General features: G+C 41.2%; 1 long non-coding RNA gene across 2 annotated transcripts; it reads right to left on the reverse strand.

Annotated features, from left to right (window-relative positions):
* Positions 1-30,334: 30,334 nt before the first annotated feature.
* Positions 30,335-42,471, reverse strand: LOC118257463 (uncharacterized). Of its 2 annotated transcripts, none has more exons than XR_004781605.2 (3): positions 42,121-42,471; positions 41,733-41,825; positions 30,335-30,761 (listed from the first exon to the last, which is right to left on the reverse strand). It is a non-coding gene; the product is annotated as an uncharacterized LOC118257463 (long non-coding RNA). The 2 variants fall into 2 exon arrangements; XR_004781606.2 differs by lacking the exon at positions 30,335-30,761 and adding an exon at positions 35,519-35,668.
* Positions 42,472-72,089: the final 29,618 nt, after the last annotated feature.

The following is a 72,089-nucleotide window of genomic DNA, read 5'->3' on the forward strand; positions in this document are numbered from 1 at the left end:
TTAACTTGTTTCTACGGGGATTACTTCTCAGCTGCTAAGTGGGAGGGAAAACATTGGAAACTGCTTGACCGTGTGTTGATGTGTGTATGTAGAGGCTGGGAAAGGCCCTGGTAGTGGCTTGATTCTGCTCTTTTCCTGCTTAACCTGCACTTTGAGAGGTCTTCTGTGATAACGGTGTCTATTAGAGAAAAGGAAATGTCTGTGTGTAAATGCATATTTTATATAGTGCCTCTCTCTCTAGACTATATTATTATGTAGAATGTGATTTCTTAGTGCCGAACTCCCAACTTGTCCGTAACATCGTGCTGCATTTAGGCAGCTGGCACATAATCTCTCCTTTAAGTGCTCAGTTTCAGCACAGTCATGAAAGATATTCTCAGGAGCTGACCCACAACAAAATGTATCCTGAGAGAACAAAACAGATATGGAACACCTGCTGGGGGATTCATTGATCAAACAGATTGGCTTTACTGGAAGAGATAATTGAAGCACTTGCTGCTCGGGCTTTGCTTGACTTTCGGAGTTGCCTCTCTCTTAAACCCTTACTGTTAATGTTCTCTCTCAAATCAGATTTACATTCTCCAGGATGCATTCATTGAGGGTAAAAAGTAGATGTTGGAAGGCATCATTAACAGTATTTATCCTGTAAGTGAGGTACTTGGTCCTCGAATAGAGATAAGTATAACACATGCTAATACCTTGCTAGTTCTAGCATTTTGATTTTCAAAAATTGTCTGTAGCTGGAACACTGCTGCCACATCTGGAGCTCAGTTGTTGCTTGTAAGCTGCTTAAATATTAAATGTTTATTGATTTCTTATCCTGAGGAACTTGATAGTTTCAGCCAACTGAAATCTCTGTATAAAAGACTCAGTCCTTGAGGAAACTGAAAGTGATGAGGTCTAGAAAAAGAATGTTGTAGAACAGCTTTGGGGGGGGGAGGAATGACAGGAATTACTGCAACTAAGTTGTTGCTTAATGCTGTGCAAAATAGCCTGAAAATCATTGCATCCATTTGTCTGCAGATCTTCTGAGACCAAACTCTGGTCTCACAGGCTGCAGCAGTAGGGGAATTTGGTTTTAGAGGATATTTATAGTACAAGAATTTTATCTATAGATAAGTGAACCATCTTGTGAGAGGTAAGATTCAGAAATAAGGTAGTTCTTAACTCTGAAACTGGAGATAACGGACGTTCCCTTCTGCTGTGGTTCAGGCTGTCTCTCTCTGTGACTGCTGTACCAGTTACAAAGCGTTTCCAGGAAAGGTTATTCACTAGTAAGTGTGCAGCCCTTGGAGCTCTTCTGGTGAGAAACTATGGAAATAAAGCATGTGTTTCTGTGAATACTTAGCATATTCCATCTTGCCCTGGCCCCTTTGGGCCCTTTGATCTGAAATGTGTAACCTGACAGATGTATTTCACACAGCAACTTATTTGTCGCTTGTCTGTAGGTACAGTGGATCGGAACCCAGCCCACATACCATCAGTAAACGAATTTTCCTCTGCATTTTTCTCTTTAATATGTTTTCTCCATAGCAGTATACCTGAGCCCAAAGTTCATTCAAGTGTCAAATAAAGAAGTGCCCAGCGGGGGGCGAGGGCGACTTCAGAGTTTGAGAAGGTTCTGTTTTGAATTAGTTTTCTTTGTTGGTTGTTTCAGGTTACAAAATCCATACTGTATACTTTTATTTTTCCACATGACTTCAGTAGCATCTGGGTTTGATAAAGATTTTCTGGCTATGTCTTCATTTATTGTGAAATTGTCAAATAAGCAAGCTCCTGATTAATAATTTACTTCAGCAATCAGTTTTTGCTGGGTTGTTACCTTGATCCCATTCTTACTAGTGTCCTTACACATGCAGGAAGCGTTCTCCCTATTTTGAAGTTAATGTTACAGCTCTTTAGCCACTTCGGAAATAAAGGTGAGTGCATTAGTATTGATTCCTTTGCTTGAAATAACAGGAATGCAGCCTAATCGCCTCTCCAAATCACCAATGCATTCCAGACTGAGGATGGAATGTAAAAAATATATGGAGAAAACAGGAATGTTTGTATTGCAGAGGGCACCAAATGTTGAAGGCACCTGGCCAGGCCTTGTATCCCTCCTAGTGAATAAGGAATAATTTGAATATTATGGTTGCAAGACATAAAGTGTAGTTTTCTCCTCTAAACTGCATGGTTTCTTGAACTATGTTTCTTTCTTATATTACTGACAAAGATTCATTAACTATTCTACTTTTCAAACTCTCATGGTATTTTTTCCCCTGTTTTGTTAAGCTGCTTGTATATTCATACTCTGACAGCTATCGATCCAAATTTAGGAGGAGAGCTCTTGGAAGGTGTTTCTTCTCTTTCTCACTTCAGCTGAGTAGGTCAGGAAATTAATTCCTATGATTAAGTCCTAAAGGTACTTAAATGCAGATACAGTTGAAAAGAAAGAAAAATCCAAAATTGTTAAGATTTTTTCTAAATAACTTCATTCTTTTCTTACCTATTTCCTACCTAGTAATTCCCTTCCTGAGTCTTAAATAGGCTAACCCTTCCTTTCTTCCTGCAACTGAATACTGAAACACCAAGGCAGGACAATATGCCATGCTGGGCAATTTACTGAAAATCCTAAGGGCCTAAATACCTGTGCTGCTGTCAGACGTGTTGCTGGTTTTCCAAAACAAACAAACAGGGAAGAAAAAAAAAGTTCACCAGAGTAGGATTTTTTGTTAAGAGATGCTAACCAACTTTGCAGGCAACACTGAACTAGCTACAGGAAACACTTCTTAGGTATACTTTTCCTGGTAAGGGTCAGACATATATTCAAAAAGGTCATGCACAGCTTCTGCAGTGCATTTAAGACCTAATCAAATTGCACCAAGGAAATGAGCTTCTTAAAAAGTAGATGAAATCAGTTTTGCAAACGTTTAGCTTAAAATACTGATGTTTATACAAGGAATTGAATTTTGAAGGAGGTTTGTTCTTCATTCAGCTTTTCTAACTACAGTTCTTTCATATTTCATCGCCTCAGTTCTGCAAAACTTAATGTAAAATTGCATCTTTAGTGTAGGGTCAATCTAACATCACCTGCCATCTCCAGCATTTAAGAATCATGTGTCTCTCTGCCCAGTGTGTTAGACTGGGACAAACCAAGTGGATTTCCTGTAAAACCAGGCCTTATGTATTTGAGTTAAAATAATAAGGGAATCATACAGGTAATAGATTAGTGTAATTTATTTATTTACTTAATCTCTTGAAAAACTCTATCAAGTAATCTTTTTGGTTGCAGTTCATGTGCAATGGGTAGAGGAAAAGAAATTAGACTTGAATGTAGAAGAAATCTGTGACTGAGCAACTCCATAGTGCGGCCATTCTTTTTCACTGAGTAACAGCTCAGATAAATTTCAGAGGACAGAAAAAAAGAAACTTGTATTCAGAAAATCCTTGTATACTTTGAAATGTAATGCAGAAATTTTGAAAACATTAAATTAAACTCATGATAATATGATATCTTTATCCTCATCCACAGTTATACACAATCAAGCATGTTACATTTTTCAGTCTGGCATCCCCCAGTTGCTGTAGATGAGCCCTAAATGTTTAGTGCTTTCATTGCAGAGTGCTTTGAAAACATAAGTCAAAATAAATTTGTTCATTCCATCTTGTTGATGGTTTTTGTTGATGATTTTGTGATGGCAACTCTACAGTAATTTACAATAAATGTAATGGTAGGTGAACAAATTTTCATTGAAAAATAGTGAAAAACTACAAAATAAAAATAATGGTCAGGACGTATCTTGCAGACACAGGAAATGCATACCTAAAAAGCAATTTAAGCCATCTCAGAATATGTTAGCAAGAATAGATTGAGGTATCTCACCCTGGAAATGGGAGCACCTGCTGAATGGGAGATAGCAGATGCTCAAGGCTCCTTTGCCTCACAAGCAAAGGCCTGCCCAGAAGTTATGCCAGCAAACCTACCCCAGGGCGTACATTGCGTAGGTAGAAAATAGCTGACCAATGCAGAAGTTAGCCATGGAAGCACTGCGGCTTTTATCTGAGACAGGCACAGTCACTGGAAACTGAGGGGTTAATACAAGAAATCTGAGGTCTTTCCAATCCAAAATTTCACTGTTGCCAGTGTTAGTGTGTATATCATGCATGCAGTTACGCATTCTTATTTCTGGTGTGGTGGTGTTTATTGTTTTTTTTCTTTTTCTTTCTTTTTTTTTTCCCATTGTGATAGCTTGACATGAAAGAAATTAGTTCTGGTCTTGAGATGTACAGCAAAATGTATTTCACCATGTACCAGAGCAGTGAAGCCCTTTGGGGCATCTTTATTGAGCATGAGCTACTGCTACTACTAGGCTGTCTCAGAGGTTAAGAAAATCAATAACATCAGCTTGAAAACCTCAAGTCTTGCAAAGCCCCTTCTCAGCCATTTTTCACTTCAACTTTTATTCCATTAATTTTTCTCTCACTCTGTCATTCATATTTGTTTAATACTCCTGAGCTGCAAATGAGTTTTGAAGGTAAAATGTTCTTGTAAGATGAATGCGGTTACTCATTTAATTGCTGCCATTGCACAGCAATTATCACCAACAGGTGTTGTGGTAGTCTTCAACCAGTGGGAATCTGCAGAGATTCCCTGTATAGCAAGGAAATTGTTTGTGAGGGTGATATCCAACACTGCTGGCCAGTATTACATGCTGTGGTTCTGCTGATTCACTTGAGTAAAAAAAATAAATGTTTCTCACAAAATAGGAGAATAGGAGCCTTCTCCAAGTTCCTTAAAAACTTGTAAGCAGACATACCTATTTGCCTTTCTCCTGTCTGGAAGTAACTATTCTCAAACAGAAAAGTTATTTTCCTGCTTAATATTTTCCCCCATTTTAAAGATTTTTTTTTCCTTTCCTAATAATAACAAATCTGTTCACTTCTGAATATTAACATCTAGAAGCTAAAACATTACTGTGTCATTCCCAAAAGTGCTTGCTACGGCTACATGAAATTAAAGCCATTGAACGTGATTCAGGTAAAACCTTCCTGAGATCAATACATCAGCAAGTTGCTCAGGAAAGGCTTTGATTTTTTTTTGTTTAGTGTTACTGCACGGCGGTGCTCAGGATGCACAGGCAAATCACCCAAGTTGCTGGTACTTACCGTTTGTTGGTATAAACACATGAAATATTCCAGGGGCATGTTAATTTAAAGTTAGGCTTCCAAACTCCATAGAGCGGAGATGTTTCACTGTTCGTAGAGTGACACTGCCTGAACTTGATCACCTTTGACATTTTTAATAGGCCCCAGTGTGTCTCATAAAGAGTACAATGACCTTTTATCTCTGTTCTGTGCAGTTGCCAAAGCTTGTATGCATTAGAAGCTATTGGCAGCCTCTGTGGGCTTAATTACTGGGGGGGAGGGGACCTCACATATTAAACAGAATCATTTTCAATATTAAAAAATGGTTGAAACTCTTGTGTTACAGCATGAAAAGCATTCTAGCGTGTAGTTTTGCTCCTTAATGGAGGATCAAAGAGTATTTACTCCTTTCAGGAGCAAATGCAAATAATGACAGCAAAACTATCCTTTACATAATATTAACTATTGAAAAAATATCACAATTCTTTATTTTTTTAAGCATATCTACTGAATACATACTTTGCTGCAAGCAGTAATCTAGCTTTATGTTGTCTATGGGACTAGCTTGTAGCTGTTGTTCTGTCATCTGAATTCTCGGATGTAAGTGGATCCAGAAGTAGGGTTTTAGAATAGCAATGTACCCAGGAAATTATCATCATACCGGGAAAATGCTGGAGGTTTGAGTACATTTATTCTCAGTCATGAGAAGATGCCATGAAATCTTGGCTCTGGTGAATCCAGAAGTAAATCTCCCCTTGCATTCTCAGTAGCATTAGATTGCATTTAAATGGAAAGAAAGAGTGACAGAGTTCATCAGTAAGAGGCCTCTTGCACTGATGAGATGCCCCGAGTGGGTTGTGGTGCCCCAGACCCTCAGAGTTTGGTGGTCAGCATGTCCTGTCCCCACTGCCCATGGTCAGCCCACACCCTATGTGGCAGGGCAGCTGACACTTTGCCCGTGTTGCGCTGTACTGCAGCTCTGGCTCCTGTCACCCGGCAGCTGTGGAGACGTTTCCATTCTTTTGCCACTTCGTCAGCCTGAATCTGTGCCGTGAGACTGTTCCAGGAAGGCTACAGAAAAACACCGTGGCTAGAAGCAACATTCCTCTTCCTCTACCACAGTATCTTCTCAATTTTTGTTTACACCAAATATGCTGTCAGCTCCAGATAACATATTGGCAATTTTAACATCAGTGTAATCAACACATTTTTGTCCTCTTTTTCTGTGATGTTAGCTTTCATTTTCTTTTTTTTCTTTTTCTTTCTTTTAATCAAAGCAAATTGTTCCAGAAACTTCTGTAATTCCTCTCTTTAGCCAAACAGTAAGATCACTTTCTTTCCTTAGAGCCGTTTTAGCACTTGCCACGTGTGCTAGTCCTACTGATATCTATCAACACATCTCTCCCTCTTTTTCTTCTTTTTTCTGTTTTCTCTTCATAGAAGAGGAAATGTTAGCTCAGTTCAGCTTCTCGTAATTGTTGATCTAGGTTATCTAGGGGTATTTTACACAGTGCTAATGTATTTTGGCTTTTAAGGGAGTTTCTGTATCAATGGATTCCTTTCTCAACTCTCAGTTAAATTAGTTTTTGGTGAAGTCTGCCCACAGTGCTTGAAATGAAGTTCAAGACGCTGTTTTCATTTGCACACGCACATAACTAAGTTTCAATAAGCCAGTGGCTAGCATTTTGGTAGGCAGCAAAGAGTTAGGAGCCGAGTGCTGCTGAGCATTTGTAGCTGATACTAGGGACATAAAAGGAGGCTTTCCTTGCAGTTTGCCACTAATTGCATCCGCAAAAGGCGGGGAGGCTGGGCTAATTGTGAGTGATGGATTATATGTAAAATTAGCACTCCTATAGAAAAAATGCCTCCTTCATGATAAGTAATACCAATAACAGTTTTCTGGCCAGGTTGAATGCATTGATGATTAATATAAAATTAAGATAAATCATTTGGGAGAACTGCACTAAATATGCACTAAAATCAATCAAGCGTACATCACATCCTATTAATCACTGGGCTTCTCTTCCGTCCGCCTGCGTGTAGCCGCATGCACTGCATGTTCAGCCTGGGGCACAGCCACCACCAGAGCCACTGCCCCACTGGCACCTGAAGCATCTTACAACCATGCTGCTCCTCAGCGTCTCCTCTTGTCTCAAAGGCTTTTTCTTCCACTCAGTGCCCATTTACGTCCCAGCTAATTAATCATCATATGTTAAATAGCATGGCACATGCACAAGGACATTCTGTAGTGAAGGTGACAAGATATCCAAGGATATTTAGAGCTGATAAGTATTGCTAAATAACTCCCAGTGCTCTGCCTACCTGCCCTTTGGTCAGGATGCTGCATCCTTCGCAGCATGCTTTCCTTGCTCCGCACCTGTGTAGAGCCTGATGCAACATCAAATGCAGCTGGTGTTTCAGTTCATGGTAGGGACTGTCCATTTCTAGAGCATCATTTAAAATATTTAAGTCTGTCTTTTTGCTCCACTGTGAAAATCTCCTCATTGGGCTATTTACAGTCTTTTATCCCTAGAAGTGGAGAAAGTGGGGAGGTTCTGCAGTCAGCCTATGTACCACCACCGGTGTTACATGTCAAGTTCTTAGCATCTCTCATAAGATGTTATTACCCATGTCTCCTAAATATCCTTATGACCTTGCGAATTGAGCTACGTATAGCCTACCTTCCAGCAGGATGGCACAGCACTTTCAGGAGCTGCTGTTGCTCCTGAAGCTGGAGCGGTGGGCGCACGGGGGCTGATGTCTCCCGCCCCAGCTCTGAGCTCCCAGGGCACTCTGCCTGCCCAGAGCGGCCAGCCTAATGCCAGCAAAGACCGGGGGATTGCTGCTTCTGGACTCGTGGCTCTGTGTCTGTGGAGAGAAGGGAATTAAATTTACAGGATTTCCACAAATGTATTGGCAAGGTGATCTTGTGTTTTTTTTTCTTTTTTTTTCTTTTTTTTTTTTTTTTGCATAGATAGTCTGCAATGCCCAAATCAGAAATGCTTGCCCGTATGCAGCATGATGTTCACATTTGGGGCTTTTACTCCTCTTGGTGCCAAGTCTGACAAGCTGGCTGTTGCTCATTTTGTGTGAGTGACAGGAACCTGGAGATACGGCCCTCTCCGCTGCGTATGTGCTGTCAGCTCGGGTTATTCACATCTTGTGGTAGTGTTGAATTGCCCTTCTGATGTAGGCAGAGATCCTATTTGTCTTTGTAGCTGCAGAACTGGCAGACTTGCTGAAGTTTAACCAGAAGGCCCTTGAAAGTCCCTACAGCTGATTTCATTATGGCTTTTTTCTTTTTCATTATGTTTGACATTTTGAAGGCTGAGCCTCATTATAGGCAGGCAATCTCCAGCACCAAGCTGGGGAAATGAGTTCTGTGAGATGGTGAACACATGAAAAAAGTGAGAGAGAGTGACCACAAAATTAAAATGAGATTTGAGGCACATTTTTCCTGTGATGTAGACTTGTGCAATATGTGTTCAGTGCAATGTGCCTAGAAACCAAAGACCTTAAAAATGGGAGCAAAAGTGATCCCTTTTCACTGGGCATCCAAGGAACAGGAGTATTCAGTTCACTGCAGCATTTCTTCTGCTCAGTGTATAAATACCCTTATTAATGTAGCAATACTAATATTTGCAAGGCTAATTCTACTTTTGTAATGATGGAAATGTGTTTGAGGTGGTTTGTAGTCAAAAGTCTTTAAACCAGAGGCAAAGGTGTCAGTGACACAGTCCCAGAGAAGGAGGAGCACCAGGCACTTGCTGTTAGGCTGATCCTGCTAATATAACCTGAAAGCCATCTGTATGCCATCCCGTATCAACTGTTTCACTCGACTGAGTCACAGCTGAGAGAACATTCTGCTGTATACGATGAGCTCTGCTTGTTTCTTCTCCCTGTACCCTTTCTGAGGCCTGTTTTACTCCCTCTGTTTATATGTAGTTATTTCTAAGATCTTTTTGCAATCCAGCTCTCCTACTTCACCATTCTATATAAATGCTCTTTTTTAGTACCATGAAATTGGTTACTACACCAATAAACTCCTGTGTAACACAGGGCAAGGACAGTCTAAAGCACAACGTGGTTCACACGCGTTAAAAAGCTAGACCTCCTCGCTGTCGCAGAGAAGCAGGCAGATGACACACTGTAAATGTTTGCTAATATATTAACATATCAGTGACAAATTAGATTTCATTTGTTACCTTGGTTTCCGCCTTTCTTTGCCTGTTAATGAAGGTGATACATCTTCCAAGAATGTCAAACTGTGGTTCCAAAATAGAGTAAATTCTTAATAATGTAATCGGATAATTAAACATTAGCACTTGTGACAATTTTGGCATTAAGTGGTCTCATTAAAGTCAGTTTCTTCTTTTCTTCTGTCAAAGAGAAACAGAACTGCTGAGGCAACAAGATCTGAGTCTTCTGCTTTAAAACCACTCCGTTCTCCAGATCCATATTTAAATGACGAGGCAACGCTGAGTGAGTGCCCATCGTGCTCTTTGCAGTGAAATTTAGTGGGCCTTCAGTCCGAGTTTTGGACTGCACACAGTCACATTTACAGGAAGAGAAAGATACAAGGTGTAAGGAGGAACACTAGCTTATAATCAGGTTAAAGGCTGTGCCTTCATTACTAAAGATTTAGAAGTTATTTCACAAGCGCAGAGAGAGAATGAGGATTTGTATTTGAAAACATACAGGCATTTGACTATTTGTTTTTTTACTCCAGTAGTAAAAAAAAAGAATCTTTCTTCCTTAAATTGGGTTATTTTTGGAAAGATTAAAATGTTAAAGAAAGAAAGATAATGAAGGCAGGTTACGAAAAACTAAGCAAAAACTGTTTTTTAAAAAACAGACAAAATCTTCTCACAGTTCAAGGACCACTGCTAGATCATGTCAAAGAGACCTGAGGCAGTGCACAGCACCACCATGCCGTGGCTTGCCAGACTGGCCTCCGCTGTGCCAAGGAGATCTGGCAAATTAAAATGACGTGATTCTCTTGAACCGTACCCGAATGATTAGAAAGTAATTCTTTGAGGGAGTTTAAACTTCTTACAGGAAGCTGACAAAACTGTAACTTCCCTCCAGAACATCTCAACGGAAAATCCTCAACCTATTTGAAGAAGGAAGAGTATTATTTAACTTGTGCAGTTTTCAACAGAATTAAATCTTCCAATATATTGCATTAATAGTTACTTCTTGTGGAAAAAAACTATCCTGAAATGTATCCTGCAAGTGGGATGTAGAAACAGCTTTAAGTGGAGAGTAGGTAATATTTTGGCTTAATCAAGAGGACAATTTTAGATGACGCATAAAGCTATTGATCAGGCTGTAATAAGCAGAGCTTGGAAAAATTTCCTTGTTTTCCCCTCCCCAGTGGTACAAAAGTCTTTAGAACAAATCATCCTTCAGAAACACTACAGAAATCAAAAGATACCATCTACTAAAGTCTCAAAACAGGGCGAAATAACAGAAGCAGCACAGGGATGTGATCACTGAAAGCTTCAGTCTTGTGAAGAAGAAAAAAAAAAGTGTTTGATATTTTCACCTTGGAGCTAGGAAGTTGTTCAAAATACAGATGAAAATCTAACTGGGTAAACTAGATTTTGTTTAAACTGTGTGGAGAAAACAGACTATTTGTGTGATACTGGAACTTTGCAGAAAGATTACTTAGCATTGCTGCGTTTCCTGGTGTTGGCAATCCAGTCTCCCTGCTCTGGAGCCTGAAATCCTCCAACTGGAAGTGTGTGAGATAAGGGGCCCCAGCTGAGGGGCCTCCAGGCTGCAGCCGAGCCTGCTGCTCTCCGACATCGCCCCCAAAAAGCAGCAGATGGGCACACGGGCATTTTGGTTTTGCTTCCCTTTGATTTTCCTCCCGTTGTGTGGAGCCATAGTGATCTTTCTTGCTAGATCTACTTTTATCCATTTCTTTCTGTTGACTCTTGGGAAAGGGGTTCTTGACATCCCTGGTATCAGTTTTAATCTGACAGATTGACAGCTTTTACAGCTGCTGATCAGAGCTTCCCTGGCAGGACAAAAGGAGCCTGCACACACAGAAATCTTAGTTCAAGGGTGTAAAAGAGAAAGAAGAGAAGGAAGGAAAGGACAAGAGAGGGCAGAGAGAGAAAGGAAACATTCTCTTTAAAGCAAGCAGGAAGAAGATAAACTGTTAAAATCAGGCCATACAGCAAAATGTACTTTTGACTATGATGGTGAATAAAAGCCCCTTTTGGAAACTGGGAAATTATTGGAGCTCAATCCAGATTATTTTATTGGAGTATAGAAATAAAAGCCTTGCTAGGAGTGGGTTTTGTACTGTAGCGTCCCAGCTTCAGATTAGCTTCAGTAATCTACTGATTTTCATTACTTTTTTTAATGAACACTGCCTTTAGAGAGAAAAGTATTCCAAATAGCAATTAAACCTTTAACTTACTGTGATGACCAAAAAAAAGTCTGCAAATTATTATTGTTTTTAATAGTTGGCTACCTCTTAGAAATCTTTTTTCCTACAAGTGCCATGGGTTTTGTAAAATATACTGTATCCCTCTCTCTTTTAATTTAAAAGGTAATTTAACAGGTTTCATTTAAACCGTGATATACATGAAGGGATTCGTTTGATGGTTTCTCATAGCTTTATACATAATAAATCCTAAGAATACCTGCAAGACCTTAAGAGCATGTGAGCTATTTTCAGACAGTTTCAAATGGTTTCTCCATGTGAAGATGGAAAAAACAAGAATTACCAACTGTCACAGCATTTCTGCTGCTGGCCTTGGATATTTCTAGAAAGCAAAATACAAAAAGAAAATGAGAAGAATTTTTGAGAGCTGTGTGGTGGCTCTCTGCTCTGCACCTGAAGTGGATGACAGCAAAAACCCAACAGGTCCCGAGAGTTCTCAAAATGTTAACTACATACATAAACATGTATGCATGGTGTACTTTCTAGTAGTATGTATCTGCAAAAGCTGAACAGTTTCTCTACAATGCTGAACTCAGCCAAACTGATGTCTACCTTGCAAACTTACTGCATCCTCAGAAGTATGAAAAATCAAGTGCCCACTAAAACTCTTTGGAAAGACTTCAGGAATTCAACATAATGCTGAAACCCCTTTTTATCTTATTAATTGAACTTAATTCTCTTTAAAGTATTTACTTGGCAAACAGATATATTTTTTTTCTAAATACAGTAATTACTGAATAAGGATAACCTGTGTGTTCCTGCTGTTCCCTAATAGGAATACACATTGAATCATCTGGTTAACCATTTTGTTCAGATGCCAGGATGAGATAGCATATAGTTGAATATCTTGCAGATTAATAAAAAGCTTACACATCCTGCTGACATGTGCAAAATACTTGCAGTGCAAATGTGTGTGAGGAAAATAAAATAAAGCAAAAATAAAGCCATCTGGTGTGTGAACAGCAAAGCTTGTTGAAAAATTGTTTCTGCTCTGAAATGGGCATAAAACAAACAAACAAAACCCCTCCCTGTGATACTAACTTATTTCAGTTGTTTCAATTTAATAAATATGTTCCATTTTTTTTCCTCTCCTCCACTGAAACTTAGTTTACAAGATTTAGGAAGGACAGATGCTTTTAAATGAATAATTCAACCATTTAATTTTCATTGCCATAAAACAGAAGGGTTTTGACCTAAAGAAAACACTTCAGTGCAGGCTCCTTCTCCTGCAAGATTCCTTCAAAAACTGCACAAATCTGGGGAAAGCTTAGATTTAGAGACAGTGGCATTTTCCAATTAAAAAAAAAAAAAGAAAAAAAAGTTTAAAAACACTAAATCTGAAAAATCTCACCTAGCCCTAGCAAAAAGGGTACAAAGGCAACTTCAGTCAGAAGAAAAGCCATAAATAACATAACATAATCCTGAAATAAAATTCAAATGACTGCCCTAAGGCATGAAACAAGATTGAGCTACAATTATAGAATCAGGCTGTCAATATTTTGATCCTCCAACAATGCAAGTTTACTGAAGAAAATTTTTGTGAGTCTCATTTCACACATCGTTGGAGACAAATAACAAACATACCATGGGTAAAAACCACTTGATGTTCTAATGCACTAAAACATAAGCTGAAAGTAGCAATGAGACAATTGTACAAAGTCAAATAAAAAAGAGATCCTATTTATGTGCCCATGCCTGGATATTTTCTCAGATGTTGATAATGGGCAATAGTCTTTAAATTTCTATTACTATTAAGGCTTTAAAATTTAAATATCATGGAATTTTTCAAGAAGGGCCACTCTCAAAACAATCTTTATTCCTCTTTTGTTCTGTTTTGTTTATGTTATTTTACACTTGTATAACATCATTAACATCACTGGACATGTTCTGTAGGACTAAGAAAAGACTCTTTAAATCTGTTCAGATGAAAATGTCTTGAATGTGAGTGATACATTCAGTAAAACATCAGGACCTCAGGTCAAGAAATATGAGTTCTTCAGACATGTCAGATGGGGTACTTATTACAGACTGACCTGCACTGGTTCATCAACTGGCGTTCGCTTTGTCTTCAAGAAACTTGCAAAGTAATGCAGAAGTATATATTTGTGTATGTATGTATGTGTACATTTCTTATGTCTCAGTGTATGTGTATATTTCTTATGTCTCAGTGTATATGTATATTTCTTATGTCTCAAGGGTCATCATGTTGCTGAGGCTGCCAATCAAGAAGTCAATACTAGAATCACAGAATGGTTTGGGTTGGAAGGGACCTTAAGGAACATCTGGTTTCAGCCCCAACTGATGTGGGTATCCACTTGCTGGCTCTTCCATTTCTCTCTGCCTACTACACGTAAGAAATACTTTGAAAAATTCTTTGTCCTTGCTGATCTTAATGGAATTCATTCTTAAAGGAGAAAACTCAGTATCCCACTGCCATTTAGCTCTGTTTCCAATTTTGTGTGTTCAGTGTCAACTCACAAAGTTATTGATTAAATAGCATGAGATTTTTGAAGTCCAATAAAAACTCAATATTCTTTCCCAGCTATTGTTCTACACAGTCCAAATATTCTTGATTTGTTTATGGCAATTCTGTGGTGAGGAAGATCAGAAGCACTACAATAGCTGGCCAAAAGCTACCTGGTTTTAGAAATGTAACATTACTCTGAATTCCCCAGTTGGAGCGTAGCACATTTCTGTAAGTGCACATTGACAATATAACCAAATATTTCTCTTCCTCTTAAAAGTCACCTGTACAATATCTATTCTCAGGTATTCAATTCCACAGTTTCTGAATATTCATCTGGAGAGAATTTCAGTTTTTATACACGATAAAGAATTTGTTCTTCCCTTTCCTGAAGTATTCTCCTTGACCCATGACCCAACACTGTTTAATCTTTATCAAATTGAATTTCTGTTGTATTAGGAAAGGAACGTTTTTACATCTTTTAGTGCTTGTATTGATAAAAGCAGAGTTCTGTGTTATCTTGCAGTCTTTTGAACTCTCACGCTGTCACATTTTTTTACTAGATTATTGTGGTATCCCTGGGAGAGCTTGAGATAGGGCTATATAAGGCAACATGATGAAAAAGCAGCATGGTACTGAGCCATGCTCAGCTGGCTTCCCAGCTGCTGAGCCTATGCCATAGAGACTTGGATCCAATTTAAAAAAGGATTTAGTATCCTACAGAGAGGCACAAAGAACGTTACCTTCCTAAAACGTCAGTTAAGGTGTTTGGGGCCCTTCCCACCCACTCAACAAGCTGTTGACCTGCTGTTGTCCCTTATAAATGGGACTTTACTAGAGTGATGGTGTAACAGAAGAGGGAGTTGTTGAATATTTCAGTGGAGTTACTTGTGTGAGAGACTGTTCACCTGTTCAGCTGTAGAAAGTTAAAGCCCTGCATCCATGACAGTCCACGCTGCCAGAGATCATAGCGAAGTGGTTACTGTAGGTGCTGTGATCAGATGGCAGAATCGGGTATGCACACACACATCAGCAGCTTTTGCTTACTGCACTTACTACTTTAAACCAATGACCAATGCCAGCTTGCAATGAGACCCTTGATTTTAAATTGGAGTGAAGGAAGTGGACAGAAGATGGCAGTAACTTTGTAAATTAACATAACTTCGTAATAGCCTAAAAAAACTAATTCACTGTCTCATTAAAGCAAATATTATACCTATCTTTATTCAGGAAAGTAATTAACTGGTTTAAAGATTAGCATGCCCGTAAACATACTTGCAAATCAGAGTATACAAATCATAAAGATTAGCGATCATCACACTAGATTAGGCGATGGATTGCAAATCAGAAAAATAGATAGTAGGTCCATAGTGTTATGTCAAGAAAAGAAAATAATACTATGATTGACACACCCAGCTAAAACTGAAAGAGCTCGGTTTTAATCTGAGTCACAATGAACTGCTCACGAATGCTCTAAAGACTGATAGTTATTCATAAAAATTACTTAGGAGAAATTTTGTAGAACAAATGTGCTAGAGAAAATCTAAACTGCTGATGGTCAGTTCTGGAGTAGAAACTACCAAAACTTACTAAATTATTCACTAGCCATTGTTCAGCTCAGTGTATTACAAAAGTTATTGATTAGGTAGTTTATAGTATTTGGATGTATTTACAGAAATGTGTTTCTTTTCCCTCCTTTTATTTTGTAGTATATTGTGGTGGTTTGTTTTTGTTTTTCCAAGAATGCACAGGGATTAAATCATGTGTTATTTATAACATGCTTAGTGCTCAGATAGTAAGCTAATGGGGATGGTGTAGTTAGAGAAGTCTCTAACCTTTTCAGTATTGCACTTCACTATTCCAAAATGAGCAGTTTATGTCTGAATAAAATACCGTGGATAATGACAGAAAAGCAAAGCAAAATGCCCAGTCATAATATATATGAAAGACTAAAAGCACATCTGTCAAGCTCCCTTTTATTTGAAAAGCATGTTGTTTTTTTTTCTTCAGCACATCAGAGCTTCCCCAAATGGAATCCAATAGTTTACTACTCTACAGTAGCACAAATTCTTGACTTCTCTGAATTGGGCAATTTTACATGTAATGTATCATAAATACTTGAAAGTCAGTTTAGCATCTGCAGAGGAATGCCATTAGTCATTAATGTATTAATCTCTATAGCAAGTGATCAGAAGATACTGTCCATGTAAATGTATCATATCGACCTGAACTTCAGTGTTCAGGGGGATATTTCCTGCAGCACGGAGCAGACATCTGGACCCCTTTAGCTGCCAGCTGAACCACTGCATGATGTGATAGCTGCACTGCTGCAGTGGCAGCACTGGCGTTGCTTTTGGAGCACTGCACTCAAAACTCAAAGTTTTGCCACAGGGATGGGAGATCTGCTTCCAGCAACATAAAAGACAACATGTAAATGCAAATTTCAAAATGTACAAAAATGCAAGATTCCTGGGCAGCACTCACTGAGATCAAGGAAGAGACAGAAGCGGGGCAAAAAATCTCACCCAACACACTTGCAGATTAGCCTCTTCTAGAAGTGGCGAGAAAAATATGACAAAGAATATTCAACCTTTAGTGACTCTGACTTGAAGTAGATTTGTAAACCTCTTGGAAGGAAAAGGAGAGTTTAAGACTGGAAGGAAATGCTGTGACAGTTACCTGAATAAAAAATCCTAAGCTCTCATCTAGTGTTTTCCACATCAAACAATTTGTGGCTGTTAACCTGCTGGGTTTTCTTTCTGTGATGCTTGTGCTAAGGGGCTTTTGACTCCTCTTCTGTAACAGCCTCCACAGTTAACACATTTAGGCACAATGGAGGCCAGGAGATCATTCTTCCATCTTGATATGAAGACTGTAAATGATGAAATAGCCACCTAAAACGTGTGTGTGTTGCTCCAAGTCAATAATTTCCTCAACTGAAAATTTTACCTTCTTATTTGGATTTGTATGTTCCTATTTCATATATAATGTGTTGGTATGAAGAATTTGTGGCTTCCTTTAATTCTTGCAAATACTCAGTGTGTTTGAGAAATAAACTGATGTTCACTCTGAAGTATGAAAAATACTGGTATTTAAATACAATGGGTTTAAGTATCTCCTCCTCGATTTATGGACTTCCTTGAATTTCCTGCTATGATTAATAAGAAGATGTAGACAATAACTTTTTTTTAAAAAAAGGCAATGAAAGAAATTTCACTTTGTGCTATTTGTCTTTTATATTTGACATACTCTGATAGTTTAGTGCTCTGTAAAGTTTTTTTGAAACTTTTAATGACAGCAGTGTCAATACCACTCAGGAGAAATACTGGCAGTGCTGGTAAACAAATATTTAAGGGAACTTGATAAATGCAGTCACTGCTATATAAAACTCCTTCCTTCCTTCAGCAGTTTCTTCTCTTAACTGTCTGTCCTCTTCTGTTATTTTGCTTGTCTTCCAAACATCAATGTTGAGGCCAAGATGTCCACCGTCTCCCCAGAATGACAGCAGCCTTAACAGAAACTCCTGCAGGGCAGTGCTAATGGCTGTCTTAGACCTTTCCACTTGCTTTTAACCTTTCTCCTAAGTTACAAAAATGGCAACAAGAAAAATCCTGGGTGTAATTACAAATCTGTCTCAATCTTGTTACTGCATTTGAGGCTTCTTTTCTAAGCTGCTGTTGATGAGCCATAGGGGCTTTTCCACGGGGCTGCATTGAGTGGAGTACGTTGGTAAACTGAATTCAGCTCTATGAAATGATACTGATGCTAGTATAAGTTCTCAACTTTTAGAAAATCTCTTGGGCTGATTGAAAAGACTTTGGGTAAGCACCGAGCCTTGTGACCATTATTGCTCTTAGGGCAGTAACTGGCAGCTACACTTCCCAGTGCTTTACCTATTAAAGCTAGTTCCACCATAGGGAAGAGGAGCTAAAGGGGTGATTTTTCTATTTGGTAATCCTAAATAGCTCCTTTTTTCTATCTAGCTGCATCAGTGTTCAAACATTGTTTGTAACTAAGTGAATTAAACAGTGCAGTGGGTTGTTTCGTGTAAAGATTGCAAATGGGCAGGTTAAACTTTGCATATATAATAATAAACCATGGAGTGGTCTTGTTTGCACATAGACATTGGAAGGGAAACATCATGATCCTCATGACCACAAAGCTATGTCAGAATCTGCCGAGATTGAAAACAAATCAAAAAAAGGTTTGTCTGGTATAACTGGCTTGTTTTGCTTTCCTTTATTGTGGTTTGGTTGGTATGCACATTACTCCCATCTTCATGAAAGAGATGGATACATCCTGCCTTCTTTCGAAACAGCCAGAGGCAAGGGAAGGAAAATGTTTTTGTGCCACAGGTCACACTCTCTGAGATAAGGCCTGCTCAAAGGAGTGTGGCACCCATGGGTTCTTCCAGAGCTTTATTTTTTTTAATGGGTGAACTGTCCTTCCCTGAACAGCGCAGTGCCTCTGCTCCCCCTGCCTAAGAACACAAAAATCTCTAATTTTGAGTAAGCTTTCAAAATAAAATTTCTTAGTGATGCCAGAAATGTTGTCCAGGTGCTTAGTTACCTGCCTGTTTCTAGCATCATTTACTATTGCAGGTGAGTAAGGCATCTCAGCCAGAGATATTCCACTGCTATTAGGTCAGTTTTGGAAGTTCAGAATCAGTATAAATTATAGCAAGTTTTTTCACGTTATTATTAATTGCAGTGTAACAAGGGCAGTGCAAATACACTTTCTGTAGCAATATTCACAAGCAACCTTTCTTCACAGGAACACTTTTGCCTCCTCTTCTTCAAGATGTGTATGGATTTTGTTACGCTTAAAACTAATAATGTTTTTGATTCCTTATCATCAGAAGGTTATTACAAGCTTGACATTTCCACTCTGTTTATAGCCAAAGCATAAGAAAAATTATTTCTATGTGATGTCTGTGGTTACTGTGCCACTGCAATACAAATCCAGGAGGTTTAAGAAAGATGCAGCTGAGTTGAACATATTCTTTCTACAGTTAGATCTGGGGTTTGTGTGCCTTTCTGGTTTAAAGTTTTTATTTTTCTGGTTCTAATGTGGGGCCTTACGTTTTCTCCTTTTCTTCTGCATAAAGGGTGGAAGCATAGAGAAGAGTCAGACAAGATAAAAGACGGTTGGGCAAGGTCAGTGAATTTGAAGAAGGAACCAGGGCAATGCCAGGAGTTTGCAGTGCTCATCTGCTGGGGACTGGTGGAAGAGATTTTGAATGTAGGTGAAGTCACCTCACATATGGTAAGTATTTTAGAAAAAATGGAGTAGAGCATAACAGAATCCTTTTTTTATTTGAGTGGAAGTCTTTGATTTTTTTCTTAACCATCAAACTGAAAAACAGCTGCTCAGTTAACTCTAGCCAGAATGTAACTCCCCGCCTTTTTGCAGGGTGTGCTGCTAAACAGGTAGTGTCTGCAGAGCATTTGTTGTTGCTGCGTACTGTCATTATAGAAGAACTCACATGAGTGGGAAGGAATGCAATTGTGTGTTCAGCAGTGGTGGCGTTGGGGCATCTTGGGTTAAAGGCGCAAGGTTCAGCATGGTGACTGCCAAAAACATGCAGTTTTTCTTAGGAATGCTTGAAATAATTAAAAGTCTGATTTTTCAGTGGTGCACTGTGGATACTGTGTATAGACTCAGTGAAATTTGTCAGATTTCAGGTAACATTTATAAAGCTTCAAAGGGCCAGGGCATTCTTTGAAACTACTCATGGGAGGAGTAGTCCTTCCACATAGCCACGAAAAATGAGAATTCCCACAATCTCTTCCTTGCAGGAACCTGCTCTAGTCTGAATACTGACCTGCTTTTGGAACATATGAAAGCTTTTTTTTTTTTTTTAATAAATACAGACATAATATTTGTGTTATTTTACCATCTTCTACATCTCTAAAAGCTTCCTGACTTTATCATAATACTGTTTCTGGATTTGGCCCATATGTGAAATCAAAAGCAGAGAAATTCCTTTAGAGTGTGGATGAAATCTCAGACCATGGGTGTGGAAGTATGACCTTAGCTATGACTGTGATGTTAAATAACCACCGATAAACTATTTGTGCGGCTGTGGATCATCACGCAAGATGTGCAAGTGGCAGACTAAACTGTTCCCAAAAAACTGTGACTGTCTGCCCAGCCAATGTATATTGTCATGACAATTATTTGCAAAATAATTGAAGCTAGTTTCTGTATAACTTCTGTGAGTTTCCTTGTTATCAGCCACATATGCTTGATGCCTAACATTTGAATCTTTAAAAGGTTTTGAAGCTTTTATTTTCTACAGCTATCACAGGCTGACAAGAGTCACTGTGGCAGCAACAGGAAAGTGTTTGGGGTCAGTCTAAGGAGAGGGAGAAAAGCTGGAGGAAGGTGATGATGAAACTAGGGCATTTGTGGCCCTTTCTAGGAGTAGGGGCTCATGTCACTTTTCTGGTTGCTTTGTGAGGGCTATTAAATTGTAATGCCAAAGCCTTTTGCATATTTGAGTACTGCAGATTATTTAGACAGTAGCTTTGTAGTTTGTGTCTGCTCAGGCATCAGCTGCAAGGAAAATGCACAGTTATGCTCACCCAGATGGATAGATAGCTTGTGACTAAAGTGTCTGATCAACAAGGCTTATGTTTGAGATCTAGCATTGTGAATTTGAGCTGCTTTCAAAGTAGCTGCAGGAATTAAGCAGAAATTATTTCTAATAAGAAACTGCAATTGGTTTCTTGCTCCCTTTCAAACTGAAAAAGACACAAAATCAATCAAAACTCAGTGTAAATTATTCACCTGACTTTAGCAAAGAAATAAACCTGGCAATAAAAGGCCCTTCATTGTGAGAGGTAGCAGAGCCCACACAGCAAATGGGGCTGTAGAAAGTGCGGCTGAGCAGCCTCCTCCAGTTTGTGTCTCTGCTCTAGCCATATTCCTGCTGGGCATTTGCAATTTTCCAGGTTGTGCACAAATAAAACACTGCATTCAAATGTGGGGAAAAGACATAGGCAGGCAACACCAACACGTCACACCCAGTTTTAAAGTCCAAGGTACCATTTTGCATTAAGAGAATAATGAATCTTTCAGGTGAACAAATATTCAAGTCCTGGAGCAATACACTGAGACAGAGGTTTAATGAACTCTTTAGGGGTGTTTTTTCAGCTCGTGTAAATTGGCGCAGGAAAAAAAAAAAAAAAAGCCAGCAAAAAAGTTGCCCTGGCTTTATAGAACTACACAGTAATGATCTCTCCCTGTTCTGCTGGGGAGCTTTTATCCTCAAACGCTGTGTTCCATGTGGATTATCTTGATGTTTTTTTTCCCCATTTAACACAGGAGATAAAGATTCTGGCCTCTGTATTTAACTGTAGCATTTTCTATCAGAAAATAAGGCAATACTTTCTAAGGGTAGCTCATGCATTGAACTCAGCTGTCAAAGCTACTCATGCTGCCTTGGGTAATTGGCTACTCACAAATCTTTATCTAAAGTATAAAGTAAATAACTACCAAAAAGCCTAACCTAAACTGAAGCTGTAAATTATCCCACAAATTCCTTTTACTGCTGTTTTGCTTGGATTTACTCAACCTATAAATCAGAACTGAACAAGACTTTCACAGAATGATGGCCACAAGGATCTTTATGAGGTCTACAGCCATAAATTTTGAAGCTGAAGAGGCTGAACCAGGAACCATCTGAGCTCTCCTTTCCGCACAGTTTGTATGCTCGCTTGCTCACTCGCTTCTGCCGGCTTCCTCAGCATTACTCAAAATGCATTCTGCCTCACCGTTTAGAAACTTGTGTAATGTTTTGGTTTTCGTTTTCAAAATGGGTAGGGTGGTAGGAGATTGAGAGGTGCCCAGCTTTCTCTACAATGAGCGGTTGTTAGAGCAACCACCCAAACCACAGGAAGGCAGGATTTGGCTTCCTCTTGAGCTCATGTGGTTTGGACTGGCATTTTCAGCTGCCCAGAGAGCTGCTGGAAAGTAGCGCTGTTAAAGAAATACGAGTTTCATGGTTCAGGAAGAGCAAAGGAAGCAGTGGCTGAAAGAAGAGTTGTGGGGATTTTACAAGAAATAATACTTGGCTCAGGGACGGGAAGTCAGAACGATGGAGGCCTTGCTGTCTCCTGCTGTCTCCTACTGAACATTTTCAGGGATCATTCTATCCCCCAAACTGATAAACTATGGGAAACAGACGTTTAGGTTTTAAATATTATATAAATTTGGCATAGCTGAATTAATGGTTCCAGCTCTGAAAGCTGCTGTTTTACTGTACCACTCAGTAAGCTTGGTGCTCACTTATCATGAATCTGATTAAAATCCACATCTCCGAGTCTGACAAACCAAGTCATAAAATCCTGGGGCAATGGGGATTGCCTCTCAGAGTTAACTGTAGCTCCTAGGTGCTGTTTCAGCCTGCAAGGCAGAAGAAATTTTGAAATAAAGACGCGTTTATCTGTCTTCCTGTCCTTGCTGCTGTTGGTTAAATGTGTTGGTCTGTTTGCCTGTGGAGCTGTGCTGCAGAGGTAACATCGGGGGCTATCCTATTTATTTACTTCTGTGCCCTGTTCTCAAATCCACGATATTCCTGTAAATGTGTGGCATGGCTTTTGTCTGAATAACATCTATTAATTTCTTTATCTGAATACCGTAGAAATGAACAATACAACACTGTCAAGATTTACTGCACAGAGCTCAACTGCTGGGTGGAGGATAGCTGCAGGTAAGAGTAAGTCCTTGTCAGAATATTTCTGAATTTTTGTAACACTGCATTGTGCCTGTTTTCTCTGTTTGGGAAGTAGGTCAAGGAGTTTGTTTTCTGGCATTTTCCCCTCTGTACTTATCTGTTACATCTTTGCAGTCAGACTCTTCTTTAAAGTATGCACCTATTAACAGTTCTGGTCTTTTGTTCTTACATTACACTAACATTTGGAGAACAGCATCCTGGGATTAAGTCCTGAATATGCATTTCAATAATATTGCCTGAAGATGAATTTCAGAAAACTCATATTTTTCTGGACTAGAGTACCTTTTTCTTTACTGCTGCTGTTCTGTAAATGCCACTTTTTTACTTTTGTCTTGCAGTTAAGCAAGACTTTGCCATTTATACTAGTAATAGCAGCTTCTTAGACAAATTCACCCACTTTAGGCAACAAACATTTCATAATATCCACAGAGAAGACAAAATAACTGGACTTTACCATTTAAACTAGGGTTGGATTCTGCCTCCCAGTATTCAAAGTGTATCTTCCTTAAATGGAGAATATATTTTAGATATCAATGAAATTACAATACTGACTCTTTCGTTTGACACTAGTTTCTAGTGTTTCTTGTTGCTAAGGTGGAACCATTTAGACCACGGTTCCTAATCTTGGTCACAGTCTCCAAATTCTACTGTGATGAACATGTTCGTTTTCCATGCCTCTCTCATGCCATGACAGTCTCCATCTCTAGTGTATAGCATTATATTAGCATTAAATGTAAATGATGTGAGTTATTATAGCTAAAGCATGAAAAGAAGTAGCTGGTATTTAACTTTCTACATTAAGGACAGAGCACATTCCTCTGTCCTAAATGTAGAAAAGCCAAAACATTTTATATAGTCTTTCCTGTCTGTTAAGTACTTTTGGCTAATGTTCTGCATTTTTCCTTTTGTTTGGTGCTAAATCCCCTTGCACAGCAAGCCTGTTCAGTCTGTGTCATCTGTTAATTTTGATAGCCATACTCCCTAATACAGATCGCTGAGAAGTTATGTTGCCCCTATATAAAGCCAACGCCCATCAACACCTGAAATGTGTTGCTATCATTTTTTATGCTGTAAATACTTCGGAACGTATTTTGCCTTTTATTTTCCCTGTATGCTACAGATCTGGTATCCCTGCTCTTTTACAAGTCACTTCAGTTGGAGCGTTTGCTCTTGCAGCTCAAATATCAGCAAAGCAATCAGGTGTTGTGGTCTCAGTCTCCAGCCCTGTTACAAATTCCCCTATGAACTTGACCAAATCACTTCATCTTTCAGTGTCCCACTTGCAAGCTGGGAAATGGCATCTCACAAATGGAAGGCTCCTTTTTATCATTGTGCTTTTTATCTTTTCAAAACAGTGTGTGTTACCTTTGCTGAATTATAAGCTAGAGTTTATCTGTTTAAAAGCAGTAATCATAGACCCCAAAATTGGTTGTGACCTTCACAGTCTGCTGTGATACAGTACAATTGGACAGGCCAAAACTGCTCATGTTTTTTTTAGAATTTCCTATAGAATTGGTTCTCATATTCACCTCCTTGGCTTATTTCAATTTTTTTTCTTTGTTTTTCATCAGTGACAGGACTAATGCAAATCACATCAGGGCATTCTGTGGACCAGTATTTGATGCCACAGCCACCATGCTGCAGCTCTGCTGGATGATGCTGTACATCTCCGTCCCTGCCATCCGATTCCAAGTGCTCACTGCGGTGTTCAACAGAAGGGCTTGTTAGAAAAAAAGGTAAGTCATGACCAGCTATCTGTGCCGTGGTCCGATCTGCAAAGTGAGGAGAAAATTGTTTCTTTCCTCCTGTTCTTCTCCTATTCTTCAAATGTTTGAAGTTGAATAAGGGTTTTTTGTTGTTTGTTTTGGTTGTTTTGGTTTTTGGGTGTGTTTTTTTTGGCTTGTGACAGTGCCACTGACTTTAGAGAGGCTTGTGCCTGTACAGGACTGTAGGAAAAGGAGTCTCTTACTCTTTCCTAATGCAGTCTCTGCACAATGGGGTGTTGAAAATCCCATATTGCTTTAGATCTTATCTAAAATTAATGTTCTTTATTCTTTAATTTAGCCCCTTTATGGCAGCAGCTGGTGCTAGTTGTTCACATGCATTACCTTTTTAGCTCTGTCTCTCCTGGATTTAAATTGACTTTCTTTTGGCACATGCACTTTTTCAGCAAGCCTCACTTACCTGTCACCTCACAGTGTGTGCTGGGATAGAACCAGTTTGAGCTCCCTGAATATGGGAGCAGCAGTTTGAAGTGCACATGAAGTGGTACATTGGTATGGGAGCTCTTAAGGGAAACTTGAGCATTTACATCAAAGGCAGTCTCTCTGCCCTCACCTTCCTCAAAAGAATTGAACATTTGTCATGTAGAAGGAATTTTTAAGCATTTTTTAAAGCCTGGTGAGGGTAGGGTGATACTTTTTTTCATCTCTGTAGAAGAATCAGGAACGTTGTTACATCCTTTTCCCCATAAACGCATATTGAGGGTCAGATGCTGATTTGTGACATTTGATCCCCCAGTCTCTGCGGAGTTGTTTAAGGCAAGGCCCATGTGGACAGATCCAGTACAGAGGAGACCCAGGCTCCTCAGACAGCAGGAGAGGCTGGCTCACAAGTAACCATGGCAACGAAGCTGTCACTGTGAGCATCAGGACATTTATATACCAAAAAGTAAAGAAGCCCAACAACACACAGTAGCACTGCAGCTCATTTGGAGATCTGTCCCTCAGTTTTGTTCCTTACAGATGCTGACAGCTGTGGCTATCAGATGTAGGTAGGAATATTTTTCCCTGCTCTGTCTGCAGCATCAGCAGCATAAATTGTTCCTGGTGGTGAGTGCAATGGCTTCCAATTAAAAGAGGATATTGGAATTCCAAGTTATACAAACACTGAAGACAATTCTGTATTCATGTTAAAAAATTCATCTATCACACACTTCCAGAAGCAGTGTGCTCACATCAATATTTATAACATTCAGCTCTGTGGTTTCACAAAAGAGCCATTAATACAGCATATCAACTCTGGTGACAAGTTACATTTTATTGCTGTCAACAAACAAAGATGTTCCTTCTTTCTCTGCAAACTCCTGTTTTTTTTCTTCTCTTAATCAAACATTAGTTTTGAGTTTTGAAGGATATGTGTGGATGTGTTTTCCAATATTTTCTAGAAGGCTACTAGAGAAATGACAGAGAGAGCTCACAGGAGCTTACAGAAGACATTGATTAATATTATCCTATGAGGTTAATAAAGATTTTGGGATAAGTTCTTTGCTTGGGATGGAACTTAGCTAATTTCTAAAAAGGACCAGGGAACCAATACTCTGTTCAGGAAGGGCAAGTCTCTGAAATAAATACTCAGCTCTGAAAACACCTCAGAATATTGATGACTGCACCCCAGTTCTGATTTAGATGAATTTGTACTTTGTGATAGAGTAACAGGGACAGGGAGCAGCAGATCTGCATCATCATATTTATTAATCTACTGGCACCACATCAGGTTACATGATTTAGGCACTTCATATTTTCAGTTATCACTAGCCTGAGCCAGTGGGTGTCCTCAAAGTGGATTGCCTCCTGAGAGCAGGTCAGCTCCGCTGCAACACCTACTGCTCTCTTCACCTCTCAGCTCCGCAGCTTTAGGCACGATCTTTTTGGAGTTCTCTGCCAAAAATACTGGCAGCACCTCACTGAGTTCAGAGATTGGATCCACTGTAAGAGCAGTGTCACTGCTTATTTTTCTTTTCTGCTAGTTAGTCTCCTGAGAGGAGTATCAGTGCATATAGAAGTCAGATATTTAAAATAAGTGGCTTTGCAAACGCAGTTTAAAAAAAAAGAATTGCTTATGGGCATTGGAACAAACAGGCTTCAATCATTTTATTTAGATTTAACCAGTCTGTACTAAAAAAGCTGTCCAGAGTGTTAATTGAACTCATAACTGTATAACTATTACCTGCTAATATTCAATTTTTAAAACCACTTAAAATCATATAAGCAAGCTCAGTTCCCAGAACTATCCAGTTTAGTCGACTGTGCCTTACCATTACAGAGTTGACTCTTGCAGTCCTTACACATCTGTCCAGCTGCCAGAATCATTGCAGCAAGTCAAATGACCTGCATGCATCTGCCATTACTCCTTAATATGTCCCCAGAGGCTCAGTGGGACCACGGAAATAAACCTCCAGGACACACTGTACCACCACGTTCAGTTACATTTATTCTGCTTAGAGTATAGATATCTGCACACAGAGCAGAGGGAGGGTTCATTTGCTTCATAACTTGTGTTGCTAAAGTGATCATTCTGTTTCTTCCCAGTTTTGTCTCTTGCTATTCCGGATGGGACAGCAGAATTCGAGCTACTCTATATAATTTCACTTTTCAGTTGAGCTGGTTTTGAACCTGGGAGGACTTAGGGGGAAAAAAAAAATCCTTTTTTAGCAGATCGCCCTGTGTGTGTGCTGTTTTCAGTGGAGTCTGTACTCCTCAGGTTCAGGCTAGCTTTTTGTCTGGCTGTATGCTGTGCCAGCACGAGACCGGCTTTAGGCTCTCTCTTTCTTTGAGTGCTCTCACTAGCTATTGATTGTTATTATCAGATGAACAGTACATTTTCAGCAGTGGATGCTCTGCTCCCCAACAGCTCATCAGGAAAAAATAATTTTTTGTATCTATTTGGTCCCATTTCAGTAAAATTAGTGGGGTTGTTGCCAATGGCTGTAGTGAGGCCCAGATGCACATTTTCTGTTAAGGACAGAGGTAAATATCCCAGTAATTTTCAGCTTTAAAATGCAAAGAAGAGGCCATGAATGCAAAGTTCCGTCAGCCTCTGTTCCTGTCAAAACCAAGACACATGACATGGTTTGGAAAGAACCTGCTGTAAAGTTCAGTCAAGTAGAACTCTCGCAAAATCTGGAAGATTCACTTCCAACCTTCAATTCAGTTGGAACCATCATTACAAGGTGCAGGATAAGCTGGTTGTCTAAATTCATCAGCATGTTCAGGGTTGCTCAGATCCAAGGTATTTTGTAGTAAAACACCTCATGCTTCTCTTTTTTTTTTTTTTAAATTTAATTTCCTTCATCATTCTGTTGTGTGGTCCATTTCTCCTATTATTGGAAAACAAGCCGAGAAATGGATGTCTAGAGATCACCAAAACTACCATGACAGGTATCCTGATGGGAAAAGTAATCAGTCTCAGCTGTGTAACCTCATTTGGGTACCTCATTTGAAGGTCATCACTTTGAGTCTCTCTGCATATTATGCTGTGACCAAAGTAAAGGAAAAAAAAAAAAGTCAAGAATAGGATCAAATCTGCATCTCATTCCATAATGCTTAGCAAAACCAAGATCTGAAAGCTGTTCATATACAAACTATGGAGCAGCTGTAATTTGTGTGGGCTGGAGACCTATCTGAAAACATGAGCTGTCGTTCAGGCTAGCACAAACTGAAGGCAGCTCAGCGGTTCAGCTGCTCTGGGACAGTGTAGTCCAACTCCAGTTGACTTTAAATATGGAACTGGTGACCTCCCTAAAATGCAGTTGAAATCCCAGCTTTACTGAGGTCAATAATAAAAACTCCCGCTGAATTTTAAAGAGACTGGGATTTGGTAGCTAGTGCCCAATATGTTAAGACTCATGAATCAAGAAAACAGCAAGGGGAAGTAGTTTCAAAATATTCACTGTATATTCTCAGTGAGCAGTACTGAGAAATGTTGTATTTATGCATTTCGACTAGATCTGCCATTGAGTATTTCAGCTATCAATGTGAAGAAAAATTTGAAGTAACCTACCAACAAAGTCATTTTGAAGCTTTTTTTTTTTTTCGCATCTGGATTTATAAAAGAGTGTGGCTTAAGCTTTGACTCAGGTAGCAAATCCATTTCCATGTCCCAAATGGCAATGCCATCACGGTGATGTGACCATGAAGGACAGCGTGAATTTTAAGGCTTGTGCAGGTGGAGGGAAATCAGCAGGTTGCAATAATCAACACGTGGCATCATAAGTGAATCCAGTTTCTTTCACAACTTCTAGTGTGTGGTCTGCGTTTCACTGAGAATTTTACTTGTTCACGTGGACAGCAGGTACTTAGTTGGGATGAAAATATTTTAAGGCCAGTGAGAACTTTTTAGCAAATCCCCGTCCCATGTATTTTTTTGCTAACTCCTCCTGGTTTGAGGCAAGCAGGACTGATGGCCAAGCACCAGCACTGGTGCATGAGACACACAGCCCAAGTACAAACACTGCAGGACCTACAGCTGGGACACTTCATTCATTTGCCTTCTTTCCTTTGTGGGCTTTTTATTTTTTTTTATTTTTTCCCCGTGGGGAACTCCTGTATAGGGAAAGATGGCTAAATTGTGTTAGTTCAGTAGTTATTCACAGCAAAAGGGGTTTTGGTTAAAAATATCTCCTCACCCCAACAGAGAACAAAAGCAGCCAAAAAAAAAAAAAAAAGTGACAGTAGAAAAGTAGTTTCCTCAGTGTTCTGGTTACAGCAAACCCTAGAGCTAGGCTCTGGGCTGACATCTTCATCATTCCCTACACTTCCAAGCATTAAATCGCTGTAACTGAAGCATCAAAAACTCACATGCTTTTAGGAAACAGTAGGTGTTGGGATGTTCAGCTTTTTGCACTCATCATTTCAATCTTTGCATGATATCTTTAAATATTTTCTTTTTAATAAAAATGGAATCGTCTTACAATCCCATGATGTGCAATGTTGTGACTGGTGCTATCAGAAAAAAAATAACTGTAAGACATGAAAAATCACAAGGAACAACAGCAGTAATTCAGGTTAGAGCCTTCATTGGCTTTAATTGGAAAGTCATGTGCTTGAAAACCCAAATGTCTGTACCTAAACGTACTGCAGGTAACATGGAGCATCAGGAGGAGCATGGGTAATGGTTACAGTGAGACTGGGACAACAACACAGGGGTGTTTCACTGAAAGCTGCAGTTACGTGGAAAATTGAATGTGTATGATTCATCTCTACAGCTGTAAAGGCAATTTCCCTTGTACATCTCTTCAGATTTCCCATGCAACTCTCAGAATGTCTTCAGAGCTTCTCCAGAGTTTGGGAAGCAGTGTCATGTTTTTCTTTAACAAAGGTTGATATTTTAATGCAAAAAAAGGTATGATTGTGTTTGATTCAGTGTAAGCCTCCACAGACAACTGAAGTTTGTAATAGCCTCTGCTCTGTGGGCACGAGCCATAGCAATGAGCAGAAACATACTCAAGGACCATTCTTTTTCAAAAAGGAAGAACTGGAAAATTAGAAGGAGGTCATTGCTGGGAGCCAGAAAAGACCACAGCAAAATACATGGTTACTCCCACACAGCATATCATTATTCGAATAAAAGTGTTCAATAACATTTTTTAATGTTAGCACTTTTCTTGCCTTTTCTCCCTGTGGTACTTGAAAAACAAACAAAGAACAAAACAACAACAACAACAACAAAACACAAAAAAAACCCACATGGAGATACTTCTGTTTCATGTTTGGACACACTGCATGCTGCTTCATATTTTAATTAGACCCATTCACAGAAATTGCCTAACTGTAAAATGTAGAGCAGAGATACAGACGAGTTCACAAAAGCTCAAGGTCTAATTAGATTAAGAGTTTTGGATTTCAACTCTTTGTATTTAAAAAGGAGACAGGTGAGAAACTGGCAGGTAGAAATTCAGGTTCACCTGTTAGTGTTGAATAAATTTTAGCCTGAGTCTCAGTACCACCACTTGCCAGAAGACAATCTGTTTTACCTTCTTAAACACCTACGTAGAGGAGCTGCTGCCAAAACTGCTGCTTGCAGGATTTTTGGATCAATATCTCTGTGTACTTCAGGGGAGCAAATGCCCCCCTCTAACAGTGCCGTACGACTCCCACTTCAGTGGTTCAGCTGCTTTCTGATAACTGCAGACTTGATGCATAGTTTCAAAAGTTCTTTTCTGTTGTGTTTGTTGACAGGTAGCAAAATGTCTGCAGGAATTGAAAGCAATCAAAATCACAATAAATTGTGATTAAAGAGAACTATGGATCAGGACTCTGCAATGCAAAATTTTTCAACATAATCAAATGCAAACAAGCAAATGTTTAATGACGGAGCTTGCGAAGGAAAGGGGGGATTTTCTGAATTTCTCATCAGCTGCTGATTTTAACACCAATATTTCATGGTGTGTTAATACTTACACTAACCCACTAAAACAACTAGTTACTCTTAGAGTGTAATTTATATATGACCTTTGTGATCGGAGCATGTGAGAACACACAGAGGTTAATGAATTCTGTTTTTTCTCACCAGTGTGAAGTACTGAAGAAATAATCCCTTATTACAGAAGGGAAAAGAGGGCACGCACATGTCCAATATTTTAGCCTGTGGCTGAGCTGTGAACTAAACCCAGTTCTCCAGAGCCAAGTTCAGAGCCAAAGCAGCCAGGTTGTTCTTGCTCTCACTGGACCATCCATCAGATGACTTACAATGTACCTTTAAAACTCATATTCAACTTCTTTAGGCCAGGATCCAAATTTTCCTTTGCAATATTTGCCTTTATTACTCTGACACTAGCTCTCATGGGTGGATTTGACTTTCGCCAAAGTTCTGCTTTTGTTGGGGGAAAGTAATGCTTATGATACAAACAGCAAGTGTTTTTTCTGTCTTATTCTCTCCTTGAACCTCTTTTTGTGCAGCACTATGCAAGAGGAAATGCCTCTCATTTGACAGATATGTTACTGAAACTACTCACTGCTCAGGGAAAAGTACTTTACACAACCTCTCCCAGTAATCCTGTGGCTTTGTTAATTTGTGAGAAAATAATGTGCATGAATACAGTGTAAAAAAGGACAATATAACACAAAATGACTCTTGCCTACCTGTAGCTAAGAGCATGTGCTCCACTGAGGTCATTTGAAAATATCATATAGATAACTGGAGACGTGTCTCTATCAGACTGCAGGGATACCGGGACCTACAGTGCTGCCATACTTGGCCAAGTAACAAGTTTTGCTCTTGCCTTTTTTCTTTCTTTTTTTTTTCTTCTTTCCTTTTTCCTTCTTTCTCTTTCTTCCTATCTGGTGGACTTTTTTTGTTTGTTTGTTTGTTTGTTTGCTTTGTAAGAAACTCAAAATGTTTAAGCTTCTTTTTTATGTTTAGAGAGATCCAGGCTGTTTGCTGTTATTAGTTGAAATTATTTAGGTTTGGATTTATTTATTTTTTTTAACAGACACATATGGCATGATTCCCTCTGATAAAAAACATAACTTTCCAGCCAACTATACTGTTACTGTCTAATGCCTGAACTGTCGTCTCACCCCATCTGAAATGTGGTTGGACTCCAAATCCTCACATATACATATACAGACTACAGGGACCTTTATAGCATGGGCCATCAGCAGAGTATTGCACAGTTCGTGTTGTCCAGGTCTCCATTTGGGAGATATTTGCTAGAGAGATTATGCTATCTATGGGCAATTAAATAGGCTTTTTTCAAAATGCCATAAATAATATTAGCCACATTGAATGAATAATACCACTCAGTGCTGTGCAAATTACCAGCATACGGCGTGCAAGTGGAATAAGAATGATTTTATTTTCATGCAGAGACAGAAGTTTTGTGCTATGATGAGATGGAGTTTTGCTCATTTCCCATTTAATTTCATATGCAACTCACTAATAGCATCCCAATGTCCCTCTCCACATTTTTCTTCTTATAGTGTCTCTAATGCACCTTAAATGATGAGAGCACTACATCAATAGTCTCAATTTAGGCAGTGTGTGCTTTTGGCAAAAACCTGCAAGTATTGCTAGCATAAATCTCCTATTACTATAATGACACATTAAAATGGCACAAGGGTTTACAATCTGTGTTGCAAATTATCCATCCACCTGCTCTCTGAATCATGTTATATATGGTTAGCCTTTCCTTCACCCATCTTTGTACTAGACTGACTTGCCCAGAAGTTAAAAAAAAAACAAGCATTTATCAATGCACCAACATTTTGTGTAGCATTCCAGTGAGCGTTTGGATCAGATACCCAATGTTGTTGGTGTGAGATAAACAAAGAGAAAACATGGGTGACTAATCAGTAACAGCTAGTTGCAGCCCCCTGCTTTTCCCCAGCCATAAATTGAAAATGACGCTGGCTGGAGGAATAGGGTTTTAATCTAGATGAAACATTTTTGAATGCATTTTCTGAATTACAGGACGTACATTGATGTGGCTGTCATTCTGTTCCATTTGGAGTGATAGATCTGCAGAAAAACACTTTTGTTTAATTGAGATAATATTGTATTTTCCCCAAGTCCTTTAGGAGAGAACTGATTTATGAACAGCGTTGTTCCTGAAATAAAAAGACACTAGCATATGAAGTCCTCACAGGAAAGGCCAAATTCAGAGATTGCTTTATACCACTGGCTTAACAGGTCATTGCATACAGCTCGCAGAGATGAAGAGACGCTGGTACCTCCACTGTGAGGCCCAAACAGACTGAGAGTAGTATTTTCTCCCCAAATGGCAGTATTTAGGTGAGCTGGGCACCCATCACATATTCAGAGGAGGCCAGTATGAGCTACCTCACAGCTGAAGCAGTGTGAGCTGTGCCATCTTTTCTGGACTTCTTTCAAAATAAAGTTTGTTCCCTTCTGCTCATCCTGAGTGATGACCTGAAGCATTTATGGAAAGTTTCTGCCCTTGCTTTTGGACATGTCTGTGCAATACCCAACCCATACGTCTGCCTCTCAGCAATAAAGCTAGCTTGTTCTGCAGGGAAAGGGCAGCCAGCTGGAAGGAACCAGCTGGTGAGGACACTGCCAGGCTGAACGCCGCAACAGGCCTGAGGTGAATGCATTTTTGCTCCAGATGTCGTAATAGTTCCGCAGTGTGCTCCAGTTAACAGTTTGGGGTTAAGATGTCCAGGGAAATTATGTTACTGACCTTGCCCTGCCAGCAAGTGAATTTAGCTCTTCCACAGCATGACAAAAAAATCAGCTTGCATCACCGAAAGGGGAAAACATCCAGCATTTGCCCAGAGATTACAAACCAGAACCAAAAATGACCTTTTTTCTTCTGCAGGTATTGTTGGTGCCAACACTGTGGCTCTTGTCTGTGTTGGGCTGAAAAGGAATGGTTTAAGGCCGGCTCTCAGGTGGCAGTGTCAGTGCCTTGATTTCGGAAGAGCTCTTTGGGTCAAACAATGGTAGGTAAGTGTGGGAGGCATTAATGTGTGGATCTGACTTGCCACAGCGTTTCTGCTGTAGTGATAGGGGTGCTGAGCAGAGTCACTATCTTGCCACAGGAAAGTGGCCCAAGATGAGACGCACTACCCAGAATCTGGCGGAGACCTGAGCTAGAACTGCTTTGCAGAGAGCACTAGGAAACGTTCCTGTAACCTGCTACATCAAAGCAGCCTGGACCCAAGAAAACTGGGGAATGTTGAGTAAAACATTCCAGCCTTCAGAAAAATGTTTTCTTGTTAAAGACAATCCGGCCAACTCCAAAAGAAGTCTTGAACCATCTGTCTTGTGAGCCCTTTTAGCATCTGTGCTTTGCATGACATTTCTGTAATATATTCTAGTTGCAGAGCCCTTCTTTCTAAGGGACTGCAAATGAGGACTGTTCACTTGTTCACAAAGCTCAATAGGGAGTTTTTCCTCTCAACGGAGAGGTTGGGAAATTTTTGTTGGTGACCTAGGCCACATTCATGGCTTGCAAATGGTATAAATCTTGTGCTGAACGCATCACAGAGTGCTTGTGACACACAAGCCCTGCTGCTCTTGGTTTCCTTACCTGCTTCTGCAGACAGAAAAGTTGTTAGTGGTACTCTGAAAAAAAGCACTAAAATCATGGCATTTGGAACTGTAACCTATTTCTTCAGGAAATACTGTCTCTTAATCTGCACAAAACTGGTATTCACATTCTGTAGGGTTTCTTCAGCAGTAATTGTGTTCTTTAAACCTGGCTTTCATAAAGGAGCTTTTTTGAAAAAAAAAATATTTAATTCATATCCACAGAAAATGAAGTTTTTGTGGAGAACACTAAGGTAAGTAAGGAGGTTTACATTTATTTTATCGAAGACAAAAATAAATAAAAGGGAGGGGAAACTGTCCTAAGCCAAGTTTAATTTCTTGTTTTACTTGTGTATACATTTCTTGTTGCAGCTGAGTAATGTGTGAACTCTATGGATTCAGCTGGGTGTCCCTAACAAGAATTGGGTTTGATGTCTGAGGAAAGCATGGTGTAACTGGGGTGATGCCAGGGCTTGGAGGACACTGATGGCCCTGCCCAGGTGCACCACGCACCCCTAACGGGGGGGTCCTGGCCCAAGCCATACTGGGCCTCCAAGTTCATTCCCAATTACAGCCAAGTTATCCACAGTAACTTGCTGTGGAATGGGTAGGGCATTTTTAGGATAGGATTTTCTAGTATTTGATGCAAGATGCAGCTCAAAGTATCCAATATAAAGGAATTTAGAATATTTTTTCCTAAAAATAGTAAAAAGCAAATGATAGATATAAGCAAAAGAAAGCACATAGATGCGCATAGATTCATCTGCTTTTCTTCTGTCAAAAGAACCAATTTACACGAAGGAAAAACAAATGTACAAGGAACCACTGCGTTCCAGGTACTAGGGTTTGATCTTTCTGAGTCAGCGCGAGGGTAGGTGAAGAACCCTATTTTATCCAGCTGCACGGCAGGGCCTCTTTTCTTGAGCAAAAAGAGCCTTTAGGGGCTTATGTGTTGCTCTTTCTGAGATAACGCTTTGGGGAAGATGTGCAGTTGTCACTGAGTTTTTCGTTTTCTTGCTTTGCTGCTGCATTTCTTCCAGAAGAGTGGACACGTAATCCCATTCCGAATAGCATTACAGCTATTTATGCTGAACAGTGGCGTTCTCTAGAAAAAAGATATGCCAGCCTGTTTATTACTGTATAATTTTTTGGTTTCCCATGTGACTCTGTTGAGGCTTTACAGCGCACTTACTTTTATTTAGGGTTTGTGCTAGCATGAGGCAGACCCCTAACCATGTTAAGTCCCTAGGCCTCAAAATCACAGTGGTCTGTGAGCGGCACCTGACACCCTGCACACATCCAGAGGTCAGCTGCTATGTTCCCTTCAGCCACTGCCCCAGGGCACAGCTGGTTCCTCCAGCTGCTCAAATTGCAGAATCAGGAAGCAGTAACCTAAAAAAAATCCCAGTGAGCTTTCATTTAATAACAGAGGCAGTGAAAAACTGAGTTGCTGCATTGCCTTGATTTACCATCAGGAAGGCTTCTGGCAGTGCCACGTTGTACTGATTAAAGCCCTCGGTGGCACAGAGAGGTCTGTAATCATTTATTCTGGTCATGGGTTAGTGTAGTTTAGAAAGGAGTCCCTCCAGGAGGCAACCCGGTGTATTCATCCCTGCACTGAGGTATGGGGGAAAAAAGGTCAGTAATTATTCACTGTACGCACTCGTTTGAGAGTGGGAAGGTACCAGAACCACCCTGGCAAGTCAGCCTGGGGCAAACCTTGTCTTTGCTGCAAGTGTGAGAGGGGAGCCTATGGAGAATTGGCCCATTGAAGCAATGGATCCTGGGTAAAGCAGGGAAAGCATTTTCAGTATTACAGCGTGCAGCTTCTTACATTAAAGCCTGGGAGAAAGAAAGCTGGAAGCACAAAGGAACAAATGCTGAGCGCACTGGACAAGCTTCATCACTCTCACTGGTTTTGCATAACACAGGTGCACCCTTAACACGGGCTTTTGGGTTTTCTGCCATCGACAAGCTTTGCTGTACTCCCGAAGCACAGATGCACAGGTCGAACAGGATGTCTGTCATGGGCAAACTGAGGCCCACATATAAGCTTGGGGTTTGCTTGCTTCCTCGCTTGTTTATGCCTTTGGTGAGGATACGGGGAAAAAAATCCTCATTTGCCATGCTCATATTGAGCTTAATGCAAGGGCGCCACGACTAACCTCTGGCAGAGGCATCATGAAACTACATCAGAAAAAGAGAAATAGCAATAATGAGATTGTCTCAGATTTTTGTAGGAACATGCTGAGCCTTCTTTAAGTAGCAACTAATGGGAGCTTTAATCTATATAACTTTTTATGTATTGTTTTTTTTCCAGCATGCAGCACTAACAAAGAGCCTGGTGCAGGGCAGTGAGGCACAGTTTGAAGATTGATAGCTATGCATAGACATTATATATAGCCAGATAAATAAATACATATATCATATATAACAGCCAAAGCTGCTGCGCTTTCAGGCTCCTGACCGTGCTGCCGTACCCTGTGCCTGGAGATGGAATAAGATGCTGTATACTGTACTACATAGACCCTCATCTAGTGCATTTCAGATGAGAAAACTGCTCAGTAAAAACTCCAAAGAACATGGCTCCAGCCCTCCAGCCCAGCCCCTTCCTCCCTATCCCCCCGCCCTGAGTAAAGTGAGAAAATATTTTTGAATCCATACTCTCCAATTCTCTTTAAAAAAAGCACATTGCTTCTAGTAGAATAATGATTTCTTGATGGATTCTCATAAATGGACTGTTTCCCACATTAGCTGAAATAATTGGTTCATCGCAACCACAAAACGAACAGCAGGTAGGAAATGAGTTTGCAGTTGCCAAAACATAATGGATCATTTAGTCATTCTCTGAAGATTTTAACACTTCTTTGGCTATCGGGCCATCATCTAATTGCACTATTTTTATTATAAATCTGCCTACTGCAATCAACAAATTTACATCACTGGAATACCAGAATAAGGCCCACAGAAAATAAACATTAAAAAAAAAAGATATATTCAAAACAAAGGCCAACAGAAAATAAATTAAAAAAAAAAAGATATATTCAAAATGTTCTTAAAACGTGCAGTCACCACATCCTCTGATTTAACCAATAAACATTATAGTCAGGAATGTTCTTTTCTCCTATTTTTAGTATTGTTTGATAATCAAATGTTATAGCTAAGGCTTATACAAACAGAAAACATGGCTCCTTTATGCAGCTGTGATACTGTGCACTTTGTTGCGTACAGCCAGAGAGCAGCACAATGACTCCATTAGTGGCAAATAAGTGATGATTTCAGAGTAATAGATTGCATGACTACTGTAACTTCTTTACTGCCGACGCTATATGTATTTGGAGGTTAAAAAAAAGTTTTTTTTTTTTTTTTTTTAACCAGTGAAGAAATTTCCACTGCGCCAAAATTTCCTCTTCCAGGCTTAATTGTCTGTTTATGTCTTAACATGCAAGCTGTGCTCTAATTGAGCAAATAAGTGGCACACAAACACCTGCGCATTCCCCACCCTCAGCTGAATACCCACCGTCCCCTGGCTGAAGCTGGTCAAGCCATGTTACTAAATATATATTTTTTTTAATTAGGTCCTTTGGTAGAAATTGTATTTGAATTATATTCTTTGGTTAAGACCTTTCAAAGAGCTATTTTAAGTTTAAAAGTAGTGTCATTTTTAATAATAAAAATTATTAATATTTTAATATTAAAGTCCATTAATAATTTAAAAGTATCAGAGTAGATGGTTATACTTACACAGGCTTCTGTATTACTTTATTGTTACTACATCAATTCATAAATTGAGTTGGATAGAAGATGTTAATTTTTTTTTTATGGTAAAGAGACTTTTATTTCAAAAAATGATTAGCTGATAAATGTTTTTTTTTTTAAATAATGGCTTTAAGATTGGCTGGAAACTGAGAAAAGGAGTTCTTTAGCCACTGCTTTGGGTTTGGGGTTGGTTTGAAGTATTTTAAGTCGCAAATATAGGGAGACACCCAAAAGCTGCTCCGTTTCTGATGCAAGTAAAACATTTTCCAATGAAAACAGAACCATTTTGTGATATGTGAAGTTCTGGGGAGAACAGAAAGGGCAGTTGGTTGTTGCTGGGATTTTCCTTGTTTGTGGGCTTTTTTGTGGGGAAAAGAAAAAAAAAACACACCTTCCTTCAGCCCAGAATTGGCAATTCTTTTTCTAGCCCTCCTAAAAAGCGTGTACTGTCCTTAATGTATTGTGTAATAATATTGTGTTTTAAAAAAAGGAGTATTGCTCATTTTGAGCTCAAATGTAAAAGTAGAGTTTAGAAGCAAGGAAGCTGGTTTGACTGGGAATATTAACAAGAAACAAATTGACAAGAAAAGGCCATAGAAACCTGCATTATTCAGAATATTAATCAGACAGTAAGAAAGTGAGAGAGATGCTCTGCTCTACCTACTGCTGTGCATTAGAGCATGGTTATGTCAGCATTTTCAGAACACAAGCTATTTTATCAATGAATTTATTCCAGTGATGGGTCTGAATAGAAAAATTCTGGTTCCAAGGGGGATTCTTAAGCTGGAATGCTTGCATATGAGATATACATTTGACTCAATATGAAGACTTGAAACAACTAAAATAAATCTGAATCAATGTTTCAATTTCATGACAACTGTGAATAGAACCTCGCTGGCTTCACTGCAGCAAAGAATTTATTCCCAGCCATCACCAGACTGGTGTTCTCTTCTTCTTGAATTATAAAACCTTACTTTAAAAGTGTTGGTTTGCAAAAAGCTGCAGGAAACATGGTGAAGACACTTTCCAGAACTACTCTGGAATATGATAAAAGTGTAAAAGACAGAAACAGGAACATCAGTGGTTTATTTGTATGTAAAATAGGCTTCTGTCTGTATCTATGTTCTCTAAAATGCTGTAAAACTTCCATTTTCACCAGTAAATCTTAAAATAGCTCTTTGTGCAAGGACAAGTTCTGTTCTCACAGCAGTACAGTACAGGAAGAAGAGTAAAAACATGGTTTTCATCATTTCAGGGAAATTGAATGGATCTAAAACTTTCATTGCCCTGTGTCATTCAGCACATTCGTCCTGCAGCTCCCTCCCCCCAGGCTTGGTCAGTCCTGTGCCACCTCCTCAGACCTGCATCTGAACGGGGGCTCCTGTGGTCTCAGAGGACCTTCTTGAAGTTCCAGGTCTTGTAACACAAAAGGCATTGCTGCATTTTCAGGCTTTTTTGTATTTTTTTATTTTATTTTTAAACCCAAGAAGGTAGTATGCTGTTTCTCAGTTTCCCACAGAAAGACTCAGCAAAGAAAGCTGCATTTGTAGACGCCATTATCGAGGTTCTTCATTGTGGTTATGTAATGCAAAAGGTTAGGATGACTAAAATAGGCTATTTAGAAAGCATTTTAACTGATTTACATATATAGTTACTATTCTTGTGAATGCAATCTGGATAATTATGCCTCTAAATAGCCAAACTATTTGTGTAGAGCTTCTTCCACAACTGTAATTACACTTGCATTTTGCACACCCAATTAAGCCTGCATTAAAATGCTGTAAAATGCCTACAATTTTTTACAATATAATGAAAATTTACAATCTTTAAAAAGGCTACAGCCACACCTCTTAAAGTGGGATCCACGGAGTGCACCAGAATACAATAAAATGTGATGATGAGATGCTGGGTGCTAACCACCAGAATAAACGGGCTGTGAAGAGAGATGACTGCACCACCAAGTGACAACTGAATCCCCTTCACAAGTAGACAGAGAAATTTTTTCCTTTTCAGCAAAGCAGTCATTACAATCGAGGACATTGACAGTTTAGCAGGCATCATTTAACAGGCAGTTTAACAGAAGAAGGGTAACAGGAAAATAAGTGGAAAAAAGCCTAATTTCTGAATTACATGCGGGGTTTTCTAAAAACCCAAATGAGTGTTTTTAGAATTGTGTTATGTTGAAGCAGAGTTCACAATTTTTATTTTTATGTAAGTTTTTATTTTTTTATATAAATATCCAGATAGATATAAATTTCCAAAGTGCTGCAGATACAATAGACAACTGATATTTGGGATCAGTTACATTTGCCTTCACTTACCTTACGTTTACCTTACTGTCACTCATCCCTGGGTAAAGGACAAATCTGTGTTGTTTGAATTTGTATTTCAGAAATCAGGAAACAGTGAGTCTGTTCTCCATTACAGTTCACTAAACAAGTATGCTTTCCTTTCCTGTGGCAGTAAAAATCACCTGCACCAGACCCCAAAGCAGCACTCCAAAGCAGCTGAAACATGGGGCCAAAATTCTCCCCAAGAGCAACAGCAAAATCCAGCACAAACAAGACCGGGATCTCAGATATGTTTGAAGGACAATGTTCTAATTTTTAAACTGAGAAAATCAGGATGAAAATAACCTAAGTGTTCATGGTAGAACCCACCTAAAATATGATTGTCTTATTTTTTTTTAACGGTCTATACTTGGGAGTTATGAATTCCCCACAATCACTAGTGAGTGACTGTTTTAAAAAAGAGAAGCCATTGGTTTCATTCCCCTGATTTCTGTCATTCAGGCACAATGTACAGAGTTTGTATTACAGAAAAAGTTACGTGTGGCATCTTAATGTTGCTACTATTCAATAAATACCCACCATGACTCTGCACAAATTTAGGTAAGCCCAGAAAAAATGTTAACAATCCTAAAAATTGCAAATTTGCCCATTTGCTGTCATCAGTATACCTGAAGTAGATGAATGGCAGTGTTGTTATCCTGCAAGTAAAGAGCCAATGCAATGTTTTGGATAACACCAACAATTTTGAAGACAAAACAAACTGAAATGCTCACAAATTGGATGGGTTTGTTTATACTGCAGGAATTTTAACTGCCATGAATCTCACGTGCCTTCGTTTCAGTCCTCCCAGTACTGAGAACACCAAAAGATGTGATCTGCTAACTCCACCCAATAAACACTTTGGAGAATTTTCTTGTAAAATTCTGCAGTGAAAACCTGCAGTATTTTTCCCACAAATCCTCAATATTTTGATTAAGAAATGCTGTTTCCTGTGTTTCATATTTGTTTGGTTGGTCCCTGATCCTTTTCTGGCTAAACTCCTGGTAAAATGAGACTTAGGTACTGAAGTCTCCCCTCCCTTCCTAACCTAGGTAAAAGGGTTTTAGATTTTTTTCCTACCTTGGTAAAGCTTCTCACTCCAGTCATGCCTATGGTGGGGTGCTGCTCACTGGAGCACATTGTTCAACCCAGAACTGGTACTGTGAGACTTTCCTACAAGGAGAGAGGGAATCATTCAATCAGTTCACTCCTTTTTAAAAGAATATGTTCAACTATAGTCCTATAGAAGTAAATTACTCTATCAAGGTATGTGTGTTTCAGGAAGGAAATGACAGTATTTATATTCTAGCTCCCAGCTTGCTATTAAACTACAGCGGTAGCTATAAAACTAAAGATGAACTATAGATAACAAATTTAGTCACTATATTTTGGTTTTGGACCTCCACTTGAAGCCCAGATTGGGGGGTGGTAAACAAAACAAGCAAGCAAGCAACAAATTGGTTCCCACCAGAAGCGGCTTGCCAGGAACTCCAGGTAGCACCATTCACTGCAGCACCGACAGTGGACAACAACTTTGTCTTCTCTGTCATTGCTGCTGCCATAGCAGGTGCCAGCAAGGAGGTAAATCTGGCCCTTCATGAGGTTGTTTGTCTTGGGTGAGATGATGTTATGCAGAAACTGTAAAACAAAACAAATCACAAGGGAAACCGGTGACTACATTTTAACATTATTGTTTGCTATTACTGCTTATGGTCTTAATGCTTTCTATGATGATCTGCTTCAGTTGCTAAATTAGCTTTTTCAAGGGGATTTAATTTGCGGAAACCAAAACACCAGCCTAACAGATCTTGAGGGCTTAAGCATTTTAATGATATTAAAAAAACTAAAGTTATCATAGCTTGATATGTGTAGCTCACAAAGCTTCCAAAATAATTTGCAACAAGTAGCAGCAACTGTCTCAGATCAAAGGAAGCTTCAAGGCTGATGTGAAAGTGCATAACTCCTATTAAACATTGAGAGAATAGGAATGAATCTTGTAGGTACCATACACACACAGATAGCTATGCATACACCTGCACATCACTCCAAAATAGCTGTATCTCTATATATCTATGTACAAGCTTAAAAGTCACATCAATTTTGTATCAATTGCTACTCAGCACCCAATTAGATATGTTCTCCTGAGCAATACTGTAAATATTAATGCGGTTCTTTTTGCTAAAAGTAAAGACTGTCAACCACTTCTGAAGACTACTAGCTAATTCAAAGGAAAAGAAATGTGTTTTGGGGTGCATCAGTAGCTTTCATTCCCCTGATTGTCAATAGATAGGTATTGTATAACACAGACAAGTTATTATGGCTTATTTCCAAGTCATAAGCCATAATTTTCAGCATACATATGTTAATGTCACATTTGTGAGCTCAGGATAGCGATGGCAGTGCAGCAGAGCACTCAGTGACTTAAGACAAGTGACAAAGCCTTATTGCAGATAGATTGCCTTTCAGACACTTTCTCACAGCAAAATATCCACCAGAACCATTACAAAGAGCCATGTAAATCAAACCAAAATGGGTCTTAGATGAAGTTTTAGACGTAACGGATATGAAAGGAGAACTTCATGATTATTCCAAATCCTGTTTTAATTAACACTTATTCCTAGTCTGGCTTTAGATTTTCTTACCAACTCCTGCCTGTCATTTATTTGACATCTCTAGTGTGACGGGAGTGATATTTAAAACAAAGGGGGAACACAGCAAAAGAAACCATCTGCAGTACTCTGGTGTAAGAGATTCTGTTGGTTTATATTACTGTTAGCATCTTCATCATGTAACCGGTCAAAATGCTCATCAAGGTGTTGCCAAGGGACAGATGGGTCATAAGTTTTAAGTAAGAGATAGGTCCAAAGCATCTAATTCATCTTTAAATTTGGCTGTCACCACTTTATCTGTGGAAAGCTGTTGCTAACGGCACTTGGCACAGCTTCTTAAAGCAATTTACTTCTGCCCTCTCCAGGAAACACACTGCCACCCGAGGACTCTGCCCTGCTTCACAGCCGGCCTCAGGCAGCATCATTGGCCTCAGCAGGGACAGGACAGCGCTGGTATTCCTGCCAAGTCTTCTGCTGCAAGCACCACCTCACTGCAACCTTCCCACTGGGCCTAAGAAACCGTACCAGGATTCATGGGAGCACTGTTTACCACCAAAGTGTATAACAATACAAGGGCCCCAAGACACTTACCAGAAAGGATTTTCTTGTCTGTTTGTTTTTGCTGGTGGTTTGGTTTGTTATTTTTGGTGGTTGATTTTTTGATACTGTATCAGGTAGCCTTAAATGAAACAGAAATAAGTTTTATATTCCCAGATGTGTTAATCTTTCCAAAATATGATTATTGACCTGTTTCTTTTCACTTTATCTTGGACTAATATTCCAATTCTAACAGACAACATAACTTAGGACAGAATTCCAAGAAAAACAGTTAACTATTAAGCTCCAAATTGTTTTTCTGTCCCCCACCATATTTTCCTATCAAACATAATTCCTTTGCTGCTAAATGCCTTCAAAATCAGCCTGATGCTGAGGCTTTAAAAATGCAACAAAACCGAAAAGTAGGGCAGGCAAGCAGAGGAAATTTTTCAGACGCAGTCATGATGGCCATAAATCCCAATTACACTGCAGTCAATATTAAAGAGCACCTTGCTGCCACTGCCAGCAGAGGTGGGCTGCCATCCTGAAGTCCGAGTCCTGCTTTTGAGTGTCGTACCAGTGCAGAATGGGGCAGCTTGTAAAATGTGAGCAGTTGTTACAGTGTGCTAAAAAAGAAAAAAAAAAAAACGTGCTAAGAGTACAATGCTTGCATTCATTTTCTTCATGCTTACCTCACTTGGAAATTATTCTTTTTTATGTAAAACACTGCTAAGCGCTGACTTATCAGAGAGCTGTGCTTCCCTCAGTTCAGTGGGTTTATTTTGGGTCTACGTTGCAAGCAACAGTCTAATTTTGGCTCCAAGACTTCTGGTTGGCCAGGTATGCTCTATGAATAAAGTCAACTGCTGCTGCAAAATGGCACAGCCTCAGTTTTAACTGAAATACAGTAGCAGATTGTAAGAACTCTTTTCTTTGAATTTACTACCTTTCTTTCAATGTGCCTTATGTCAGTAGACAATTATATTGTCAAATCTGTATGCAAATAGACACAAACTTGACAAAACCTGGATAATATTACAGTTGCTGTAAGCTTGCAGTCCAACTGTGCTAATCGATCCTGGCAGCTGGAAATTACTTTTTCCTTTACATTCTCCCAGTTATTCCGAGGTAACTTTGGGACCAGCTGACACCCAAATATATGCTGTCAGGTTCCATGGGAGGCAGTGAGTAACAGCAGCTCTTCTGATACGCCAGCAGCCTATCGTATCACCTCATTGATTTTTGCTATGCCTGACAGCCCCAAACTTGCTCCTACAAGAGGTGCAGTCTTCCTATTTTTAGATACGCTGTCAGTAATTTTTTTCCAATATAATTTCTGCATGGTTAAATCCTAATTAGGCACCTAAGGTGCACTTTCCAGGTTATGTCAAGAGCAAAACTCTCTTTGATCAATATTGTTTCTCTGCCTACTCTATTCTTGTCTTCAACTGCCAGATGTGCTCTTAAATGCCAGCGAGCCTCCAGCCCATACCGCAGCTCTGTGTAGTCAGCACGCTGCTACATCCTTTGTGGTCTTCCAGCAAGAGAAGGCTGTCATGAATCAGGACTTACCTGGTTGTGGCACCGACAGCTGGCGTCTCTTCTCTTACGAGTTATTTAGATTGTTGCATTTACAAAACAAAAGAACTGCAAGGCCATACATAATAGCAAACAAATGAGCAAATTTGACCTTTTAACATGTATTAAGTTAAAGTGCCTCTGCAGGGATGAAAGACAGATGAACTACCTCATGCTGCTAGAAGAAGCTGTAATATTTACAGAAAGCGATGTTCATTCTTGCAGTATTCACCAGCCCTTGTATTAACTGTGCTGGAGCTTTCATTCTTTACAGAAACCAGAGATTTTCTTGTGATCATTTAAATAACAAACAGACAACTTCTTACCCTGCTTTAAATAATTCTTTTTCCCTATGTGCATTACACACCTAAAAGAGTTTAAGCCATTTTATTCTACGCTTTTAGATTCTAATGCTCCATTGTTCTTATCACATGCTCTGGTCAAAGGCAAAACCTCCAAAACCCCAAGTGGCAGCCGCTTCAGGCTTTTTTAGGGGGAAAAAAAAGGGGGGGGGGGGGAGGGCACAAAAAAGCACTTTCTTGCTGTAGAACGGTGAATCACTGGGCAGAGCTATAAAGTCTTTATGCGTCTTTAACAGGTTAGACAGCAGTCTGTTGGGATGACACAAATAAAATACATGCTTCCCTGGGGCTTGGAACCATCCTCGGGACTGTTCCCATTGGGTGGTTCCATAAGCTTGTTGTAAAGATCACATTTACTGAAACTACAGCCATGTAGGAATTGGGATGGGAATTCTGCAACAATTACTTGGTTCATTTCTGGTTGCAGACAAATTCTTCTTTAATGACTGTGAGGAAGAAGTTCTTGAGTTCCTGTGGTGTTTAGGAAAGCTTCAGCTATGAGATAAATGCCTTCCTATTTGCCGTGGCACATTGCTTGGTTGGTTTGGCTCAGTCGCAGGGGAGGCAAGCCTCTTTACCTGGAACAATCCACCCACCAACAAAATCTTAAGGAAAAAACTGCTTGAGAAATGAAGCTGTTTTTTCACCTGCATCCTTGCCCTACATCCAGCCTGGTATTTGCTTGAGTGGGAAGGTTGCTGTTTGTAGCTCGGGTCTCTGGCAAGGAGCTGTGAGCTCCTTCCCCTCCACTCCCTTCCCTGTACCCCAGGGACAACGGGGATTGCCTCACGTGAACTGGTAGTAGTTACATTTCAGACTCAGATGGCAAAGCTATCACTTTTTCAAACAAAAGAAAGGGAGAAGCTCATATCCATACAGACCTATGGAAATTAAAGGGAAACACAGCTTTTAACTTTCACTTGGTGAACTCACCTACAAGGAAAATGAACCGGCCACTGCCGAAACAAACAGAAAGCCCTTCTCAGGGCAGGGAGCATCACCTTCCTAGCAGGTCTCAACTTTCCAAACCACTCCCAAGGAAGGGTAGATCTTGGAGGAGTTGCAGAAAAGTATGACTGTGAGGTAACAGACCTCAGACCTTTGGTTATTTTTGTGTTTTCCTTTTGTTGTTCTTGTTCTGTTGTGTTGTTGATGATTTTTTTTTAATCTTTCTCGATTCAATCAAATTAATTCCTAGCACAACCCTATGAAAGTCATCCCAGGGAAGAGTTTTGACTGTTGGGTGACCAAGGTTTTAATGTAAAATGGCATTTTGCCTTTGAAATTGCCATTTGAGACAATACAATAAAGGGAAATAGATAAATAAATGCTAAGACAAACAACAATTCTTAACAAATCTCTTACTCTTTGTACCGTAAGTTCTGTTAAAACACAAAGCTATTTTAACTAACTTTTAGAAATGCATTACTTCCACTGGTGGCTGTTCTTTCCCCATTTTGCCCTTGGGCTGCTGCGTAGTGCTGCCCCTCCCTGACCACTGCTGATGAGGAGGCCAAGTGCTGCTGTGAGCTGGAGGCTCAGCAGCTGCTGCCCTGCACCGCTCGGCCCCACTGCCCGCCCTGGGGGACTGGGTTGCACCTCGTTTCTTCCTGGTAAGGATTAGGGCAATTCTGGCCCTAAACTGAGAGTGGTTTAGATGCATGTGTTATTAATCCAGGTGGTTTGATAGAAAAATAAGTCAAATAATGAATTTCATTTGCTTTTTTCTCCAACTTTGTTGTGATATTCTTAATAAATTATGGTAGATGTCATCCCGATGAAAATGAAATGAAAAGATGTGCCATGTTATCATAAGTGAACAATGTTACAGTAGACTTAATGATGGCAACCACTCTTTTTCTTGCTCATTTTTAACTAGCTCCAGGTAACGTTCTTTTGTGATACTTGCGTTAAACTTTCCAGTTTGTATTTTAGTCAGCATGATGCACATTTGATGACGGGAAATAGGAAATCACTGGAATATGACGACACGGCATGTTAATAATATGGCTCCCGTGTGCCTAAATTCACTCCTAATACATATTCACAGGAAAGAAAAGCCTTCTGATTGGTGGCATTGTTCAGTAAGTTACTGTGCCAAAGACACGTGACCATTTGGTACAGCTATCAAGGAAACAATCTGTTCTTGATGGCTATATATGGTGCCTTGTGATATCTGGTGGGTTTGTAATGAAAGAAATAATTAGAAAAATGATAATGTAAGACAAGTAGCAAAAATACTGAAAGCATATGTTCCTGTGTGGAGACAGATATAGCGGGAGGGGATCATCCACCAGATCCAGCACTGCAGACTGTTTCTCATCACATAGTACAACATAATAAGCATCTGAGAGCCCCTGTTGCGAGTGAATATTTAAAGATTAACATTAAAGGAAGAATAAACCTTTCCAATCAATTGTGAAAGTAAAATCAGCAGTGAAGCAACAACAGAAATTGAAACACAGCTAGAAGAAAATTAAAAACAGCTACCCTAAAATACCTGTTTTAATTAAATCTTAGTTGGGAGTATGTGAATTAAAAGAAGTATGACATTTGAATTAATAGAAGAGCAGCAAAATGATGAACTTTTTTTTCTTTGAATGATGGTATAATTTCCTGAGAGTCAAGGCAAGTTTTGTCAGACAGACTACCTTTACGTGGACACTGTGAGCAGAGCTGCTCTGTCCATAGCTGTGGTTCACAGAGCACAGTTTGAGAGCTCACTTGCTTCATCAATCTGTAGTGTCTAATCAAGTTACCAGCCACGTGTACAGTTTGGGTTGCAAAAAAAGAAAGCACTTATCTGCTCTGTATCAGTGCCCAGCCACTTCAGGCTGTTTTCTGAATACACAGCAGGGTTTTTAAGCACCAGCTTTTTCCCTCTTCCTTAAGTTGTTTCACTGGTACCACAAAATCATTTTTCTAAATGGATGTGTTGGCTCCTGAGTGCCCTCCTGGGCAAGGCCGTGCGTTAGCAGCCCTGGACGAAAGCAGTGCAGCCTGATGCTCATTAAAAGTCTGTTGATAATCTCAGACTCTCCTGGTATTGAAGATTCATCAGTTTCTTTTTCCACAAGAATGTATTTGAATGCAATATTTTGAAAGTAGAGCAATAGGTACCAATTATATCCTCCTAGAGTCTGTGTCTGCATACAAAACGTCTGTTGTGGTGGAATGGTATTAAATTTACTGGTATTTTGCCAGAATTTGCAGACATTAACTATAAATTCTGACACAGCAACAAAAGCACGTTCTTGCAGTGTGCTGGAGCCTCTGAGGAGGAGGAGGAGGTTTGCACCCTCCCGCCTCCTTCAGCATGCACAAGGAAAGCACAACCTGCTCTGCCAAGCTGCACTGATGCAGGAATGCTCAGGAGCCAGTGTTAAAATAAAAACTAAAATGTCAAGGGGATTTTTTTAGGGTTGGCCATCCCCGGTGTACGTGTCACCAAAAGGAGCTGGACAGCTCAGACACCCTTGCTCTGCCTGTTGAGGTGCTCGTCTCCGCTTTCTCAATTTCTGTGCTGATGATGTGAAAAGAGTTAATAATAAAATCAGGGAAGGTTTTCAGGCTTACATCAGCTTCTCCAAACACGGATCGTGAGCCTCTAGTCTTTTCTAATTTTTATGAATACCCAGGTAAAAGCAAACAAAGCACATAAATGATAAAAACAGTTGAAAGCCAGGGGACTTCAGGCTTCCAAGTATGTTTGCACGCAGACATGAATTGGTAATATTAAGTCACACAGGCACTTTTAAACAGCTTATTAGTCATCCTGTTCTTGTACACAGATGTCCTTGGTATTCTGCAGCCGTAACTTCAACAGCCAATATCCTATTGCTTTCCACGAGGTGCGGTTTCCCCCACACACCTGGAGAGGAGAACTGCAAAACACTGAAGGGAAAGCTCACAGAGGTAATAAAGCAGTAAGAGAAAATACCTGGGGAGGGAGTGCAATGCACCAAAACACGCCTATCAAAATAGTAACAGGATACAAGTCAATAAATAACCGCTGATCTATGATACACTCCCACTCCCCAACTTCCAAACATAAGGATGCATGAAATGAATTGCCTGGAGGAGCAGGTTATTGGGAGTGGAGGAAGGGGCAATTCATACCATATGATGAGAGAGAACCTTCATTTACTGACTATACGAGGCAGCTGGAGCTTGCAGCTAGCAGGTTTGAAGTCAAACAGGAGGATATGAAACTTGGAAAACAGCAGTGTAACGAAGAGTGGTGAGTGAAATAAAATTACAGTTGCAGAACAACTAAAGAAAATAAGAACTTATATTAAATGAAGACTGGAGAAGTGGGAGAGGGTAAATTCAGCTAAAAAGGTTTGTAAGGAAGGGGCAGTATGTGGTTTGGTGGAAAGCAAGGACAGCAAGTCCGTGCTGGTGCTATTTCTACATTCTTGATACAGAAAAAAAAAAAGGAAGCAAGCCTGAAGTTATTATAAAGCAAATCAAGAAAAAAGTGTGTGTGTATATATATATATATATATGAAACAAAGCAAAAAACTCCACATTTAGTTCATTGCAGCATCACTGAGAATTTGTCCTAAAGTGCAATATGCCTGTGCCTGTCAAAGCAACACCAGAGGGTAAAGCAAGTATTAACAGCAGGAAACAAAATGATAACCATACTGAAGTGACAGCAGAGACAGTTCATCCTCAGCCAAAAGAGAAGGCGCACCGATTTTCCTTATGTTACCATCTCTGCAGCTACACGGGGCCAAGGGGTTTATTTGCAAGATAGAAGAGCACAGATGAGGGTGGGTTTCCAAAGACAGCAAGGCTGGAAAGCATGGGATCGCTTGGTTTTCCCCTTCTGACCTCTGTAATCTTGGGTGCTCCCTCACATGCACATCCTTCGTGCACTAAATGATGGTGCGTGCATGCCTTCTGGTACCTTCCTTGTCATAAACCTCGTGTAACAGGAATTTCTTCATAAATTGGCAGCAGTGCCACCCTGGCTATTTGTCTAGGCAACTTTAGGGAGAAGGTCAAAATGGGGGATCCAAGTATATTGCCCAAAGAAAAACGAGGTTAGTTGTGGCATTTCAAAGAGACATATTCAAAGCTCCTATGTATGAAAAATTAATAAGCTGACCAAACATTTGAAAGCTGAATAAATAACATTTCCGTAGCAAAAATAAAGCTGAACGATCTGAAACAAAATAAGGGCATCCATCCAGCAGGGAGAAGGAAAAGATAAGCTGTTTTCCTCTCTAAACTTTCTCAGCTTTCATTAGAGGTCACACAGTTCAAAGAGGATTGAGTTCAAAAAGGACTTGAGCATTTCAGTCCAGCCTTGATCACAGCGCTTTTTCTTGGGAAACAGAAGGTAGGAAGTTATCAGTTAAATTCCAAGATAAGGTGACACATTAGAGAGCACAGGCCTCATCCTGCGCCCTGATGCATGAGCTCCGTGCTGTTTCCTTGTACCTCCAGGCAGCACCGTTCTCTACCCGCTGCAGCTGCTCAGAGAGCTGGTCCCTTCCAGCCACCCAGCAACAACCCGAGTGGCACAAAAACACCCGTGGTTCCCTCAGACAACCAGCCCGGCTGCCACCAGCACCTTGCAGCCATCTCCCATGTCCTTACTTGCTCCCCAGCAGGTGCCATGACTCTCCTGGGAAGGAGTCTCCCTCTCCTCCTGTAAGGCCTCCCATCCTGTAGCGCAGAGGCAACCAGCCGAAGCGGTGCTCCCTGCCGCAGTCACACTAACCATCCCAGGTTTCCTACATAGGAGGGAAGCAAAATGCTGGGAGGGTGGGAAGGGTAGCTGGAAAGATGCATCCCACAGAAAGAGATTCAGGAGATACAAGTCCTGCCTCGTTGCTTGTACAGGTGGCAACTTCGGAGTTTATTCAGATTATTCTTTTAATTTGAATTACAATTGTATCTTTCAAATAACAGAGCTCAGCCCGTTCTTTTAAAGCTTGAACATTCATACTGAGTCAGGCCTGTCTATAAAAGCAGTGAATTGAATATTCTTATTGGGTTCTTGGGGTGCTTTTCTTCTCCTGAGTTCAAACAGCGGCAACTCATTATGCAGCAGCTTCTCCCCTGCGCTGCTACACAAACTGGCCTTTTGTCAGAACATGGTACCGCTGGCACGCTCATTTTCCCCACAAAACTCCCTCGTTTCAAAATATCAGTTTGACTCACAACTTCATGCTAGATCTGGAAACTGCTTGTATGGTGAGGGTAATAAATATACAATATATGCACAATAACAAATGGCTGATGAGTCACTCCCAAATTTGTCATACATTAGCTTCACAGCCAGTCGCCATCGGGGAACAGAAAGGTGGTGCTTCAAAAGAGCTTTAGAAAAATTCAGGGGACACACTGTACATTCAGCTTGTTCACCAAAAGGTGCAATTTGGTGGTATCAGCAATGTTCTGAAAACGTCAGAATAACGCATATAATTTCTCAAGGCTTGCTTTGCCGTATTCAGAAGATACACAGTCCCACCCAGCCTTGCAAATAAAATAGTAGATCAGATATTCTTATATATATCTGCCTGCAAAGCTACCAAACAAATGTAGTAAGTCTACAGAAGCTACTTTCTCGGCTTTACCATGACGGCTGATAGTAACAGCCTAAACTAATTTTATTTTATTCTTCCATTAAAAAAAACTCTTCATCCTCAGAAAGCTTGCACGTTGCTGCTGAGACTGAAACGCAGCTTGACTTCCCACAGAAGCACCAGCCTTTGATTAAAAATCAAAATATCCCCATAGTTTTGGGTGAGGTACTATGTAGTACTTCAGTTCAGTCCTTACCTCCTCCACTGCCTGCGTCCCTGAGCATGTGTGCGCACAAAGAGCAGGAACAGCGTGTTACCATTACTTCATTTTCAGTCCCATTTTCACCGTGCACGTTGGCACCAGACAGTGCAATGCAGACAATTCTTCCACAGGTTTTGCTCACACAGGACAGCTTCTACCACTGCAAAGGTTGCTGCTCCCCTGGGCACGAGAAGTGGGCCAGGCACTGCATTTTGGACCGTGCTTTGAGGCACAAAACCAGGTCTAGTCCTTCTGCAGGCCTGTTTTTACTCAGCAGAGCTACTGCTATTCCTCCCTCATAGGTTTTATTTATCCAGTGCCCTAGGATTAACATAACTTTAGAGAAATAAAAGCTTTTCTTCTGGAACAATTCAAATTAAGATCTATGTTGGAGCATGCAATTATCCTACATGCATCTGAAATCAAGGAGAGCCAGCCAGATGCCTCTCTGTAACGGTATGTTATTTTCACAGCATATAATTTTCAGATCATGCACATCAATATTATAATTGGGTCATGGAAGCAGAGGGTATCTTTGTTTACATACATTTGTTTTAATTCAGTGAAGTGCTCTAATTTCCCTTCTCCTTAGTAAATATTTTTCTCTCAGAGTCTGCCCCACATTATAATGACTGTATGGCTGCCTTTGTGCTTGAGATGGATGGCCCGTGGCTGCAAAAGCCCTGCTTGCTACAGAGGTGAGTTCATTTGGTAAATTAATTCTAATTACAGGTGTATTTCCTGCAAAGCACATTGGATTGAAAGCTTGGTAGATTGAAATCATTTTGTGATTTTAATCAGAAAACATTTCCTACATAGACACTAAAAATTCCCAGAAATATAATAAGATTACCTACTCAAAAAAGAATAAAAAAAAAAAACCAAAACACTGCGACTGTCAGTGCACACTGAAGCCATGTGCAGTTCTGGTGGGAGCAGTCATTCACTGGGAAAGGATCTAAAACAAAAACTGCCCAAGAAAGTAAAAACACAAAAATAGACAAAAAGTGAACATAAGCATAGTATTTTGTTTGTTTGTTTCTCCAAGCAAACCAGCTAGCCTGAAATTCAGTGTGGTTAACTTTACGTATATATAGGGGTTATAGACTTGTCTTCATATTTTCATTCCAAGACCTATGAAAACCACATGTGCTAGGGAAAATACAATAAAGCTGGGGTTTCTTTCATTAAATACCAGAATGATGTGTTAGTGGCAATTCCAGATGAATCCATTCTGAAGATTTTCTAGTTTTGTTTTGAACTTGCTACTGCTACTTTCCTTGAAGTTTGCCCCTGGTTTTCCTTGCCCAAGGAGCTCTTGGCTCCCCCGGCTGCCCGTAGCGCTGTCCCGGCGAGAACACGCAGCTCTCACAGCAGAGCCCGGTGCTCCAATGATGCCATTAAGAGATGGGCTCAGGAAATGCACTTCTCTCTGCGCTGGGGTAACTCGGGGGAAACTTTGCCTAAACAGTCTTCAAGATAGAGCCGATACAGAACATATAGGTCACAAAGACAACAGCTTCCTTTCAAGAAAGGCTGGATAATAATGATGGAGTGAAGCAGTAGTCTCTGCTGGACTGTGGGGAACACACTGCCTTCAGGAAACAACAGATTTTGGCAAGTTCTCTAGTTTTCTTCTTTGTGAAAAATAAATGGCTACATCAAATCATGTCACAGAAGCCTGCCTGTAGCACCAAGTCCCACATTGAAAATGTAAGGAAAAAAATATTTTGAGTAGTCTAAACAGCTTTATCAATGTTCTTAAATAAATTACTTGCATTTTTTTCTTTCAATTTCATGTGGCTTTTCACTTAGTCCATTCTCTTATTTCTTAAAACGTGTTCTTGCAGTCACACTGAGACAGTCCATTTTAGTTTGATTTGAAGCTATTTTTGAGAACTTTTGAAATTATTTCTACTATTAATTATTATATTCAGAACTGCCAGGGAGCTGAAAATTAAGTTTCCAAATGGCTCCAACTCTCTTATTGTCCTTTGCAAGTCTAGCTATTACAGATGTTTCAGCATTTTCCTCTGGGAGTCTCTGATCACCAGAATGAAATGATCAATTGCTCTAATTTAGCTTTTAAACTGAACTGAAACAGTTTCCCTATGTCCTTGCTCTTGGATTTTCAAAACCCAGGCTCTTGGAAGAGGGGGGAAAGGTACTTATAATAAGAGGTGGCTGCACCACAGCAGGCCACTTTCCTACCATTTAATATCACAACAGTGGAGTCACTGCTAATAACAAATTCAATTTATAAATCCATTAAAAAACAGAACAGCCAGATTTGCTACATAAGAAGTAACGCTTTTGTTCTAGACGAAAGGATGTTTGTCTCAACAAGACTTGTAAGAGTTGCACTTGTGACTGTTGTCCTTTTTGCCCCTTCTGCTTATACAGCACGGAAGATTTGTAAACGTCCTTACTTCCAGCAACTTTCCAGGGCCAGTTCCTGCCGTTAGCTGTTCTCGTGGAAACCTGCTTGAATCAACGATTGAACCAACAGCCAACTGGGGGCAGAAGCTGACCCAGATGTGGTCAAGCAAAAAACAACTCAGGAGCTTGGCAGGAATTCAAGAAAAAACGGAGATGAGCGATAACAAAAGGGGGGACCCCATGCTGCCGGGGCGTTGTGCTCCCCCTTGCCCAGAGCTGGGGGGATTCGCCCCATTGTGCTGCCGGTGCCACAGGCTGCAGCCAGCGCTGGACCCGCACCCTCCTGCGGCGATCTCCTCACCGGGTTTTACGCACGGTGCCTAGCAGCGGTCCCCAGGCACAGGGCACGTGCACAGCGACAGTGGCACCAATAGTACAGCAGTGCAGTCAGTTACTGGGACAGATTTTGACTGCAGAGATTGTGTGTTCAAAACACGGGGGTAAAGATTTTGATGGCAAATATCAAAAATCCAGATCATTTTACGTGCATTTCAACAGAAATCTTTGAGCCTTGCAAACCAAATTGCAATGAATGATGCAGACATTTGATAGAGTAATTATTCTTAATTAGCTTTTGACACAATCTTTAGGAGACAGGCACTTGAGTCATACGATCAGATTTTCACAAACGAAAATTTGTAAAAATGGCAAGGTTATTCTGTTAAACAGGCAAATACAACAATGCAGTAGTAAGAGAGATGATTACATACAACAAAAAGGTAGGGAGTCCAGGTAACCTGCTATGAGGAGGTGCTGGAGCGATCCCAGAGCAGGACAGGACTACCTGAAGCCATCCCCGCTCTCCCCATCCCTGGGAAGCCTCTTCTGGCCTCGAAGAGCAGCATGTCCAGTGAGGCAGAGTCACAGCAGTCCTGCCTTGCAGACTCCTCCTTTCGTCCCCTCTGCTAAATACACTATCCAGATTGCAGAGCCACTTCCCCCTTTTTCTCACAATCCTATTTCCTGCTATATATTCCTCAGCAGGGTTTTTGTGCTGGTCTGCACCTTACCACGCCTTAAAAACAGCCTTATTTCCCAACAGCTGCAATAAACCAACCCAAGCACCCCATATGAGGGGGAAAAAAAAAAAAGGACTGTAAGGTGTTTGCAGCAAGGACCATTTCTACCTCTGTGTATGAACAGTACAGAAAACACAGTAGGCATGTAACAAAAAGTCAGGAAGCAGTCTTTTCCCAGACTTACATCGGACACCATGGAAAACCAAAGGAAGAAAAGGTAGATTTTCACCAGAAGATAAGAAGTAACAGAGAAAGGGTTGAGCTTTCTTTCATCCCTGCCTGATAGCAAGGAGGAATTCTCCACTTTTTCTTCCACTAAATAGAACTGAACCTAAAAATAGATTTGACCTGTTCTTGGCTCTTTATGGCTGCATATTCTAATTTCCTATCTCTTTTCTTTATGCCATTTGCTTGAATAAATTGTATATATTGGCTTAATGCATAGGATAGAGATGTTTTTATTTCTTCATCAGGATCCCTCCCCAGGGAATAAGGCCGCCTCATCTCTTGCTTTTTGGCTTTGAATAGCCAAGGGCCACATTAGCATCCCCTTGACTGGACCTCACTCTGCCTGTTCCCACTTTCTTTCATCTGCCTCCTGACCAGCCTTTGGTAATCTTTCTATTTGATATGTCCTTTTTAAGCTGAGTTTTGCTTTAACTCTTTTGCACTGTCTGAGGAAGATTAGCACTGAGGGATCAGCCACGTTCACTCTCTTTCTCTTTTCTCCTGTCTCCCTTTAGCATTCCTGAGTCCTAACTATTTGATGTTGGTTTTTGATTTCTGAGCAGCTCAATAGTTTCCATCAGCTTCCTCCCACTTTCTGCCCTATGGAGCTGATGGGTACCTCAAAACAAAACTTATGCCAACACTTAAGTTTTCATTCCAATAAACATGCTTTGACCAGACCAGAAGCACTGAATCGTAACTCTGGGAGGTTAAAGGCAGCTCTAAATGAAAGGCTTCTCCATGCTGGAGAATATAATATATATATATATGTATATAATGTGTATGTGTGTGTATATATGTTATCTAATAATTCTCTAGTGATGTCCATGAGAGATGAAGGCACCAAACATGTTGCAATAAGACAAAAGCAGATACCTGTGCCTTGCACGTGGTGTTTAACAAAAGAAGCAAAACTGCTGAAATATTTGGAAATCTAGGCCTGAAAAAAAAAAAAACAGCCTGGCCAAGGCTGCCTCTTGTTTCAGCCTGGAGATGGCTGCTTCTCATCTTCAGGCCTGCAAGATGCAAGTGCACATATCCTGCTTGTAGGAAGCATGAGAAAAAAAAATAAAAATACTGTCTATGACCATACATTTAAACCCTCAAATAAATGAGACAGTAATATTTCCATGTCCTGCAATGAAATAGGAGAAATGTTATCTCCTGGGATTAAATTAATGCTTAGCTTGCACACACACACAAGTTGTAGTGTATTGTTTCCTTGGATTATTTCTGTGTAAATCACTTTTTCTTAAAAAAATTTCCTAATTCCTCCATTGTGACCAGACTCCCACTCTGGGAGATGAACACATTTGACTCTGCTGATGACATCATCTTCAATAATCTTGAATTTGTAGTAGCTCTTACCTGTATTTTTGTTTTCTAACCCATTCTGAGGCTGCCACCCTAATATACTAGGAGCTGAATTATCAAAGGTGAGTAGCAATGGGGACAGAGTCAGATTGCTCATTTGCTCATATTTCCCCATCTCACAATAGGAGGTCCAGAAAATAAAAGCATACATTTTTCAAGAGATCGGTAATCCTGTTTTGTTTGCCTGCATTCTCAGAGTAGTATTTCCATTTTATTCCCACAGTGTACAAAAGGCTCAATTCTGATTTAGGTACCACCAAGCAACAGGTTAATCTTTATGCACAGGCTTCAGGGAGGTTTAAAATAAGACAAAACAAGCTTAGCCTTCTCCGACAGTAAACATGAAAACAATAAATTGTCTTAACACAGGCCAGTGGTCATGGCCAGTGGAAAATAATGAGCATCCCTGTCTGGTTTTGAGGGATTCCCTAAGGATGCTATGTAACCAGCAAATGTTTTTTTTTTGCCTAACCAAGAAAAATCAAGCTGCAGCCCTGTCAGCCTTTCTTGTAGAATAAATGAGACACAAATACTGAAATAGCAATTATCATCAGACCCATGAATTATTTAAAAAGCTGAATGTTGGCAGGTTCCCCATTCACTGAAGTGGACTGTTTTGAATGCACTAACTTTATTTATAAAAGCTGTTGCTGCAGGTAATGCATAGGATGAGCACCTCCATCGTTAGCCTTTACTGAGCTCTGTGCTGCTGCAAGCGCAGCCTGTTCCCCAACCTGAACGTACCCTGATGGGGAGCTGAAAATCCAGCCCGTGGTGCTTACCAGGATTACATACACGACTGGGAAGTTTCCCTACTGCATCCCAGTCCTAGCCAGGAGAAAATGACAGATTCAGTGGAGAGCTAGAAAAATTAGACTAATTATTGGGTCTGTTCTTTAACGCTTAAATGAAATTACCCAGTTTAACACCAGACTGTCAGAAAGGGGCATAATTTAGCTCTGACTCATGGGTAAATCTACTGAAGTCATGAGAAGTTCATTAAAAGAACAGCTTGAGAGCAGAGCACTATCTTGTGTGGACTGGATTAGGAAGCAGCCTCACGCTCCACTTTCATAAAGACCATTTCAGAGCCCTCCCCTCATTACAGAGCTCGGCTGCACCACAGAAGCTAGGGCAACATGAGCCTGCACAGAAAATGTGCAAACATGAGCCTGCCCCAGAAACATCTTGGTTGGGTTTTGCTCTCCTTACAGATTTCAGTCACAAGCTTCTCATGCAAAAGCTGCATTTTCCACCTTTGCCATCATGTAAAAAGGAGATTCTAGTTTTAACGGATTCACGGGTAATAAAACTCCCAATAACCTGAAAGCCTCTGTGCCCACTAAAAGGACACTGCCTTTTTGGTTAACCCCTGGATTTAGGAATGATTTCAGTGCCCCCACTCTTACCACTTCCATGCCAAGGGTATCTAGGAGACAGAGGCTTCCTTGGATTTCTAGCTGCAAACAACGTATCCTCAAGAGCATGTCCAGTCATGCAGAATGACCATAAAGAAACCTGGAAAATCTGAAGAAGCCTCTAAGCATCTTCCATGCCCCCAAACTGCAGGTGACAAAGCCAAGGGCATTCTTCCAAACCACCCAACAAGGTGGTAGCTCTGCTGTCCCTGCTGCATCGCCGCCAACACAGGAGCAATCGTCCCTCTACATATGAGCCACAAGAATAACACACAATATTACTGTACAAAGCCACAGTGATTACTGTATACCTAATAATTACTGGCCATAAGAATAATAGCTATAGGAGTTCCAGCACAACAGAGGACAAACAATAGGCACAAGCTTTACCTCATAGCTACGTCCCAGGAGGCAGCGCTGCCTCCTCGGCTGAGCTGGAAGCCCGGCTGGCACGCAGTGCCAGCGGCTGCTTTCCGCTGTGCGACTGGCAGCTCAAAGGGGTGCAAGGCTATCTCTGCATGAACCTGACATGGGGCTGGGACGAGTTATGTAATGTTTGCAGATAGATGTTCGTCAGCGCAGGCTGGCAACATTTCATGCTGCACGATTTAATAGCAGAAGCTAATGAGAAATTTAAGAAAGAAGATGAAAAAGAAGAAAGGGGAGGAGATAAGAGAGAGAAAAAAACAACTAGTCACAACATTTTTTCCAAAACCCTTTGGCTCTCTCATTTCTGAGGTGCGTGTGCTGGTGTTTGCATCCCCCCTGAGTTCCTTACTCTTCGCACTAACTCCCACCAGACTGCATTATCAATGCCTCTAACGGCAAGGAATGCAAAGACCAAAAAAAGCCAGAGGCCGTTAAATCTGCTTCCTCCTTTTAGTCTGTTTGCCAGTGTACCTTTGCAGACTGTATTATTTACCTCTAAACAATTTTGTATTCAACCCCTTTAGGAGACACTTTCTTCAGCAGCAGTTCTGTTTGGCACTCTAAGATGCAGATGCTGACTTTAAAGCAGAGGAGATCTTAACACCAGTCAGCACAAAGTGTCACCAGCTATAAGTAAATCTTCCCTAATAAATACAGAACAGTCTATTTAATTGGCACAACTCTGGCAGAAACAGAGAGGTTGCAGCTAAGGGCTGTCCTCTCTGCATAACACCGGGACAGGGGAACACGTGGCAGCCAGCAGGAAGCGAAGGGAGGCTGTAAGGTACATGTCACCTTGCTCAGTCCTCACCCCACCGCGCCTCTCACAGAGACAGGGCGTAAGGGGCTTCATTCGGTTGGTTTTCTGATATGCCCCAAAGCCACTGTTGACCAGGGAAGAGAGAGAGGCCATGCAATTTTTTGGATATGTTTCTTATGGTTAACAGCTCAAGTTAATAATGTCAGACAATAATATATCAATAATTTCTGTAAATGCATCTCCAATACTCTTGGCTTCACCTGTTTTGCCTTTAGCAACCTTCTCTCTGGCTGACTTTGAGATGCAAAATGCTGCTCAGTTTGGGGTCCCAGAGGGCCAAGTAATAATAGTACAACAGTATTGTTGAAAAGAGACTGGGAAGAGATCCTGCAAGGTCAGTTACTCCTTTCCCTTCCCTAAGGCAGGATCAGCTCTGCTAAATCAATCCTGACATCATTTGTCTAAAGTGTTCTGAAAAACCAAACAGCAAACCTTAAATTTGCAATGCCTGAGTCTTGTCTTCAAAACCTCTCCTGTGAACAACTGTTTTTCCCTGCCACTCACTGTGTGCAGCCCCCGTGTTAGCTGAGCAGGATGGCAGGGGTCCCCCTTCCCATGCAGCAGTAATTTTCAGGGGTTTGGGGCTTCAAAGCAGGTAATGACGTGGTTCCTCTACCTACAGGTTGGAACGAGGCTAGACATTTAGGATTTACAATTTGCATTCTGTAATTTTCTTTCCATACTCTCATAATGATTTTATCATTTCTCTGCTAAACAAGGAAATGTTTAATCCCTGTGTTAGCCTTCTTTTGATGTTCCAGGATTCTCATTTATTTCAGTCCCTCACAGCTTAAAGGCAACAGTGAATGAAAGCCCCATGGAATACTCTTGATGAAAGGCTAATGAATTTAAACCAGCCTCTGTCCTACAAATGCAATAGAAACCACAGATACACGTAAAATACCACCAGGCATATTCATACCAACAATTGGTTTTGCTTTGTGTGACACTTGCACAGTACAACAAAACGTGTTCACATTGCAAAGCTGATGGCAGGAGCTGAGGGGCTGGAGCTGGAGAGAGGTGTGTGTGCAGCACCTCCCCTCTTCCACTTCTCGCTTTTCCCATCACAACTAACTCCACATGGAAAGAACTGAAAAATTCATTTTCCGCCACACCAGAGCAATGGCTTCTAGCAGTGGCTGTGCTCATGGAAGGTTTTCTGACATCCTTAAATCCCAAGACAACTTAAAGTGATACTTAAAACAAACAGAGAGAAGGGTTCAAGTAAAGTCATATTTTTCCATTGCTCTATTATCGTAGCAGTATTTGTCTTCAAGCTGCTAAAATAACAGTAATATTTTTTCTTGAAAAACAGTGGTGCTGAAATTTCATTTAAAATCACCCAAAACACATTCAGTTAGAGGTGATAAGAAAGTTAAAAAGTTAAAGCGGTAAGAAAAATCTGGTGAAAAATGAAACATTCGACCAGCTGTTGATGAAACAAATCAGTTGTATACCCATGGACTGGGGAGAAGTCTTGTGCACTTCTGAGAGAAATCATAATGCTCAGACATCATGAATCATTTCGATGCTTTCCATTGCCACTTTTCAAAGTGACTTTGAACCGATGCCTGTCACCGAATGGGGACAAACACGTTGCTTCTGACAACAGGAGGCAAAAGCAAGCACCAAACAGATTTTTGCTCCCAAGTGCATACACACTAAGCCCTTCAGTCACTTGGACATTCACAAATATGTTACCCACTCTTCTGTAACAATATCTGCTAAATTATCCTGCCTGTCCCTGTAAGGGAGAGAGCTTGGACAGATGCCAGCCACCAGCTGAGAGCTTTCCTTGCCAAGTCTGTCAAGTAAATTGATTTTCCTCCAAACCTTTGGGTCTCTTTGAGCAAAAAGAAGACGCATTTCATCTCCTTTTTGCTCAGAAGTCTTGGGGTAAACATCTCATATATGGACTAGAGGACACGGAGTGCTGCCCAGAGACCACTGGTCACCTACAGAATGTCTGGATGTGGCCTGAGCTCGGGCCATCCTGACAGCACAAGCCACTCACCCAGACAGTCGTGCTGTCCTCTGCAGCTGTGCTGGGCCGTCAGAGGTTGTCCGGTCGCTCAGGGGACCAGAGATGTCAAAATCCCCCAAATCTCCCATTCCTCAAACATACAGTCAAAATCCAAAGCGTGACGTATTGCGCAGCAGCCAGGCAGGAGCAAGGTGAGGCCCCATGCACACGTCTCCTCCTGCCAGAGATGAAGTTAGCTGTACAGCGCCTGTGTCTGCTGTCCCAGCTGCTATCAAGCAGCATTTCGGGAATGCCTGGGGCAGGTCTTTGCTGCTGGAGCTGGAAGCTGCTGGAGATGGCAGTGCTGCCCCAACCAGTGGCAGCTGGTGAAGGGTCAGCTGAGAAGCATCTTGACTGCTTCTGAGAAACAAACGCACCAGTCTGTCTGCTTCTTTAGTGCAGACATTTTTAACATACTGTGCTTAGGGTTTTTCATTTTTCCTTTCCGTCATACGGCTGTTCCTCAGCTCATAAAAAGTTCTTCAAATCAATAAAAATTAGTAGGCACATAAAAAAGTAAATTGAAGATATTTGTTGCAGCAGGGTACACTATAACATACCACTGGTGCATCGTTCCCTCAATCAAAATTAACTAGAGAAGATTTACAGGGTACCCTCAGGAGCAGTGAAGGAAACAAAATCTGAAGCCAAAGGTTTTCTGCTGAAAACACCCACATTTCTGCCCTCACATAGCTCTTATGACTCCTCTTCAGCTTTGCAAGAATGGAAGAATAATAACGACAAAAGCTGTCATAACACTAGAGATGTCACATTTCTAAGTTTATGGACATATCACACACCAGCTCATCTCTACAAGATGGGGGGAGCTAATTAAAGTAATTTCTTCCGTGCAATGGCCAACAGTCCCATGTTTGCCATAATTCCTAGCCCCGGCACAGGATCAGCAGCCTTGGATCAGCAGCACCGAATGGGTAAATAACCAGCCAAGAAGCAGCCTCGTAGCAATCCCATCATTTTTGCCACTTCACAAGATGTTGTTCGCCTATTCCTGGTGCTGGCTGAACTTTGGAATAACCTTTTTAGTCCTGATACTGCACATAGAGCTCATAACGATTGATCGCTGTGAAACAAGCTTCCTATAGTCTTAACATCTTTTTAATGGAAGTCAATGCTAAAGAGATAATGTTTTAGCAGAAATATATCTGCAGTGTAAGAAAGGAAGAAAACTAACCTCCACAAACTGTGGTCAAACTCTAAAGAGCTTTGTTTAAAACCTAAATGGTTTTAATTATGATTATTGTTGCCAATTTCATTAGGACAATCCCTCTGCCTTCCCTGACTTTCATCTAGGTTTCCAGAAATAGAAGAAATCGATATATATTCCTGTGAACTGCTGCATTTCTCTGGAGTTTTCTTCCTTCTATACTGAGTTCTGTCTGAGAACTTCACTTTTCCCTGTTTAAGCCAGAAAGAGGAATGAGCTATGATATAATTTAAAGTACTTCGACCACTGCCAAGTTTTGGATCCAAGATTTTGGTTTAGTCTATGCTAAAATCCAGCTGTGAAATCTAGATTTGCATCTCTGCTTAAATGTAAATCATCTATAGTGAGAAGGAGGGGAAGGTCATTTCATCTCAGCATTTTATCTCGGATTTCTTACTCCCTCAGCTGGAACAGCAAGCTGCTGGCGTGATCAAAATCTTGTTTGGAAGCACTCAGATAAGGAGAGCAGGTCTAAAACCCATCACTGTTTATGTTACAGATGTAAAATACAATAACGTACATTGTACCTCAACTCTCTAAGGCTTAATATAAGCACTAATGTTTTCCTTACTGATTCTACATCAAATTGCTCTGCTTGTGCCTTGCCTGGGATAGTCCCGAGCGCTCCAGGTCCGTGCAGTCAGCCTCAGTAACACGGCTGCTCCTGAACTCCAGCAGTGCAGGGAGGATCGTGGCCCCGCGCCAGGCTCTGCCCTCGCACAAGCACTGGCAGGAGCCGTCCGGAGCGACAGTGTGCTCACGCTTTGCTCGTGGAATTCAGGGCATCAGCTGCCCAGGAGGCACCCACCAAAGCCAGTCTCCTGTAGACACCAAACATTCGACGTTACCAAGCCCTACCCCACAACTCAGCACTGCCCATGGACAGGGAACGAATCAAACTCGTTTGCAGCCTTGCTCTGCTTTCTGGCCCAGGACAAACCCCAGCAGTAAGCAGAAGAGCTTGCAAACAGTACCACCGAATCCATGCTTTGCAATTCCGGCACTTTTTTTTACTTCTCCTGTTTACAAAAGCCTTCATCAGAAAGGCTTGTTAACGTATTAATATGAAAACACAAGGAGGAAGGCAAGCAGGCTGTTGGCACAGAGCAACACTGCTAGCTGCCTGCACAAGTTCTCTGTGTGACGAGATGCCCGTGGGAGATGAATTCGTGGTGCTAGATCATTGCCTGGAGGCACAGCTCAGTTACCAAAGTGCACGGCCATGTGAACAAAGCCACCTCACAGAAGTACTTGACAGGTAAAGCGATTCCAACCCATTCTCCCACCCCGCACTCTGCTGCTGCCACTCCCAGCCATCGCAGATCCCCAGATCAAAGCAAAGACAGTCTGAATCTACTGCAGGCATTCAGCTATTAATGGGATGTTACCCAACGGCACGGTAACAAACAGTTGGGTACTACTGACCCAGCACAACATCTCCTGTCCTTCTTCTATGAAAAAAGCTGCTACTAAAGCAGCGAAGTGCCAGGAATTTTGTCCATCTGCAAGAAAGGAGCACTACAAGCACAGTGCATCCAATAGGGATGAAAAGAAAAAAAAAATTAGCACGGTCAAAAATCCATGGGCCTGATGTACGGTTAGTGGACATGGACAAGTTCATTTCTATTTGTGCCCATCAACACACTGCTACAACCTCAATAAGAGACTGCATGCACGTGGGGGTGTCTCCATTTCAGACAACTAGCTGGGGACATAAAGAAAAACCAGCACAGATGCAGTTTGGCCATAACCAAGTTCTGCAGAAGTGCCTTTGGGCAGGACTCAGTGCAGTTTTCTGTAAGTCCAAGGGGCAGGGACTGCTTGTGGTGGCCGCGGCTGCCGCTGGCCATGTGCAAGGAGCTGCGCGGTGTGCCCCGCATCAGCCCCGCAGAGCAGCGGTGTGGGTCCTGCATCATGCTCCTGCCTCCAGTTTGTCTTTGCTGGCACACGTCTGCATCCAGCCACAGGGCTGCCTCCAACGTGTGTGCTGCCAAGTGCATGGAGATCAAATTGGTTTTACGATACGCTCTGTAAAATTAGGCTAAATTGGTGGGTGCATTTGATCATCTCTCTCTTGAAAACAGCCACAGCTCTCACAGACTGTGGTCTATTCCCTGGCTGGGAATCACCAGCTTTCTGCGTTCTGCTCGGGTCAGAAGCGCCATCTGCATAAACACAGGAGTGACAAAGCAGCAGGAAAAGCATGGCACTTGCACCTACAATGCAGCCATACGCAGAGGAAGAACAAGGACCAATGGAGGGGCTGAGCGATTTCAGCTCTCTGGCTCCCTGGCACGGCCCTTCCCTCACAGCAGCAAGTGTCCTGTCCCATCCACAACTGCCATTTCAGTGCCCTGCACCTTGTGCAAGCACCACGTCACCTCCCAAAACCCACCACTGCCAGCAGCTCCTGAGGGAGTTACATCCAGTTACATTCAGTTATAAAATGCACTTGTTCGCATGTAGCACCCTAAACCACTTACTGGGTCAGATGCTCTCCTTCCTTGTGCAGTGGAGGAGTAGACCCCTCTCCACCTGAAGGCTGGAAAAGTCCTAAAATTGTCATCGTTTCCCTTTCAAGCCACGGCAAGCAGAGGGCTGAAGCCCAGACTGTCCCCCTCAGTGTTGCCGTCACCTCTAACCTTATTCTTCTATTGCACTGGTTCTATCTACCAGAGCGCACATATTCATTTAAATGCAAGGCTGATGGCATTGATTTGTCTTTAAATAGAGAAGTACTACAGCAAGTCATAAAAAACGTCCATCTGAATCTTGAGAAAAAATTGGCAGAGATGTGGAAAGCTCAGCAGAGCAGATTTGCAATCCTCACAGCTGGGAACTAAGAATGCTGATAGCCCCACTGCAAGCAGGTGAGCACCCAGCAAACAGACTTCCTTCAGACATCCTTTTTACACTTGCAAAGGGAGAGCATCGCTGCTACGAAACACGAACGACATAATAAAGCTGGTCAGAAATAAGCAGTATCCCCCTCCCGCTGCCCCCCACAGACCCGGCTCTTGGATGGCTCAAGACGTTGATGTTGGCTGTCTGTGAGAACAACTTCCTTGACACCACGAAGCAAGCACCGTTTGTACCTGTGGTACAGAGAGCACCCTTACATACGCTGTGCCCTGGTATCTGCTGTTTGCAGGACCCAAATCCTGCAAGCGCCACAGCAGGGCAAGCGGTGAGAGTGCCGCAGCAGAGGGTGCCCCAAACCCACAGAAATCCCTGGGAAAACCTCTCTGGCCTTCAGTGCACGCTGGGCACTCCAAGGAGGGCGTGCAGGCAACACATCCACGTACTCCAACCAGTCCCTCCACAGCACCTCCACTCACTAAAAACACCACTTTTAATTGACAAAAGTGTCTGACACTGTTGCACGCGATCCATAACAACAGGAAGGGTTAAGGCAAACAGACCTATTTTATGACTGCTCCATTCAAATAAGCACACACAATTTTTAAAGCATCCATTTGCTGTTCTTTAGTGCAAATGTTAGCCATTTGGTGGAGTATCATACAAATTTCCTTTGCTCTTCATCTCAAGAAGCACCTTACAATACACAAGGAAGGAGGTAAAGGGTTTATAAATCACCATTGATTTAATGCTAGCCAACAGGGAAGCATGTTGGATTTGACACAGTTTATAGTTTACCTCATGCTTATTAAATATGAATACAAATGCTCTTTATTTTCAGCTAAATAACAGTCTCTCCAGAAGTAATCTTCATAAATCAAGGTGCAGTTTACCACACCTGACACCTCAGTGAAGGAAGAGATTTCGCGGCTGCTCAAGCCGACGGCTGCAGGCGCCAGCCCAGACCCGCTCCCACCCAGGTCTGCCTCGTGCTGCTTTGTGAAGCAAGGCACAACTCCAGCCAGGTTTGCCAGCCTCAGACCCCAGCTCATGGAGGATTCAAAGCAGCCCAAAGCCCGTCGGTCATTCCCTGCAGCACCTCATCAGCCTCTGACACTCAGCTCCCCAGGACACCAGGGAGATTGGCAAAAAACAACCCCTCATTTTCTCCGTTAGTCACTGCACATGGATGCGGGGAAGCGTGTCCCGAAGCACTAAGGAGCAGCAGGCTGAGGGAAACTTCCTGAAGCTGCCAGCACCAGGATGTCAGCCCCTTCTTCTCAGCCAGGCCGGCAACCAGCCGAGCTTCGGGCCACCCCTGTGCCAGGGGAGGCACTCCAGGCGCAGGCAGCACCACACCGCGTTCAACATCCAACACACAAGCACTGCTCCGCACCCAGCTGCTCCCCACCCAGCACCTCATAGCAGAAGGACATTTGGGCTGGGGCAGTGAGGCAATCCCTGTGCCTTCCAGGTAAGGGCAAAATTCATATCTGAAAGTCACCTGGAAAAAACAGGAGGGGAAGGGAAATCACTGACAGAATAAGGAGCCCAAACACTGCAGACTCAGTGTTTGTAGAAAAAAAAATCACTGTATGGTATTTTCCTTTTTTGCCTCTCAAAAACGTCAAGAACTCTTTTTTCCAAAGAATTCTCCAAGATTTTTTTTATTTGCAAAAAAAAGAAAAGAAGATTTCCACAGACAATTCTGTAGAAAGCTCCTCACTGTCTCGCCAGCAGAACTGATTGCATATATAATGAGCATTTTTTTACTTCTTTAGTGACTGCAAGCTGGCTTTCTTACAAGCCGGGTGCCATATCAGTGGCTCTGCTGCAGCATGGTCTTTGCTGAAACCCACAATTAGCTATGAGGTTTAAATCTGTGAGAAATCAGGCTTCTGTATTTCCTGGCTCAGGTAACCATTCCTCATTTAGCTGCTTTGCAAAGCGGAGCTGAGCCTGTGCAGTTGAAGCTGTCTTGTGAGCATCCCAAAGCCTCCCTGCTCTGCCATCCTGACAGCCTGGCATATCATTCCCACCCTGGTGCTCACCAGCCTAGTTTCTACCCTAGGCATCAGCATAAAGGGAACATGGCACTCAGTAGATTTTTAAGAGGTAGATATTTGGCTCAAAAGTGTTGACTGTTTTATCAATGGGCTTAATTTTGCAAAGCTGTATATGCCTAATACATGTAACCTCCTGCTTTGAGCAATGAGAAAAAAAATCATCCTAAGCTTCAAGAATGCACCAAAAAAAAAATCAACTGTCAAAACTCTACTCTTAAGGAAGGGTTTATTTTCACAGTCTGTCACTATAATCAGATCAGCCTCTTCATCTCATCGCAATATCCCTACATTTTGCCTTGACAGTAACAGTAGTCACAATACCAATGCGAGTCAGAAAGACATCAAAGACGACTCAGGGGTCCCGCTGTATGGCTGGGCCCAGCTGCTGCAGCTTCAAGCAAACCTCCCCAGCAGCTCCCTGCTGAGGAGTGCCTGTGCCACCAAGGCACACAGATGCACTTTACAACCCAAGCTTCATCCTGACGTCCCCAAACCTTTCCTTCTGCGGGTTCAGATTGCTGACGTTATCTTAATGCACTTTCAGGTCTTGCAAACTTGTGGGGAAGCTTCTGGGAGTGCGGTGTAATGGATTTAATCTCCTTCAGGTGGTCTGTGCCCAGCCTATTCACCATCTCTTTGGAATATATTGGCTTTCAGTGGTTGCTAATAGGCCAGTTGCCTAGAGTACTGCAATGCAAAAAAAAAAAAAAGCTCAAATAAAGCCAAATCTCTGCTTAGTGTTTCCATTAACGGCATTTTGAAGAATACTGCAAGGGAAGGCAATGCCAGAGGACAGGGCACTGACCCCAGCTAAGGCCCCGGAGTGACGGCTGAGGGCAGATTTCAGGCTGTTTCAATAAGCTCACAGCTCTGATAGAAAATGACATGAAATCCCTCTCAGGACAGGAAAAAAAAAATGTTGCTTGCCCTAAAATGCTTGGGCAACAACAAGGATACTGGGAGTAAATGCACCGAGATTTGTCCCTTAGAAGTGGTGAGCTGAGGCTCCTCTTCCCCGCCAAAAGCTCTGCTAAGGAGGTTGGCTTCCAGGGGCCCTTACAAAGTCACTTCGCTAAACAGGGCCACACTCGAACATTTTTCAGATTCATTAACTTTAACAGTTAGGCTGCAAATAATGCAGGGACAAAGCAGGCAAAGCTCCACCATCTGCCAGTGGTGGCAGATCTGCCAGCCAAAGCCTTTGGTCAGAGACTTGAGTGCTCAGCAGCTGCAGCAGTGAAAAATAAGTGTGATCAGAATCAGATCCCATCTAACGAGTAGCAAATATCCTTGCGAAAGGGGGGAGAGAAGAGGCCACGTTGTCCAGTACTTGGTTGTACTTGCAGGACACTTTTTACAAGGCAACCTCTGTGCACTTCCCTCATGCACAGATCATCTGCTTCCTTCCAGGACAGCTGGGCACCCTGCATCCGCTTGTGCACCCTGGCGCAGCTCCGGCATGCACATCAAGAGCAGCCTGTATATTTATTTTCCTGTTCCTATGAAGATTTTCCAAGAGGAAAAAACAAACAAACAAAAAAAAAACAACAGCCATTTCATTTTCCTACAAAACCCCAATCACTATCATAGCTGCAGGCACCAAGCCATCCTTGCAGCGCGCCTGAGAGGTGAAATCCCTACGGACAAGTCTGCAGCCGAGCCAGGAGCCAATGCCCAGAGAAAGTGAATTCTCCCAGCACAGGACCACCATTCCTGCCAGTTGTAGGAGTACACATTTCAGCAAGACCTGTCCTTATTTTTCAAAGCGCAATAGAAGCACTAGGCCTGTTGTTCACACTTTATTGCTACATATTAGCTCCCTCTGAGAAATACTTTCCTTTAGAAAGCATCTTCCATTAACAAAGCTTAAGCAGAGCTTCCCTCCAATTCATCAGTTCTACCACCACTTGTTGGTTTATAAAGCTCCTACCACCCTTTAAACAATCAGTTTGCCACCGTATCCTGAGAGTCTCAATCAATATCCCTGCCAGTCCCGTACCCTGCTCTCGTTTTGCTGAGCAGAGATCCCCAGGAAAGATGCTGGCTTAATGCCAGGAGGGCCACAGCTTTCCTCCAGCCCATCAGCCATGCCTGCGCCAAAATGGAGCTGGCAGAGGCTGAGGGGCAACTCTCATTTAGTCTGGGCTCCCTTCATCAGGGGTATTAAGGATCCACCTACAAGCGCTTATGCTCTTTTATTTAATTTTCCCTTATCTCCCAAGAGGTCCTAGAGCAGCTTCTTTGAATTAATAGGGCTCAGTGCTAATAAGCTCAGGAAGAGCTCAGGAGCACACTGATTTGGAAATGCTGTGCGAGACGCTCCCCAGCCCTCTCCCAGAGCACCTAATGCAATTGCTTCCCTTCGCAGAGCAATATCCACCGCTTCATCTGCTATGCACTCAGCAGTCACACTCAGATCATCGGCTGAATGCAGAAGCCAGAGCAACTTTCAGACAGCCCAACAGGAAAAGGACAGAAATAGCCATCTAACGCTTCACTGCTAGACAGGAGCAGTGAGTAAGTCACGTGGCAGAAATCCACAGGCTAGGATGGAGTGCTCTCTGAAAAAGTGTAGGGGCGGGGGGGAATTAACTAAACTAAATCTTCTCCAGAAACACGTTCTCCTCCATGTCGATTTTCTCAAGCAAAAATGGAAATAAACAGTTGACTAACCCCAGATTTTGTACAGCTTTAGTGAAGCTCCTCAGCTAAAGTCAAAAAATCAAGTGCCTGAAAAAGCAATGGAAAAATTATTACACTGAGAGGGCTTTAGATGTGAGCCATCTACACTGCTCTCTTGGCAGAGCTATTCCTACTTACACCAGTGAAAATGCCCAGAAGTTGGGAAATACCCTTTTCATGCCTGTCATATGGTTACTTTATCCCAGCTACACACTAGAAATACCCCGCATAGACCACGAAGTGTGTCACTGAACTGTAGTACTTTAGGCAGGACATGCCTGCCATCAGTAAGGCATCTGGAATCCAGAGCAGTTTCCTTTATCAGCTCCTTATCTATTCAGTGAAGTATTCCCTCTCCAGCAAATATATCATGGTTGGACTTGATGATCTTGAAGGCCTTCTCCAAACTAAATGAAAATGATTCTATGATTATCACCTGTATTTCTGCAGGTGCTCTTCAGCGTTTGAATAGAAATCAATGTCAGCACATTGATTTCTGTAATTCACTTATCTACAGAACAGCCCATAAATTGATTGATTATTTTGCAAGTATTCAAAATACAAGCACTAACACTTACTAACAAGGATATTATAGCCAACCAAACATAAGCCTTACTATATTCACAAAAAAAAAAAAAGGCAAAACAAAATCCAAAGCAACCAACACCAAAACCAGAAAGCTGACTCCTTCAGTTGTACCCATAATTTCCATTACCTGATTTTATTCCCAAGCAGCAGAAATTGTTATCCTCACTGCTATTTATCTCCAAAGCAGAGCCACCAGTCCACCCCTTGGCCAGCTCATACAGCTGGGGCTAAGCCCAGGGCTGGGGCAAAGGCTGGTCTTGCAATGGTAAATACAAGCAAGGTCTCAAAGCTTTGAGGAAAGATACTTTCAAATCTGGTTAGACTGAGATGCCTTTGAATGACAGAAGAGATTGAAACAGAACCAAAAACACATG

The sequence above is a fragment of the Cygnus atratus genome, chromosome 3 (assembly GCF_013377495.2).
Source record: "Cygnus atratus isolate AKBS03 ecotype Queensland, Australia chromosome 3, CAtr_DNAZoo_HiC_assembly, whole genome shotgun sequence".
Lineage (NCBI taxonomy): Eukaryota > Metazoa > Chordata > Aves > Anseriformes > Anatidae > Cygnus > Cygnus atratus.